The following is a 72089-nucleotide window of genomic DNA, read 5'->3' on the forward strand; positions in this document are numbered from 1 at the left end:
TAAACCTTAACCCCTTAGTGACTGCCCTATTTGCTCCACAATGACCAAACGTTTTTTTCTTTTTCATTGGGTCAGAAATGCTATTGTTTCTCCTTAGAGAGAGCACCTAGAAGTGAGAAAGTGAGGAGACTTATAAGGCCATTCATGCTCCTCTGGGCAATATGCAAATAAGGGAGATGGAACAGTACTTCTGCAGCGCCACCTATTGGAAGGCAGCATTCCTGCAAGTGGATGTTAGACTCTATACACACAGTCATTGTTACAAGGCTTGTATAAAAAGTTTAACATTGACTTGCAGGAATGGTGTCTTCCAACAGGTGGCACTCCAGAGGTATTGTTCCATCTCCGTTATTTACTTTTTCATTGGCATGTTCCAAAAATGATCACATCTTTATTTTCTCATCGATATAGCCATACGAGGACTTGTTTTTTGCAGGACAAGTTGTATTTTTTTTTTTTAATGGCACCACTTTTGTTACTTTTTTTCCCCCCCTATTTTATGGTGTTTACTGTAAAGAATAACTAACATGTTAATCTTATTCTGTGGATCAGAACAGTTACGATACTAAATTTATGTACTTTTTTACGTCTTACTATTGCAAAATAAAAACAGTTTAATAGCATTTTCATCTCCGCACTTCAAAATACATGACATTTTTATTTTTACACACACAGAGGGGTATGAGGTCTTGTTTTTTGCAGGACAAGTTGCAGTTAAATTAGTACCATTTAGCGATATATGTTGCTTCTTGATTGTACATGACAGATGAATGACAAGCAGCAATTCTGGCATTTTTTCTCTTACCATGTGGGAGGAATGACATAGCTCAGGTCATTGCAAATGACAAGATTCCTATTATGTGCTTTTTTTCAAATTTTTTTTTTTGCCCCTCAAGAGGACTTGAAGATGTGATCATTCAATTGCTTCCATATAACACTGCACTGCCAGAGATAGGGTCTTTGATCGAATCTCCAGTTGCCATGGCAAACTATTGCAGGACAGAAGGAGCCCCCTTTTTCCTTCCAACCACTTACATGTTGTGGTCGTTATCCCAGCCGTTAGAGCAGTAGCCCGGCTGTCAGTAGACAGTTGAGCCCTGAATCTAGCCAGCACAGGAATCCCAAGTCAACCTTAATGTATGTCCACCTGCAACAGTGTATCGTGTTTTTGTGTAAATCTGTAGTTACCACCATATCTTTATAGAAGTAGGGCTCGCTGTTTCTCATAAGTGCTCCAAATTACCTGCATAGACATAAAGTTATAAGATAAAGTCCTGGCAACTTGCAGTCACCAGCAGGGGGAGCTTAGGAGCTTACTGCATACAATTTATACACTGACCTCAATAGTAAAATAGTATGCAGGAAGGTAATAATTGCTGCAAATCCTGAGATGACCGCTTTGGGAAAAAAGAATGTGATTTCACTATACTCTCTCAGGAGATGTATATACTATATTTGTCTATGTCTGGCCACCCAGTGGTTGTGATGTGAGTTGCAGTCTATTATGGAAATTGCTATTGTAATGTTAATCCTTAGTGCAGCCCTTAACAAAATTCTTGGAAAATGTAAAAGGGTATTCTAGTAAAATTAAGTTATTCCACAACAGGATAGAGGATAATTAACTGATCAGTTGGGTCTGACCACTGGGCCCCCCACCAATCTCAAAAATGAATAAATGGATGACAGCGCCAGAAATTGCTTAGTTCAAGCGCTCTGCAATCTCTGGTGCTCTCATTGAAATAAAGAGGGGCGACGTGCATGCATGACCTCCACTCCATTTATTTGGAAACCAATCACACCCCCATTTTTTGGATTGGTGGAAATCCTAGCAGTCGGACCCCAGTGACTAACTAGTTCTCCCCTATTTCATGGATAGGGAATAACTGAATTTTACCGGAATACTCCTTTCAGTAAAGAGGCGTATTTGTGCATGAAAAATTTGCGCACACAATACACAGACAATAGAACCTTTTGATTACCATGTCACAGAGGACTTATCCTCTTGGGTCTTGTACAGATGCAACTGTCTTCCCTAGAAGAGAACAGAACCTGCAGGAATTGTTGGGACTTCTTTTCCGGACACACGCGCCTAACAGCACCATTCCAAAATGCTTGTGCAGGATTTATTCACCTTGCCTACAAAGGCTTCTTCCACCTGGGTTTAACACTGACACTACCACCATGTCTTCACCAGAAGAGTCTAGTGAATGTCATCTTAGAACTCCTGCGAGAGGCAGGGTTTAATCCCTTTAGTGGCATGCCCGGAAAATCTCCGGGGCTTGCTGCACTAACCATGCAGTTAAACCCCGAAAGATTTATGTGGACAGCTCTAGTGCTGAAATGTGCAGAGCACTGAGCTGTCATCTGAAATCTTCCTGGGTTTTTACTGCATACTCAGCGCAGCAAGCCCCAGAGATTTCCCTGCCATAATACCAACCGTCAAAGTGTGAGGCATGACATGGTAATAATAAGCCTGCCACGGAAGAGGTTAATAGGATAACGCTGACAGGCACAAAACACTGCAATAAAGGGATGTACATAAGCAGACAATGAAAATACTAGAGGTTCAATTCTTGAAAGATTCACTTTCAGGTACAGAGACAACATGCTGATAGAAACAGCAGACCGTCGCTGGTGTTTTGCAGTAGTGGAGGGATGAGTTCATAATCATGTCAATCACATCATCAAGATAGGGATGATACGGTTGTTTGTCCAATAAATGGAAAAGGGACAGGACCTGGTACCAAATCCTGAGGAACCCCAACCGCAAGGGAAAGAGGAGAAGTAGTGGAGCCAGCAAATGTGTCCACTACACAACATGTAGAAGGAAAACCAGGAGAGGGCATTATCCTGAAGGCCAATAGAGTGGAGCTTACTGAGGATTTGCTGGTGATCTACAATGTAAAATTCTGCACATAGATCCAGAAAAATCAATACAGAGAAGTCACCATTGGATTTAACCATTAGAAGATCATTTGATGCTTCGATAAGGATCTTGATGCATGAGCCACTATGGAAAGGCAGATGCTGAACCTCCAGTTTTTTTTTTATGGTCAATTCTACCCGATTCTCATCGGACACATTGATCTTCACTATTTGTTTTTTTCTATCTACTGTATGTATGATTATTTGGAGGACATTTACTTAATTGACCTTGTGATCTTACTGTGGCTATATATAAAGTAGATATAAAAGTCTACACACCCCTGTTAAACTGTTTTTGTCTTATTAAACAATCAGACAAAGATAAAGGATTTCAGATTTATTTCCAGCATCAATGTGACCCCCGTTATCTGTACAATTCGATTGAAAAACAAACTGAAATCTTTTAGGGTGGAAAAATGAAAAAAAAGCTAAAATAATGTTGCATAAATATGCACACCCTAAAACTAATACTTTGTTGATGTACCCTTGGGGTTACTTGAAGCTCCTGGGCCCCAATGCAAAACCTGTAACAGGGCCCCCAATTTTAATGCTTTATTCATACTACTAGGCTCCCTATATGGAGAAGAGAAGCCTTATGGGCCCCCCAAGGCTCCTGGGCCCGGGTGCAACCGCATCCCCTGCATCCTCTATAGTTATACCCCTGCTTTGACTCTATGACAGCATTCAGTCTTTTTGGGTAGGTGTGTATCAACATGGAACATCTTGACTTGGCAATCTTTGCCTACTCTTCCCTGCAAAAGCCATCCAAATCTGTCAGATTACGAGGGCATCTCTTCTGTACCACCCTTTTCAAGTGAATCCACAGATTTTCATTGGGATTCAGGTCTGGGCTTTAGCTGGGCCATTGCAAAATTGTAATTCTTTTCTGGCGAAGACATTCTTTTGTTAATTTGGAGGTATGCTTTGGGTTGTTGACATGCTGAAAGATGAAATTCATCTTCAGCTTTTGAGCATAGGCCTGAAGGCTTCTGTCTTGCCCCGCTACCCCACAGTTCAGACATTTGAAGAATAGAGAAATGGTTGTCACATGCACTACACATCCAGTACTTGCAGAAATTCCTGCAGCTCCTTTAACCCCTTACTGACACGGGATGTAAGGTTACGTCCTGCACACTTGGGGTGCGTATGGAGGGAGATTGCAGGGTGATCTCTGTCCATACAACGCGGCGGCTCATCAAAGCTGTTAACCCTTTCAAAGCCGCCGGCAGTTCTGACAGTGGCATTTAAATACCCCGGTTTACCACGATATGATTGCAGGGAGCCGTGTGGGTGTCATGGCAGACGGGGCCTTCTGAAAGGCCCCAGGGCTGTCATGGCAGAATGCCTATCAAGCCATGCTGTGAGGTGGCTTGATAGAATGCCTGCCCGATCGCAGTATGATGTAATGCTATGAACCATGAGACAAGTCATACCTAGGCTCTGGAAATCTCCTCTGCCCCCCACAAAAGTAATGTGGTGGCACGCAGAGCCCTCCCTGCTGGCTCTATGATGTCAGTGTGCAGCCGGGATCCTCCTCCCCTCTCCCCTGACATCTCCTCTTAGGTTTCATGAGAGCAGGGGAGGAGGCATCCGGCAACACACTGATGTCACATTGTGCACCTGGGATCAGTGCCGAGCAGAGGAGCAGCGGCGCTTCCACAAGGAGGAGAGGGGAAGTGTATGGGACTCAAGAAGTCACTATTACTACTGGGGCCACTGTGGGATGTTACTATTACTATTGGGGACACTGTGGGATGTCACTATTATTACTAAGGGCCACTGTGGCATGTCACTATTACTACTGGGGGCCACTGTGGCATATCACTATTACTACTGGGGCCACTGTGGCATATCACTATTATTACTAAGGGCCACTGTGGCATGTCACTATTACTACTGGCAGCCACTGTGGCATGTCACTACTACTACTGGGGCCACTGTGGGATGTCACTGTTACCGCTGGGGCCACTGTGGGATTTCACTGTTACCACTGGGGTCGCTGTGAGATGTCACTGTTACTGCTGGGGCCGCTGTGGGGGGACAATGTTACTGCTGGGGCCGCTGTGGGTGGTTACTCTTGCCGCTGCGGGGGGGGGGGGGGGGTCACTGTTACCACTGGGGCTGCTGTGTGGGTCACTGCTACCACTGGGGCCACCATGGAGGGGGTCATTATTACTGCTGGGGCATGTTTACACATGGTGGAAATGCTGCAGAATGTCCTTAGCGGAGCTTTCCGTGGCAAATTCCACAGCATTTCTACATCCAAAAAGCAGTCAAAATCTGCACGCTGTCTATTTGAAACAGCCTTGTCCTTTTTAGAACGACGGGGGTAAACTCATACGTCATGATAAGCCCCGCCCCCTGACGTGTTGCCACTTTGCTATAAATAAGTGGGTTTTGGGTTGCAGTTTGGGCACTCGGTCTCTAAAAGGTTCGCCATCACTGCTCTAGACCACATAATCCACATGGAAGAGCTAAATGCTGCTGATGACAAACTTACAAAGTTCTATTCCAACTGGACTGCTTAGTTGCTATTCTGCAGTTCATGTAAACTGAAAAATTAGCTCCTAACTGGTGTTATTCTTTCATAATTCTAAAATCAGTAACTTTTCATTTTGTTGTTTATCCAAATGCTGGAGCTCAATGCCGCTGCGAACATAAACCCCTCCTACCTACCTACCTACCTTCCTTCCTCTCTTCTTTCTATCCTACCACAACCTCCCCTCACTTTGTACTTCTTTTACTAAGTTTTTCCACTTATGGAGGCCTCCATAGTTAGGCCTTCAGCAGTAGATCATAGTTTGGCTGGAAACTAATTATAGGGAAAAAGGAGTGTTTGCTGCAATATCACTTTATTGTATCGTCCATCATTCCACTTGTGTAATACCGCACTTAAGATGCAAGTTGTACAGTATTCCTCTGTACTCGTAAAGTTTCAATAAAAACATTTTGAACAATAAAAGAATATAAATAATAAAACAAAAATACATATTTGGTATCGCTGCATCTGTAAAAGTCTGATCTATCAAAGTAGCATATTATTTACCCCGCACGGTAATTAAAAAAACGCCAGAAATGTCTCGAAGAAAAAATGCAAATAAATAGCGATCAAAAAGTAATATTGATTCCAAAATGATGCCAACTCAAACTACAGGATGTTCTGCAAAAACTAAGACATCGCACAACTATGTTGACAGAAAAATAAAAAATTTATGGCTGTCAGAAGATGGCGGCATAAAATAATAAAATACAGATAGTCCCCGACTTGCGAACATTCGAGTTACGAATTTCGCTAGATACGAACTATCTGTTCTGCACAGTATGATGTAATGCTATGGCATTACATCATACTGTGCAGGGACCGGACAAGCTTCTATCAAGCCTGATAGAAGCCTGTCCGGTCACATCGCGGTTGCTGGGCAGCCGGGGGTCTTCTGAAAGGCCCCAGGGCTGTCTATGCAGAGCGCCTAGAAAGCCGTGCGCTTGATAGGCGCTCTGCATAGGCAGCCCTGGGGCCTTTCAGGAGGTCCCCGGCTGCCTAGCAACCACACAGCGTCCCGCGATCTCATCATGGGACGCTGTACGGGCCCCCTGAACGTCGGGTGCAGGCTGTTTCTTACAGCGGGCACCCAGAGGCAGCAGTTCCGACGAGCCGCGCCGCTCGTCAGAACTGTTAACACTTTAAATACCGCTGTCAGAGCGGTATTTAAAGTGTTAACAGTTCCGACAAGCGACGCAGCTCGTCGGAACTGCTGCCGCTCGGTGCCCGCTGTAAGAACAGCCGGCACCCGACGTTGTATGGAGCGGGATCCACCCGCGATCCCCTCCATACAACCATTTGTTCGACTTGCGAACAAAACGGACTTGCGAACGGGCTCCTGGAACGGAACCTGTTCGCAAGTCGGGGAGCATCTGTATATAATCTTTGAAAAAAATAAAAGTAGTACAGGAAAAAAAACCTATAAAATCGGTATTGTAGTAATTGTGCTGACCCATAGAACAAGGTTATCAGGTCATTTTTGTTGCAGTGCATACGCCTTAAAAACTAGACGCACCCAAGGATGGCGGAATTTCATTTTTTCCCCATTTAACTCTTTAGAATTTTTAAAAAGTTTTTCAATATATTATATGGTACATTAAATAGTACCATTGAAAAATGCAACGCATCCCGCAAAAAACAAGCTCCCATACAGCGACGGCGAAGAATAGATAAAAGAGTTATGATTTTTTAAAAGGGGGGAGGAAAAGAGAAAATTGGGAAAAAAAGGGGATGGTCCTCAAGGGGTTAATGATGCTGTAGGCCTCTTGGCAGCATCCTGGACCAATTTTCTTCTGGTCTTTTCATTATTTATTGATGGATGTCCAGTTCTTGGTAATGTCAGTGTTGTGCCAAATCTAATCCACTTCTAGAAGACCATCTTCACTGTGTTCCTTGGTATAGGTAATGCTTTGGGAACGTTTTGGTCCCCTTCTCCTGACTGATAGCATTCAACAATCGGATCCTTTTGATGTGTTGTTATCTGTTATTTAATATGAGGTTAAAGGTTATTGGCTAACTCTAAAAAATGTATCACAGAAAGGGAAATATAAAAAAACGGCCATACAGGCAGCCAAATGTCTAATGGGGGAGCCAGTTACACCTGTAAAGGACACTGATGGGACAGCCACTAACACAGCCTCTTAATATAGAGGGGGGTGGCTGCTTAGTGTATACTCCTGCACAGAGTAAATACAAAGTGCCAGACCTTTTGATACATGTGGTGCACCATGCAAACTAGCAACCTATTAGTGACCCATTAATCACTTTTTGAGCGCAGCTCGCTGAACTATTATGGGTCATTAATAGGTTGCTAGTCTGGGTATTAGTGTATCTTGATTCCACCGGAAGCTAGGGGTTTGACAGAGCTTCCATGGAGGAACACCCCTGTCACACCCCAAGCTCCCAATTGGCATAAAAGGGCAAAGTCCTGGAAGATGCTGCGCTCCCTGTATGTTAGATGCCGATACATTGCTGAAAGGCCTCCATGTATGACAGTGTCCTGTGTGCTTGTTGAATCCCCACAGTGTGCGGGCGCCGGCTGTCATCCCTTTTTCCTGCACCCACTTCACTGTACTCACTGTTCTACGCCGCTGAGGGATCCCAGCAGTGTGCGGCTGCCCGCTGTGACAGCTATTTCCACGGGTACTGTAGGCTTCATACTCCTGGCGGCGATCTGCTATGTAACTGGGGGTTGCAGCACGTTGTGTCGGTCCAGCTGAGGGTTCCCAGCAGTGTGCATCCGGCAGCTGTGACAGTTCTTTCTGCGGGCAGTGTGGGCTCCATTCTGCTGGTGGCGATCTGCAAGGTAAATCGGGGTTGCAGCGCGTTGTGCCGTCTGCCGCTCCTGTCATTCTAGTGTCCCGATCGCTTCTGTCTCCGGCCGCTGCCTGGCAGTCTCTGTGGCTCCAGCACTGTGTTGTCCATGCTGGTGGCCGCAAAGGCTTGCGGCCCTCCGCAATAAAATGGCTTCAGCATGCTGTGCCCTCCCTGCTGTTCAGCCCGCTAACCGCTTCCCCAAGTTAGGGGTTTGGCGCATTGTGGGATGCCGGCAGTGAAGGCACTTTCACATGGGGATATGCGTCAGCAGCGGGGGCCGAGGTGTAATGGTGTAAGACATACTTAGTGGGTTGCAAGGACCTGCAAAGCAGCCATGGGTCCAGCCAATCAGGTACAGGGGGCGTCACCCCCTGTCAATCTTAGCTCCACCAGGAGTTCCTGGTGGCGTCAAGAAACACTAAAACCGCTAGTCTGCATGGTGCACCACATGTATTAAATGGTCTTGCACTTTATATCCACACTGAAGGTGGAAATAAATCTAAAATGATTCATCCTTGTCATATTTTTCAACGTGGCAAAAACAAGGCATTCTAACAGGGGCGTGTAGACTTTTTATATTCACTGTATGCAGCTATGTGCTGTAATGTGATGAAAGAGTGTCGATATGAGCTGAAACATCAGATGATTCTGTGAATGATAAACTTTTTAGAATTTTGTAAATAAAGAGAGCTGCAGTCTCCATTTATGTGTTTTATGAAATCTATACTTGGTCTGGAGCCTACAACTTTGTGCACTTTGGGAATTTACTGTTATAGAGATTTGGGCCATTCGGGTATGGAGTTGTGTTGCTGATTGCTATATATAAGTACAACAGTTATGAGTTGGCATACCATTGCTGCCCGTTATGGTATGTGACATGTATTGTTACTATGGAGGAGCGTGCCACATTATCTCCTTCCATGTTATTGCTATTAAACCTAAAGGTCGCAAGCAAATAGTTGTAGGCACTGGCGTAACTATAGAGGATGCAGGGGATGCGGTTGCACCCAGGCCCAGGAGCCTTAGGGGGCCCATTAGGCCTCTCTTCTCCATATAGGGAGCCCAGCACTATGACTAAAGCATTATAGTTGGGGGCCTTGTTACATGTTTTGCTTTGGGGCCCAGGAGCTTCACATTACGCCTCTACGTTAAGGGGTTAAGAGAAGTTGGGGGGCCCCAAGATAAAGTTTTGCACCCCGACCCATGAGCCTTTAGCAGACCTATGTTATTTAAACAGTTTGCAGACATAACTCTCTTTGTTACTTCCTTGTAAAAATATCAGGAATATTAAAGCAGTGACCGAAAACGGCTGCAAAATAACAAGTGTTGATCTCATCCACGAGTTAAACAGTGACTCTATTCATAAATGGGCAGAAAAGCAAATATGACACCTAAAGTTCAGAGACTTGATTTATTTGATTTTTCTTTGTTACCTTCTGTATGTGTCAAGAATAACACCTACAATCCTGAGCCTGTCTGTCACATTTCATGCATAAACTGATAGCTGAAGAAAGAAGCTATTTTACTCTCGTCTCTTTCACTGCTGATCTAGTGCTGTGTACATAATGTGAGAGGAAAAAACATATAACCTGTGAAAGTTCATTATTTAACCCTTCACAGTTGAGCTCGCATACCGAACATAAAAGGATCAAGTACTGTACTGTATTCCATAGTTTCTCCATTTTGTAAGACCTAATAATCTAATATATAGTGATGTCTATATTATGGGACATATCAATGTAACAGAGAAGAGTCCCTTACTCGGGACCAATCTTTAAGAGCCAAATTGGAGAACCAGAGAGCCTCAGTGACAACCCTTGTAGAGGAGGAAATAGTGGGGACACTTATATGACTCAGGTTTCCTAGAAACAGAATTAAGAATGAATATAAATGTTATAAACTTTGCAGAAGATGACAGAACAATGTCCCTGAAAGGGGTTACTGCCGTTTACAATATATTTTTGTTAGAAGATGTAAGCTTGTGGAGCAGCCCTACTGCAAACTCTATATTATGGGATGTTGCAGCTCAGATGCTATATTTTTATACATTTATGTGGTCAAGTACTCTGGCACAAAGTACACCCACTATCTTGGAGTTATATCTGACTTTCCTACACTCTCTATATTCAATCATTTGCCTCTTCCTGTCATTTGCACTTCAAAAACATTTCCAGAATCTGCCCAAAGGGACCAAGCACTGTAAATGTAGGACGCTTGGTCCTAGGCTTTAATCCCGTCCGATAGCAAAAATATGGTGTGGGATTAAAGCCTCTGCTCCTGCAATCAAGAAAAAGCAGGTCAGATTGCCAGCTGTTAGTCACTACTGAGAACCCGGAGGAGAATGGTGACGCAGTTTTTAACCGCTTCTGCTTTCTCCTTTCACGGGGACATAGCGCTCAATGAGCGCTATGTACTAAGTGAAAGTGTAAGTGTTTCTTCAACTATGCGGGTGCCCCCTGTTACAGCAGAGCTGTAGGGTTCTAGCAGACCCTGATCAGCTCTGTTAGTGACTATTGTCACTATAGGGGATGTTTTCCCCTATAACTGGTGCTTCAATGGATGCCCCAGCAACAGTGGAAAAGTGGGGGAAAAAAAGACCATGTGAATGACCCCCAGAGATCGCATCTGACATCTAAGGGGACATAGATGGTAAAAAAAATAGCTACATAAATAATTAAAAAAAATTACAGAATAAAATAAAAATATATGCATAAAAAAGGAAGTGAAACAAATCCAACACCAACCAAAACTGTCGCCATATGCTCCCTGTAATCAAAATGTCTGAAACAAAATGGGGAACCCAGTCCCTACTTTATTTTTGCGTAAATTTACTCATTTAAAGAAAGAAGAAGAAAAAACAGCTAGAAATGTTAAAAAAATATATTTTTTTAGCCTTTTAACCCAAATAAAACTAAAAAATAGGGGAAAAAGTCAGTGAAAAGGATATTTAAAAAAATAGCCCTATATGTCACAGAAAAAAATGCAGCAAATATAATTTTTGTTGCCCTGATCTCTTCTCTGCTTGATTACTGCAACTCACTACTGATTAGTCTTCCTCTCACTAAACTCTTCCCCTCTCCAATCTATCCTGAATGCAGCAGCCAGGCTTACCTTTTTGTCCACTCGCTACACTGATGCATCTGTCCTGTGCCAGTCACTATACTGATGCCTTCACTCTATGCCAGTCACTACACTGATGCCTCCACTCAGTGCCGGCCACTACACTGATGCCTCCACCCAGTGCCAGCCACTACACTCATGCTTCTACCCTGTGCCAGTCGCTACACTGATGCCTCCACCCTGTGCCAGTCGCTACACTGATGCCTCCACCCTGTGCCAGTCACTACACTGATGTCTCCAGCCTGTGCCAGTCACTACACTGATGCCTCCACCCTGTGCCAGTCGCTACACTGATGCCTCCACCCTGTGCCAGTCACTACACTGATGCCTCCACCCTGTGCCAGTCACTACACTGATGTCTCCACCCTGTGCCAGTCACTACACTGATGTCTCCACCCTGTGCCAGTCACTACACTGATGTCTCCACCCTGTGCCGGCCACTACACTGATGCCTCCACCCTGTGCCAGTCACTACACTGATGTCTCCAGCCTGTGCCAGTCACTACACTGATGCCTCCACCCTGTGCCAGTCGCTACACTGATGCCTCCACCCTGTGCCAGTCACTACACTGATGTCTCCACCCTGTGCCAGTCACTACACTGATGTCTCCACCCTGTGCCAGTCACTACACTGATGTCTCCACCCTGTGCCGGCCACTACACTGATGCCTCCACCCTGTGCCGGCCACTACACTGATGCCTCCACCCTGTGCCAGTCACTGTACTGGCTGTCAACTATAGAATATATTTTAAACTCATCACTTTTATCCATAAAACTCTCCACTGTACTGCACCTCCCTATAACTCCTCCGTCATCTCTGTCTACGACCCTATCTATGCTACCTGCTCTGCTAATGACGTTACACTAAATTCCGCCATAATCCAAATCTCCCACTGCAGTCTCCAAGATTCCATATTCCCTCTTGGAAATCTAACCCCCTTCACCTAACTCTATCTCCCACACCCTAATGCACTTCATACGTACATACATGGATAGGGGCTGGTGACTGACTCGTACAACTTTATGTATACTTCCCTATTTATATGAAAGATGGCTGGACAATTGTACAGAACAAGCACTTGTACCTCTTGTGTCACGCCTATTTCCTCATAGATTGTAAGCTTTTGTGAGCAGGACCCTCACTCCTATTGTAATATTTCCTCTAACTTGTAAAGTGCAGCAGAATATGCAGGTGCTATACTCTGCATGTACTGCCTTCTAAAGTGTGCTGTGTCTTAAGTGTGTGACTTGCGATTAGTGACTTTGAATTCAGGGACTTTGGATTCAGGGCAGAGTAACTTTTATATTTAGCCTATTTATTTGAATTTTTGTATGTATTCTGCTTTTTATCTAATCTATCTGTACCATCCCCATTTAAAATGTGCTCCATGATTGACAATGCTGTCTAGTGTACATCTTGTGCCATGTATGCAGTCCTTGAACTGCCATTTGAGGGTGCATATTGCTGTACGAGATGTAAGCGTGTTGCACATCTGGAAGCCCAGATCCTGGATCTAAATGTGCAACTTGCAACATTGAGAACCCTTTGAAAACATGGAAAGGACTTTACTGCTCACTGAGGAGGCACTCGTTGGGGTAGATGCGGGGGTGGATGCTTTTATGGGAGAGCAGGATAAGCAGGCACCTAATCCCAAGAACAGGGTCCTGTTTACCCCTCTCCTCCTCACTGGATGCTCAATGCACCCCCTGCAGTGAAGAGGAGATTAAATAGAGCAGCGGCCGGACATGTGCGGTGCTGTTCCATTCATCTTCAATGAGACTACCAAAGATAACTAAGTGCTTGAGAAAGGAAGAGTCACTGAGTCGTATACAGTCCTTCCAAGAGATTTGAGGGTTGGGCTCTTTCTCCAACTTGCACCTTTTCTTGAGTGCTGTTGGGTACTGCCAATGGTAGAGAGGTGGTCCTCTCCTCATAGAGGTGAGGATTTGGGACAATGCCCTTGGTCTGGCCCATAAAGATGGAAATAGACCAGGTCATATGCCTGCAGCAGGAGGGGCAGAGGCTTGTGGCATACAACGGAAGCAGGACCAACCAAAAGGCAGGAACTAACAAACAACTTCCAAGTCATCAGAGGTGCAAGTCTTTAAACAGTGTGATCAGTTTAGCAAACAGTCCATTAATAAACGTACATGCGTTACCCTCAATATTGAGGAACAACAGCCTGTCTCTCTGACCAAAAGCTGAGATTGCTTAGTTTACTGATACTGATAATAATGTCAGTTTTTTAACAACTCATGAGTGTCTCTGCAAAGTCCTTGTTGCAATACCTCAGGCACTGAGTCGCCAATTAGAGCGGTGGGACTCGTTGGTGGCCACAGTCATTGTAGTTACGAAAACCAGTTGATCTTGATGGTATAAGGATTTCCCAGAACATGGAAGCTCCCTGCCTCATGCTTCTTGGCTTCTCTGTTCATGCCCGATACCAACCAACTAAAGGCTGTGCCCGAGGGCCTGAGACAGCACCCATCTGGCGGCCACAGCTTACTTTCAGCAAAGCCCCATCTTCTGCCACTGTTGGCCACTGTGTGGCATTGGAGATACAACTCTGGATTTAAGTCACAGACTATACTATTGTTGGCCATCAGAGGGAGCACCAATATTGCTAATAGAGGTTAATGGAGATATTAGAGTATACATTGTTAAGCTTTCAGAAAAGGATTCTGATTGGCGGTGTAGCCCCATGTGACTCTGTGGAGGAAGGGCAAGTAGCCATCTTGAGACTGTGACAGAGCACAAGTCCAGTGTGAGAAACCTCTGTAACGTAGCTTGTGACTGTGGGATGAAGCACTGCTGTGGTAAAGGGACTACGAGCGAAGTGGCAGAGGCCAGTCACCACTGGAGCAAGAGTGCAGCGTAGAAAACTGAGCAGGTCGCATCCCCATGCTGAGAAGCAGCTAGTAGCCACAAAGGACAGAGGCTGTGAGGTGGCGGAGTCTGCAGATGAACTGCATTCTCACACTGGGGAGCAACTGTGTTTGGCTACCAGAAGCTGCACCATGGACCTCCATGGTGATAGAGGCCGAACGACTACACACCATGTGGAAGGAGAGGGAGGCTCCCTTTTCGCATAGGACTCCCAGAAGTCGATGACTGCGTCATACTCGGGGGCAAGGACTAATCTTCAGGATATGAGAGACCAGTCATCAACACTTCAATGCACACAATATGGGAAAAATAACGGATCACTGTGGAGACGAATGTGGACTGGACAGTCTCTCCCCAAAGAGACTGTAGTAGAAAAGGGATGTTGACTCACTCTGCATGGTTAATTGGGTATCTGAGCCTTGAATATTAGTAAATGATATTATACGTAGATCTGTTGTAACAAGGTGACAATACACTTTGTAGTGGCCCCATGTGCCGATGAGAATGTACATTAAATGAAGCTGACGATCTGCATTCTGTGTGGTCATAGAAATGTACTCCTGCACCTGCAGTGTGTAAGTCCGCCATGTCTGAATTATGCCGTGTAAGCAAAGTTAAGAAGAATGATGTATCATTACTAGAGATGAGCGAGTATACTCGCTAAAGGCAATTGCTCGAGCGAGCATTGCCTTTAGCGAGTATCTCCCCGCTCGAGACGGAAGGTTCAAGTGCCGGCAGCGGGCAGGGAGCTGCGGGGGAGAGCGGGGCGGAACGGAGGGGAGATCTCTCTCTCCCTCTCTCCCCCCTGCTCCCTCCTGCTGATAGCCACTACTCACCGCTCCCCCGCCGCCGGCACCCGATCCTTCCGTCTCGAGTGGGGAGATACTCGCTAAAGGCAATGCTCGCTCGAGCAATTGCCTTTAGCGAGTATACTCGCTCATCTCTAATCATTACAAACATGGTTAGTTACAAGTGAAATCCGACTTATAGGGTGCCTTGTCGTTTCAATATAGATACATTTATGTAAACGTGAATTCCTGTTTAATGGATAACACTTAAGTAACTAACTGGTGCCCTCCTATGGAGTGAAAAAAAAACATTGGCCCTAAACATGCAATACCCCTCTATTAACATTAAAATGAAATGTCAAAAATTGTTTTCTACACTTAAAGGGGTTGTCTCGCGGCAGCAAGTGGGGTTATACACTTCTGTATGGCCATAATAATGCACTTTGTAATATACATCGTGCATTAAATATGAGCCATACAGAAGTTATTCACTTACCTGCTCCGTTGCTAGCGTCCCCGTCACCATGGTTCCGTCTAATTTCGGTGTCTTCTTGCCTTTTTAGACGCGCTTGCGCAGATCCGTCTTCTCCCTTCTTCTCCCTTCGGCTCCGCTCGGCAGCATCGGCATTTTTGCTCCGCCCCCTTGTACGCATCATCACGTAGCTCCGCCCCATGATGTGTGCCGGTTCCAGCCTCCTGATGGGCTGGAATCGGCACGTGACGGGGGCGGAGCTACGTGATGATGCGTACAAGGGGGCGGAGCCAAAATGCCGATGCTGCCGAGCGGAGCCGAAGGGAGAAGAAGGGAGAAGACGGATCTGCGCAAGCGCGTCTAAAAAGGCAAGAAGACACCGAAATTAGACGGAACCATGGTGACGGGGACGCTAGCAACGGAGCAGGTAAGTGAATAACTTCTGTATGGCTCATATTTAATGCACGATGTATATTACAAAGTGCATTAATATGGCCATACAGAAGTGTATAACCCCACTTGATTTCGCGAGACAACCCCTTTAACAACCCATTCAAAAAAAATAAAAAATAAAAAAAAAATATATATATATATATATATATAGCTTTGGGATACAAGGCTCAGTGGGCAAAAAGGCCAAACCAATGGATGACTGCCCTTTGTAAGGTTTATTGGACTGAGGCCCTGATGCACTATGACCACTAGAATCGTTTAGTGTAAATGGCTGCACGATCTGAATGACGAATGATAATTCTTTCACATTCGATTGCGCAGGGATAAAAAAATCAAACGGCAATCTACCCATGTAAACAGGCAGTCATTCATCTATGAGCGACTGCCTGTTTACTGTGAATGGAGGCAAGGGGCAGGGGAGGCGGAACAATCCCCGGATCACTTCATCTCAATTAACTGAGGGATGATTGCTCCTGTGTAAAAACGCAGGAGCAATCATTGCTGGGACGACTGTCTAGGCTTCTGCACCTGAAAGTCATCTCATGTAAAAGGGCCCTAGGGATCTGAGTGAGTTTGACAAGGGCTAAATCATGATAGTAGAAGACTGAGTCACAGCATCTGTAAAACAACAGGTCTTGTGTGTTTCTTGTATGCAGTGTATAGAGCCTACCAAAAGTAGTAGACAGGACAACCGGTGAACTAGTCCTATCCAATGCTCACTGATTCTCATGGGGAGCGAAGACTAGCCCATGTGGTCTAGATACAAAGGAAGAACGACTGTAGGGCAACGTGTTGAAAACATTAATTTTGGCTACAGTAGAAAGGTGTCAGAATATAATGCATTGCAGCTTGCTGCTTATGGGCCTGCTTAGTCGCAGACTAGCCAGAGTGCCCATGCTGACCCCTGTTCACGACCAAATTTGCCTACGATGGGTATGTTGGAATCATTGAGTAATGGAAGACGGTGGCCTGGTCTAATGAATCACATTTTTTTTTCAGTACATCTCAAATTGTACTAACCAACAGAATAAAGTTATCATGTCAGTCTTGTCGGACTGCGTATCTACAGGATATGCCATAAATGTCTAATAGATGCGGAGCCCACTTCTGGAATCTGCACCTATCTCCAGAACAGGGGTCCCTTGACCTCATCTCACACTGTGAAGTGTCTGCTGGCCACCACATCCAGACATCTATTGAATGGGGAAGTGTTTGGGCTTATAGAATTAGCTGAGCTCTCTGTGCTACTCTGTTTCCGTAATTCCCATTCAGCTCTATGGAACACAGCGCGGTCTGTTTCCGTAATTTTGGCTAACTCTCCAATCAATAGAGAACGTATCCTGTGAATATGCCAGAAATATATAAGATGGGTGTGAAGCATCCCAAGCTAACGTCTTAGTATCCGCTACTACAGGAGAACGGGTCAGAGCTGGGACCTACACGATATTAGGCCGGTGGTTTTAATATTAGGACTCATCAGCGTGGATATATATCTTTCTGTCTTGAAAGAAGGAGTTAGTTATACAGCAAAGTCAGCTATGTTAAGCAGAAGCATGCCCATTAATGCCACTAAGTTCAAGAGTGATTGCGGTTTATTAAAATAACATTTCTCCAGAGACTGTAAATAGTTTATTGATAACATTTTAGACAGTCTGTTCTTTCATCCAACAGAAAAATCAATCTATGTTGCTTGCTGGATCTGGGAAGCACTTACTGGTTCCTCGTGGGGCGAATGGATTGATTTCTTAAAAAAAAAACAAAAGAAAAATAAGCAATCAATAAGGGGCTGAAATTGGGACAGACTCTAAGTGTTCTAAATATTGACCGTTTTAGAAGGTTTCCCATCTGTGTTGGAACCTCCAGTTGGAGGCTTCATCGCAGATCTGGCACTAAATACAGGAAGAAAATGCTCTGAGCAGCACAAAGCTAGACTGCTTAGCGGAAACCGAACGGACCCCATTGTGGTCAATGGGGTTCGTTCATCGCTGTTTGGTTCCGTCATAAGATGAACCTGTTTGGCCATAGGATTCCCCTTTCTTGCTCCCCTAGCAGGAAACCGGAACCCCCAACGCAGAAGTGAAACCACCCTTACAGGTTGACTTATCATATGCCAGGGTCCTGCGTTTCACATGGCCACTGGATATCAGTGTTATCAGATCACCATCTAATAAGTTAGTTTATCATAAATCTGGGATGCTCCAGTCATGTTATTACTGCAAAGGGGAGCAAGGAAAAGGGGAGCAGCTACTTAGTTGCTAAGAGATATGCCTCATGAGCTAGCAGAATGGAGTACATAAAGGATGATGCATGGAACATATTATCTACATTCATACCTGCTCATAAAGAGCTAACTAATCATACTTTGCCATCTGCAAATCAGGCGAACCTAGATTTGCAGTTCCTATGAAAGTAGCTGGTCTCGTGCTAGCTTACCTTATTCATGCGTTTAATACAACAAGATCCTAAGAACAAAAAAGAGAAAGACAGAATCAAATTCTGCACCTCGAGCATTACTCCAGATATGGTACTGACTTTGGGTGCTCCCTAGTTAGGAATTACAACATTTTCACTTTTGCAGAAGCCTTTGTGAAGTCTTGTGACAACTTTTTTAGTGCTTTTATATGCATGTAGTTGTTCGTACATTTATCAATAACCGCTTTTGTGATTATGCTGACAATTGATATCTAATACATTAAGCCGTGTTCGTTTGTGTTGTCCCACGCATTACTGTTGTGTTATTGCATTTACGTTTTTGTGTTTGTCACATGGCGCCTCTGCTGGTAATGGTGCGTTTAGACAGAACGGTTATCGTTCACAAAATCGTTCAAACGAACAAAAGCGAGCGATAATCGTTCAGTTTAAGCACGAGCCAACGACTGAATCATTAGGTTCTCGATCGTCGCTCAATTTCAGCCGGCATAAAAATCATTGCCGGCTCGGGTACTTCTCATGCAGTTTAACCCCTTCCTGGCACAGGGCGTAAATGTACGTCCTGGCAAAGGGGTACTTAACGCAATAGAACGTACATTTACGTCCTGGGAATAGCGCAAGATCAGGAGAAATGCCCTCGATAGCCGGCCTCCCCCTGCAACAGCGGGGGTGCATCGGGACAGTGACCCCCGCTGTTTACCCCTTACACTCCGCGATCTATGTAGATCGCGGCGTGTAAAGGGTTCACAGAGGGAGTGCACTCTCTCTGTGACGTCATCGGACTCTCATGATGTAATCGCAGACAGCCCGGCGGGTTACCATGGCTACAGTATGCCACCTACAGGTATCCTGTATTTTCAGTGCCTATGATCGCTAATACAAGCGATAAGACATTGCAGGGCAGAAGTCCTGCAATGCTTTATCATGGCAATCATAGGTGCTTTGGTACAAGTCCTCCTACAGGGGCATTAAAAAAAGGAAAAATGTAAAAAAAAAACCCTTTTTTGTGATTTCTACCATGTTAGCATAATAAAATTAGAATTTTTTTTTGAAAAATGGAGATGAAAATCTGCCAAAATAGGCCATGTCCTTAAGGGGTTAAACACCGATCAATCAATGTTTCACGTAGGAATGTAAAACACTGAACGAGAACTGCATGAGCTGGTGATGCTGTCACCAGCTTGTTCCAATCGGGCACTTCTCGTTATGTCTAAAAGGAGCTTTACGGTACTTTACGGGCTTTTGCGCATAGTATTGCAAAGACACATCATCACCTAATGCAACCAAATAGTATGTAATACTTACATTCAGGATATCAATGTTTGCATTGTTAAAGTCTATGTTCATCAGCTTTGGTAGAGGTATTCCATTCCCTACGACAGCTGAAATGTAGTAAAAATAGCTTAAAATTAGAAAAATAGCTTACATTTTTTTTAGCTTAAAATTATACTAAACATTATCAGTTGGCGTCAGGACTCCAACAGGTTACCGATCCGTAGAACTCTATGGACCCATATTGTCCAAGTTTTGTTATTTTCATGGATTCCATGAAAATTGGCAAAAAAATGGTACAGTTCTCCATCTCATATATTGCTTCGAGCGGAGAATAGGGTTCCTCATGTGTGCACGATATAGCAGACACAAAATGTCTACAAGTCCATATTATAGATCCATAGGCTCATCATGTACATATCATGGGTATACGAGGGTGAAGAGGTGGTAGGAGCACCCAGTGCTGGTATTGAGAAGGTCTGAAGGCCCCTCTGGTATATAATAGGACACTAGTATTATAGTTGGCACTTGCTAGCTTGGTACCTCTTACAGATTTTACATTGGGGCCCAAGGGCTGCAAGTTACACCTCTTCTCAATATAAAGCATGGCATACATGTTATAAGTCCAGTATGTGACATACAGTATTAAATCCTTACTGTTTATTGATGGCAGGAACGCAAGGTTGAAAATGTTACCAACCAATCCCTCTAGTACAGAGACCTGTGTGAGAGAAGGGAAAATGTCTTAATATCCAATGTCCAAAAGATGATTAAGTTGTTGTTTGAATTCTTTTGGAAAGTAAGATATGTAACTTTCTTTTTGTTGCAGTTCTCCACAACATTCATGATCTCAGCTTGCTGACAGTGAATGGAAACACCCTTGTCTGAAAACCCATCCTGGTGATGTCCAGCTAAGGCAGGTGTATGGCTTGTGAAATGTATCAGCGCTCTCTCTGAATGTAATTAAGAAGGCTTCCATTCACTGACAGGTAACAGATATATTTGCAATATACAAACAATAAACTTTACACAAAAATGAAATTCCTTATATGCTACAAATACTTTTCAGGTAAGTGATGATACTTACATCAAATTTTCCAACTGCACTCGAGATGATAGAAAGATGTGTGCTAAAAGAATAAGAAGGGAAATGTCATTGTCACAGGGTTTAAAGTCGAGCACAGGATCCCAAAACTCTGTAGGAGAGGCAAAACAATCTATTGTAGTCCTGTCCTTCATCAGTGTGCTAGTAGTTGTTGATCTTATACGTTTTTTTTGTGATTTATGTTGCTGCTGTTGATTTATGTTGCACTGACACCCAGTGGTTATACTGGATCATATCAGATTTTGCTGCAGTGATTGTTGTACTCATGTAGAGACATACAGGGGGTGGACAAAAATATGGAAACACCGTACGAAATGCATTGGGTTTAACCATTAGCACTGAGCTGCCCTTTTGACCCCTGTTTGGTTGAGAGCTTTCCCACCAAATTTGTGTTTGCTTCACCTCTTGCCCTGCTCTGGGTGGTTTTGGGAGCCAGCTGGTAACAGCAGCCGAGTGGCTGAAACTCCTGACCACTTCTGCTCGGCAGCATCTGTGTCATATTACCTCCACTTAAAATCGTTTTCTACATGTTTAATTAAAATATAATTTATAATCCCATGTAATTTAAGGTTTGCATTTCTTACAGTGTTTCCATATTTTTGTCCACCCCCTGTATATAGGCCTGCTATGATCTGGGAGATATGTCTGCATTGTCCCACATTGAGATGTCTGTATTGCAATGCAACTAATATTACTGAGGACTGGGTACAAGACATATATTTATTGCAGAAAATAAGATTGGATCCTATCAGGATAATACAGGGAAACATTTGCTAAAGATTTTATGTAGCCTTGCACATGCAACGTAACTATGGGTCCATATTGTGAGTCCAGAGGTACTCAGTGTGCCCACATATGGTGCCTCTGTGAAGCAACGTACAGTATATACCACCAGAAGCAATGCTACCATAATATGGCATATACAGTGGATCACATCTCAATATTTTTATTCTCATGGATTCATTTGGATATAAAAAAATCTCTTTTTGCTTCTACATATAATAATAGGCACAATGAGCTACACTAGAGGCTCATAATCATCAGTGAGAACCTGAATGATTATTGTTCGTCAAGTACTGGTGCATTATGTCTCCACCGGAAATATGGGTTAATTAATTACCTGTCTATAGACATGGTGATCTTCAGTTTGTCTCCTCCCACAGAAAACTGAGCCCTTAATTGTGCATCCTAGAATGAGATAGCTTCAGTTGGTGAATGAGGAAAGTGTTAACACAATGCGGCTGAGAAATAAAGGAACACATGGAAATTGTTTGTTTGTTTGTCCTTAGAATGTTATGCTCGCTTTGAAAAATCTACTGAATGTAGCTTTAAAATAGCTTATCAACAATAGTAATGCCCAAGCAAACACACAGGGGCTCTAGTTGAAGTCTTTGATATTTTCAATGGCCACCTATCACACTCTGAAAAGAGTCAGACTTCCATCCAGCATGCAAACTTCAGTAAGTGACAATCTGGGAGAGTGAGAATAAAAAAACACATCACTCTGCTTCCCGTCACGTCCCCTAACAGCACCATAACGTAGTTTATGGTGTTGTTGGGAGCTGATAGGTTCCCTTTAAGCTGCAGACTGCACTACAAGCAGAGGCTATTGCCAGTGGACTGATTAAAGTTAATAAATTTTGGGAAACTTCTCGAAATTGTCTCTGATTGGCTGTGCAGCCCCATGTGACAGAGTGGAGCAGTGCCAGTGGCCATCTTGTGAAGTGCCCTATAAAAAGGGGCAGCCCCGTTCCACTTGAGGGGAGGAGAAAAAGAGAAAGGAGTGTGACACAACAGAGCAGTGTAGTGGCAGAGGCCATTGCTGCTGTACAGAGCACAGCCTAGGCAGCATCTTAGGCAAGTGCCTCTAGAAGAAGGCCTGCTGTGATTGATACTACAGCAGGTGAAGGAGAGAAAAGAAGTGTCTTTGAACACACAAACCAGTCCATATATGGGCTCAATTTTCAGATTTTTCCTGTAAATATCATTGCAAGGACTATTATGTCATTCAAAAAAGATGGAACCAAACAGAAAACATGTTAAAGGAAATCCAAGATTTGCATCTTTGTTGTCCCTTGTGGGTTCTGTCTTCATATCATTTTCAAATGCAACCTCCTGTCTTGGTCAAACATGGCTGAGATGGGAACACTACTAATTACGAGTTAGCTAGGATGATGAAAACAGCCAAACTCGGCTGAGCTATGCTGTTTCCGCAGCTTCTAAGTTATAGAAATAGTGTTGCTCACTGTGTTTATGTCTGTGTAACTCCCATTGACTTCTATGGGAGTTATGGAGACAGCATGTTGCAAGGTACTCAGCTATTTTTGACCTCCCCTAACCACCACGATCCGTGGTATTCCGCATCCATTAATAAGAATAGAGCATTGGCATGTTCGCTTATATGAGCGGACAGAGATTCCGATTTCTACTTGTGGAAATAAAATCGCAGCATGCTCTATTCTTGTCCAGATTCGCACGGACGGCTTCCATTGGGGTCAATAGAGGATAGGTCGCAAGTACCTGCGTCATTGCCAAGTGACGGCACGGGAAAAAAAAGATTTAAAAAAAATTCCGCACTGCGCATGTCCGACGGCGAGCCATCTGGATCATCCGCAATACAGATTTAAACATTTCCGCCCGAACGTGGTCTAAGATGGATTTCATTGTGGGCTCCGCATGTGGAATCCGACCCATCCATGTAAGACCGGCCTTAAGGTTGACAGGGGCGTTGGGGGCCCAAACTCAAGACCGGTGGAGGTCCCACCTCTGAGACCTGCACCTATCAGACTTTTATGGCATATCCCATAGATATGCTATGAAATTCTGATATGGGAATAGCACTATGTGAACATAACCAACACTATGTCAACCTAACCTTAGAAGTCGAAGATAAGTCTTACTTACAACACCAAGTACACAGATTGAAGTGACCGAGGAGTCTGCATTGGAGATCAAGATTTCCGTTCGAACTACTAATGTCACAAGACCTTTCTTGTTCTCCAGTTTAACAGCTGGAGGGCGAGGAACAGAAATTTTTAACCGTAATGGTCTTTCTTCTTTATACAGTGCAGCCACCTTTATTGAAAAGACAAAGATGTAACAAAATTGACCGATGTGCAATTTAATGGATCTGGCATGAAATTATGGACGAAATAGTGCAGAACATTTCTCCCCCTATACTAGAAGCCAGATGGACCCCACTACAGTCAATGGGGTCCTTTCGTTGCTGTCCAAATCCAGCATATGCCTATACTGGCAATTCCAGTTTTTTCATGTTTGGCTCTGAGGACAGAGCCTAACAATGTAACAGAATAGCAGTAATGTGAATGTAGCCTAAGTAGCTTTTGTGAGAAAAACAAGATTCTACTAATCAAAAAAGAAGCTTGAAGACATGAAGGTTTCTCTACGCAGGGTGTAGTCGAAAATCTCGATCTAGCGCTCTATCTCTTTACTGAAATAACAATAGTGCACTTTAATAGGAAGGCATGGATGCACTACTCAAAGTGGCCTCCTTCAATTACGATACAAGCATGGCCCAGTACGACAGTGCAATCCAGGACGGATCATTGCAGAACCGGGTTAGTCAATGGTCAAGTGCACCGCAGATACAGATTACTAGCAAGAGCATGACCTATTCAGAAAACAATGCAAATTACAGCATGAACTTGTGGGTTGCAATTTGGTGCTGTTTCCTTGTTGTGTCTGTCTACCTAGCGGGACTTTCCACATGGATCCGTGCCTAAATTTCCTGCAGCAACCGTGGATCACTACCTGGATGATCTGCCCCTGTCCTAGCAGAGGTAAGCCACTTTCCTGTATGTTTTTTCCTTACTTCAGTCATAGCAGTGATCCCATGGGACTTGGCGACACGTGGAAATCGGATTTCTGCTTCTCACATGCTACTCTTCAACTTTCCAATGGGCTTTTACACTCTATCTCTTACAGGGGCCCCAACACAAGCTTGAAATTCATGTTCTGGGGCCCACAGTTTTCCTTGGGCCATAGCATCATGTAGGGCATCCATGCCTTTCTATTCAAGTACGCTATTGTTATTTCAATATAGCACACCAGTAGTGAGATATAGCGCTGGATCAGGCTTTTTGGCTACACTTGTATAACTTAGAATTCTGAATACATAACTACACACTGTTCTAACCTGTAATGTCTTTGTTATCCATACCTATACTTTACCTTGTCCCCAAGATGCCAGTGCAACCAAGTATTGTGAGTCCACTAGTATCCCATTGCTCCCATCATACATCTTTTGTTCACCTTATGGTCTTCAGTTTGGATTAGACCTTCTTAGTCTTATTTTTCTGCTCTGACCCCTAATTTTACTTTTACCTCTTGTCTCTTTAATTAAACATGTGCTCTACTCTCTGTTATGCCTGCCTCCTAACCCAACTATTATGTATTAATACTACTACTACCTTTATGATACCCAGTCATCAGGTCTTCACATTCCATTTCATCTTAGGTTTGGTAACAAACAAGAAGTTCTATAATATCTTCTAACTTGCACATATCTACATAAAATGATCCATTGTCCAATAGTAATGATGCCATCCTCAGTAGCACAGAATGTAAAGAGCATACAAAAAGATGCCTTGGTTCAAATCCCAGCAGTGACTATTTTATGTAACTGCTATTTAGTAAAGATTTATACTATTGCCGTTTCATCCTACCTTTGGAATTACTCCGCCAAGAACAGTTGTAGTAAGTGGTGGAACACCAGGCACCTGTATGTGGTAATAAGTCATAATTAGCTCCGAATAAGAAATTTCCCATTTCAAATTTTGTAATTACTCAAAATTTTCATGACCTGCAACTAGTAACGGGGAGCATTTATAAAAATGATCATAACGCTGGCAGTTTCAGTCTGTGAAAATGGTGCCCATCTTCTTGGATTCATACTCTTCAGAAAGTTGGCCAAATAGAATATAGAATGTTGCTATAAAGTCTAGCAGTAATGCATCTCCTCACACATTGTGGTCAAAACTAACCCTAATCTACTTATCTTCTGCACAGTAATACAAATGTTACAAAATAACTAAAATATCACACCATATAAGGCAAACATGTGACTTTTCACCCTTTGACAAAATCCTTCTATGATGTTTGCCAAATCTGAACGTTATCCAGCACTCAGAAATTTTGTTTCAGACATGACACAACCTGCTACATAAAGCTGGCTGTACACATTAGATTCATGTTGGCTGAAAGCACCAATTTTGGCGAAATTGACTGATCTGCATCAAAAATCCCTCGGTTAACAAAAATGTAATTTTCTTATACTTTTTGGATCCTGAATACGAACCTGGCCTTCAAATTCCTTCAGCCTCCACAGTTTTTGTCAAATAACATTTTTCAGTAATATCAAAAATACAGAAAATTGTGCTTCAACGGAAGAATATAATTTTTTTTGTGGACTTTCTTTTTAATAAATTTAAAAGAATATTTGGCTATATATGTAACGCATGCCACAACAGAAAGTCTATCATACGTTGTAAGTAGAGATGAGCGAGCACCAAAATGCTCGGGTGCTCGTTACTCGGGACGAACTTTTCGCGATGCTCGAGGGTTCGTTTCGAGTAACGAACCCCATTGAAGTCAATGGGCGACCCGAGCATTTTTGTATTTCGCCGATGCTCGCTAAGGTTTTCATTTGTGAAAATCGGGGCAATTCAAGAAAGTGATGGGAACGACACAGCAACGGATAGGGCCATTCAATGACATCATTGTCATTGGCTGTGATTGGCTGAAGGCACGTGTCTTTCTGGAGGCAGGCATTTCAAGCCCTTCGTAGAGAAAGCAATGCTCTGCCGGGGACCAGGAGGGAGTGACAGCCTGCAGGAGCACCGCAGAACGCCCGGTGAAGTGAGTAATGATTTTTATTCTTTGCTCCGCTGTATTCCCGGCGTATAAGGTGACAGTTGGAGGGTCGTCTTATACGCCCCGTCGCCTTATACGCCGGTATATATTTTTATTGTAACACATTTCTGGTTGAATTGCAGGGAAGGGCTTATATATTTAAGCCCTTCCCGACAATTCATCCCGCGATCGCCGGCAGCCCATTGCTTTCAGTGGAACCTGCTGTATTGCTGGCTCCATTGAATTGAATGGGCAAACATCGTTCTTCTCTGCCACAGCTGTTACAGCTGTGGAAGAGAAGAATGATTTGTCTTCTATATGTTCTCAATGGGGTCGGCGCTGCTGCCGCCGGCCCCATTGAGCGCATATAGAGAAGAGAACAGAAATTGCAGATCGCACATAGGTGCGATCTGCGATTTCTATGGCCTAAGAAGGACCGTTGGGGTTCTTGAAGCCTAAAATACTCCTAACACTCTCCCTATAGCAGCTCCACCAAGATAGCACTTTCCCTGATTTATGTCAGAAGGCATCTGTGGCGAGCCGCGGGCGGGCAGATTTTAATACTCGGGTGACACCTAATCTCGCCAGCCACTCACTGCAGGGGGGTGGTATAGGGCTTGAACGTCGCAGGGGGAAGTTGTAATGCCTTCCCTGTCTTTCTATTGGCCAGAAAAGCGCGCAAATTTCTCAGGGAAGAAAATGAAAGTAACCCGAACATCACGTGGTACTCGTTACAAGTAACGAGCATCTCGAACACCCTAATACTCGAACGAGTATCAAGCTCGGACGAGTATGCTCGCTCATCTCTAGTTGTAAGCAATAATCTGCTCATACTTTGTAGCCTTATATTACATTTGTACAGAACTCCTTTAATCCTGCAGCAGCTATCCTGTTTGCTATGAATGTTGCCTGAGGTTGAGCATTACAATAGCCTTTGTGAGCTGGCTATATAGAGTATAGGGGCTGTTATGATCAGGATGTATAGTCTGCTTGGGCTGCAGTCACCATCTGGCAAACCTGAACAGTTGTTGGGTTCATCAATCCTTGGTCTTTGAAATCAACTGTATTCACATCTAAAAGGGAACTTGTTATCAACTGTAAGTACCATAAACTAAATTATAGTGCTTATAGCTTAGGTGACATGGAGTCCAAGGAGCCTCTTTTCCTACTCACCCAGTCTCCCATTCCTGCGGGGTCCCCTGGCGAAATCAGTATCTGCGCAGCCAGCTTGACTCTATTTAAAAGGCTGTGCATGCACCCTCCCATTCATTTCTATGGGAGTGTGCATGCACAGCATTCTGAAAAGAGTCAGTCTGGTTGTGCACACTATGACTTCGCCAGGGCACAACCAAGAAATGGGAGATCGGGTAAGTATGAAAAAAGGCTCCCCGGACTCCATGTCATGTAAACTTAGTTTATGGTGCTTTATAGTTGTTGACAGATTTCCCTTAGAGGTGCAGATTAGAGATGAGCAAGCACGCTCAGATAAGTCAGTTACTGGAGCGAGCCTTGCTCTTCTCGAGTAACTGCATTCTTGTCCAAGCATGAGAGAGATCTCTCTCTCTCTCTTCTCCTCGCCACCCCCGCTCAACCCCCCGAGCACGCTCGGACAAGAATACAGTTACTCGAGAAGAGTGAGGCTTGCTCGAGTAACTGACTTATCCGAGCATGCTTACTCATCTCTAGTGCAGATACAACTGACTAGAACAGCGGCACTGCAGGAAGCTGAGCACTTCCTGCTCTGCCACCTGGCACCATCTCTGTCATGTATGTGATAGGTCAAAGTGTGATTGTTCTCAGTAAGAGAAACCAAGTAATCTTGTAGATCTGATACCTTTTAATGGCTAACAAAAAGACATGATGTTATAGCAAGCTTTTAAACCTACTTAGGGCTCTTCCTCAGGCTTAATGAAACAGATCTGGATGGGGCATATATATACACACATATGAAAAGGCACAAACCTGGCTTGATTAATTTGCACTTAAAACAATACCAGACAAGATAAGCAGAGGAGTAAATAATTAGTCCACAGTTAAGGGATGTGACAGTTTTATGGTCTCTAAATTGGTGTTAGGGGGTCACCAGTCTAGGTGTTATCTCTACCTCAGACTTCTCATATTTTCCACTGATGCAAAAAGCCCCTTCTGAGATTCATCACATTCTTGAGAGTATCAAAAATGGTCATAAATTTGTATTCACAAATTCTTCTGTGACGCTGTGACTTGAAGTTGCCTTTCAGTATGATAACTTTCATCTGTTTTATGTTGTGTCTGTGAGTGACTAGAAAAATGCTCGGCCACAGGTAATTCTGTCTTTCTCTCTTTAATTGTGTGGCGATAAGATCTCATCCTGGCTTTCAGTTTTTGTACTGTTTCTCCAACATAAAACCCTCCAACTGTACATTCCATGCACAGGATCACACAAAAAGGAGAAAAGCAGCACTCCAGGGAATTGCGTCACAAAGATAACTTTATTATGCCCACAAAGACACGTGTAACTTGGGGTTGAAACATTGTCTGTGGGCACAATAAAGTTATATTTGTGACGCAATTCCCTGGAGTGCTGCTCTTCTCCTTTTCGTGTGGTTCTACATTGCATCTGATCCAGAATCCAGGATCTCTTTGGACGTGCACCGTTAATTCAGGATTATCCTTCCTTCCAATACAAGGTGTTGTGTGTACTGTGACCAACTGGCTGTCCCTACACAGGATCAGGTACACAACATTGGAAGTGGAACATGTGAATGTCCCAGGGATCTTATAGTCCTGCTGGGTGTTGGGGATTTGTATTTTGTCCGCAGGTGTTGCAGCTTCTTCTTGCATTACAGGGATAAGTTCCTTTTTGTGTGTCAGAGGGCAATGCACTCCTGATTATACAGTTCCTCAAAATTGGAGGCTGTCTGTAGCATAGGAGGGGAGGGTCCTGGAATATAGTCTTCAGACATCATCCTTGTGTAGGGTATGATGGAGTTTCTTTGCGGTTTTTCTTAGTACCTCCAGCTGTGAATTGTAGGTCACTACTAGAGGCACACGATTGTTTCATTCCTTCTCTGTGTATTGGAGTAGATGATTCCTGGGTATCCTGGTGGCTCTGGTGATTTGGTCATCAATTGAGGTTGATGGTAGCCCTGATTTAAAAATGTCCTTTTGAAATTGTGTAAGTGTTCCTCTCTGTTTGTTGGTGTCACGAGCCTAGCATAGGATAGCAATCTCGTGCTGTAGCCACTTACTGGAAGGTAGCGTGATCCAAGAGTAGCCGAGGTCTGGTACACAAAATAGTGGTGTAGTACAGAGGGTTTAAGCAGAAGAGTAGTTTGGAGGAAGCCGAGGTCTGATACTCAAGATGGTAGTGCGGTACAATGGGTTCAAGCAGAACAGTAGTCAGAAGGTAGCCAAGGTCGAGTAATGTGGGAGGACGATCAGTGGGTAGAGAGGCAAGTATGCAGGGAGGAAGCTTGATTACAGGCACAAAGCACAAGAAACACACAGTGAAGGAGGGAACAGGGCCAGGTTTATATAGAGGGCTATTTGGGGAAGGAACAAGACACAGCGTGTACTAGACAGGGAAAACACGGAACAAGGACAAGGATCATGAGACTAGGAATCATAGTAAGCTATCCAACATGCTGAATAGCTCAGTATGAAGGGCTGCCACTCTGGGTACAGAAGGTCAGATCCTGATAGTCGGGGTTGAAGCAGATCTGGTTATATCTGATGGCCTGGCTGTAGACGATGGACGTTTTTGATGGGAACTGTCCCCTCTAAGGTCTGCGGGCCGATCAATCGGTTTTCAGTATAGGGGTGTCTGTACTGAGTTGTTTGAAATTTTTATGGTGGTGTCCAAAAGGTTGTCATTACAACAATTTCATTACACCACCTGCAGTGTTTCATATGATTCTGGTGAGTATAGGCCAAAGCAGAGGCTGAGAACACTGTGTCAGCATGATGGAGGTGAGTGAGTTTATTATGTTATTTTATTGTTGCCACACAGTGGATCATTGTTAATGAAGACAACTAAACCTATAAATTACTAAGGGGACACAGCATATCCTGTAAATTACTAAGAGGGGTCACTATGACTTTGTTGCCCAAGGAGCCATGTAAATCTGTCTCTACTGATCGTGTCTGCAATGCAGTGATGGGTGGCTGATTGCCCTGCAGTCCTGCATACTTGTTATCAGAATATCATCTACTTGTAAAGGAGCAAGTGCAATGAAACTGGAACATTATGTTACAATTATTTTGTAGATATATCTAAATGTACTTACATCTCCATTTGATATCTCAATGTCCATCAGGCCCTCTTTTTGCAGAGCAGTCAAAACAGATCCCAGAAAATTAGCAGAGAGACCTAGTTGGTATTCAGATGCTTCCTTCATTGGTGGCAAAGAAATGTGCTCAACATTGCCAAGAGGATAATCAATGAGGCCACCACCCAGTTGACTCACCACTGTCTATAAAGAAAGTATAAAGTATTACTACAGTCCACTTTTTACATATTAAATAAAGTTTACAACTTTACTTTATTAGGTGCACCAAGAGTTTTTCAACCATGTTAAAACTTAAGAAAGTTATACCTCCCATGACATCTATATCATTTGTTATAAACATTCAGCTCGTGTGATTGGCTATAAATTAGGGCAAACCAAGGAAAACCATTTTCTTGTAACCCATGTGAATGGTTCTTCTGGTCTGGAGGTAACTAACTTTATAAATGAGGGAATAGCAGGTTATGTATTATTGGCTTTGAAGGATATGAGGCATCTGCAGTAAAGTCATCATGTTCACTATAGCACACAAAGAATAATCTCAAAACTAGAGTAGCTGACTCTATTGCCTCTCCATCTCTATAGCAGATCAGCAAAAAAATGAAGGGACTGGGGGCATGGCTAGCGCTCAACATGGATGGTCGCATTTCTGAGCAACCCTGGACAGCTAATTTGTGGAGGAGAGGGCAAACGGACAGAGGCACTACAGATGCAGCCATACTTGAACGGCTGTATCAGAGCACAATAACATATATATCGCATAGCCTACTCGCATCTTGCCCTTGTGACCTGAGACCTAGCATACCTGGAAATGTGGCATCAGAGGAGAGACTCAGGGCCCCGACTTGGGTCACAGCGGGAACGGGGAGAAGTGAGTATAAGACTATTTGTGCATGGGGAGCTAGTTTAACACTGTATCCAGAACTCAGACAACCCTTTTAAGGACTGAGTGCTAATTAGCCCTTATTTATAGTATCATCTCCCTCCTGGTCTCTGACTGTGATTTATCATGGGCAAACACCGCTCCAGTCCGGCTGTGGAGCATCTTAAAGAATTTGCCTGTGACGCTCAAGATAGCGCATGATCACTGTTCCCACAGAGAACACTTATCACCTGAACCAGTACTCAGCAGCTACATGGTGCCGGTGCTCCGGATGTGGCAGAGGAGCTTACACCGAAGCAGGTGTCAGACCAAGTCCTAGCTGCAATCTCTGCCTGTAAGTTGTCGCTGACTGGGAAAATTGATGAGGTGAAAGTGGATATAGGTTTGTTGAGGCAAGACATGAAAACCCTCAGAACGTATAGAGTACACAGAAACTCGTATTAGTTCACTGGAGGACCGTACCACAGATGACCTTAATATTCTTTCAAATCTTACCAAAAAAGTGGAGCTTCTGCAGCAAAAATTGGATGACCTTGAAAATAGGTCACACCGCAGTAGTATTAGAATTGTCGATCTGCTGGAGAAAGCGGGGAGCAGAAATCCAGATGTCTTTGTTGAAATCTGTGTGAAAGAGATCTTTCCTCCTGCTGCCTTTTTTCCAGCCTTTGCCGTAGAACGTGCCAAACGGAAACTGTTAAGCTGCTTTCTATGGGCGACTTAAACCTCCTGCTTAACCATTCAAGAGATAGGTTTCCCTCCCCTTCAGATATACTGGTCTCCGCTCAACCTACCACACTGTGTCGTCTATTGAAGAAATTAGGATGACATGACCTATGGCAACTAAAACACCCTGATGCCAGTGTCTTCTCCTGCCACACTGTGCAGAGGCATACCCTCTCTAGAATCTATTATATGATATGCGACCCAGGTCTATTTTCACTGGTTGATACAATAGAAAATTTACCGAGAGAAACATCTGATCATTCTCCTATATCGCTATCACTCATTTTTATTACCAATTCAGGTCTTATGCATTGGAAAATACACCCGTTGCGGCTTTCTCTCATCGGGGACAATGATCAGATGTCCAACCAACTAGCACTATTTCTTACTGATCATTCAGACTACCCCAACCCTCTCATAAAATGGAACACTTTCAAAGTGTATTTCTTATATTAAAAAGGACACTTTTGCATGGAAAGCGAATTTGCAGCATTGACAACTTCTTAAAAGGGCTGCATATATCATTGATCCCTCAGAAGTTAATACAGAGCCTTAGTTGGGTGTGGGTAGGTTATGTATCTCCAGGAGAAGACAACAAGACGTCTTTTCTTTACTAAGCAATCCTTCTTTGAGTTGGGAAATCAATCGGGTAAATTGCTAGCTCATATGGTTAAACAGTATCAGTCTTCCCCCAAATTAATACATGTAATGGTACTTTATTTACGTATATTCATATCATTCTACTGTGTTCTCATGAATTCTATAAGTCTACTTTTATCTCTACTTAGGGGGAAATTTATATTTATTTAGACCAGATTGAATTTCCTTCCCTGTCCTCATCATTCAAACGTTTTGTGAATGCCCTATCTCTCTGGATGAAATATCAGAAGCTGTGGGTGACCTTGCTAATTTCTGATGGGCTCATAGTGGATGTATATGGCAAATAATAGGAGAATATAATATCGCTGCTCAATGGTAAATACTAGGAGAATATAATCTCACTGCTGTATCAGAATCTGAAAGTGCCTTATAAAAAAATGATACACAACCAGCATCCTTTTTAAGTAATTCTTTTGAAACTCATGAAGAGCCCTCTGGACTGTGGGTCTTATAAACGTAATTCACTCTTAAATATCGATTATAAAATTTTAACTAAAATATTAGCCATTTGTTTGAATTCTGTTATCACTTCTATTATTCATCCCGATCGCTCTGGGTTTATTCTGGGCAGGTCAACGACTGATAATATCTGTAGGCTACAGGCATTGTCACCAGATTGGTCTTTGGCATTGCTGGATGCAGTCAAGGTTTTTGGCTTCGTAAAATGGCTTTTTCTGCTAAATGTGTGCTTAGATGGTTTGGTTTTGGGGAGGGCTTTCTGCGCTTGGGCATCCATTATTTATACAAATTCAAGAGCCCTCATATCTCTTAGTGGCCAACTCTTTTTTTGTTTCCCATTGCATAGGGGTACTCATCAAGGGTACCCTATCTCCCCTCTTTTTTGCCATTTTTATAGAATCTCTAGTTCTCAAAATTTGACAATCCCCTGGATATAGCGGTATTTCCTACAGTCCCTGTACAGATAAAATCGGTGCTAGACAAAGCATTACTGAAATTGTGTCACTATTGGTCAATGGACGTTTTTTCTTCCATGTATGCAAGGTTCTTTTCTTTTCTTTTTATATGTGGCTATAACCTCATCAATGAGTGGAACAGGTTACCTCAGAAGGTACTCCTTCAATGGAAGTGTTCAAATACAGTCTGGACAGACATCTGTCTGGGATGATTTAGTGAATCCTGCACTGAGCAGGGGGCTTGGACCCGATGACCCTGGAGGTCCCTTTCAACTCTATGATTCTATGAACCTCTGTGGTGTTTTACACTTTATTCAATAGAACAAATTTTAAAAAAAATAAACGGACTGGTCCAGTTCCCATAACATGAATAGTAGATGTGCCAACACTTTACGAAATAAAGAAACGTACTCAAAGGGGTTGTCCAGTTACCAGAAAAGGAGCTGTATTTACCTATTCTTAGCATTCACGGCTGTCATCTGACCCCTGCAGTTGTCACTACCTTTGTTCCAGCAAGGGCTCACATCTTGGGCGCCATGATACCAGGAGTTGAGAATTATGACGTTGCACACTCTGATTGGTTGCAGTGGTCATGTGATGTTATCCTCCACTACAAATACCAGGACCATGGTGGGGCTACAGTGCTGGATCGTGGGGGCTGAGGATAGGTAAGTACAGATCATTGTCTTATTTTAGCTGGACGCATAGAGGAAAAGTTGTCTGGTAACCGGATAACCTCTTAAGGGCGCCCACCCACTGGCGATTTTTTTTCCCTGCGAAATTCGCAGCATTTTTTTCTCTGCAGGGGTCTATGGGACTTGTAATGTTAAAATCGCGATCGCGCAAAATCGCGATTTCGCGGTAAATTGCGATTTTGCGCGATCGCGATTTTAACATTACAAGTCCCATAGACCCCTGCAGAGAAAAAAATGCTGCGAATTTCGCAGGGAAAAAAATCGCCAGTGGGTGGGCGCCCTAAGAGTGATTTCACTCACAGCTTTTTTGTGGTAGTTTTCGATGTAGTTTTTTTATGTCAAAGCCAAGAATTGGTCCATCAGGAAGGAGAAGTAGAAATCCTTCCTTTAAATTTCCCATTCTTTTTGAATCAACTTCTGTCTTTGGCAAAAAAAACCCCATAAAAAACTGCCATAAAAACAATCTTTTCTCCAAAAAAAAACTGTGAAACTGTGCTAAGGCCTCATTCATACAGTAAAATATTGTCAGATCCACTTTGGATTTTTCCAACATAGATCAGATAGCTCAATCCACAGCATATTGCGTCTCAGAGATCTGCCGCAGGTTTTAATAAACATCTGTGCATACATTTACCTCCAGTCAATAAGGCAAATCTGCGTGCAGCCACCCAACGCAGTTTCTGTGCCAAGAATTGCTATGTTATTTTTTTTCCCCCGCAACTTGGATTTCAGAATCTGCTTTTGCTGAATAAACTGGATTTTAAGACCATTAAAAAGAATGCAATAATAAAGCGGCCTTCAACTTCAATTTGAAAAGGTGAAATTCCACTGTGTGGACGATGCCTAAGACTGACCCACGGACTCACTGGTTTCTTCAGGTGGCAGCCCCAACAACAGATCCCCCCTTTTTGTTTTTTATTTTTTCCAGGATAATGTCAAAAGTTGTTTGATTGGTTAGCATAGCTATTAGTATTCTGGGAATAAACTTACATTTAGATCCAATTCAATGAATTGCCCAGTCACCAGTGGTAAACTTGATACCGTATACTGAATACTGCCAATTAATCCAAGGGGTACCAACGCTGCAGAATAAAAATTAAATATAGTCAGCAGTGCATTTCAGGAAATGATATCATGTATTTGAATCAAGGGAATTTTATGATTCAGCCACAATGCTGATATTACATATCATGCCTTATTAGCATATGGATGCAATAGCGGGTAAGACTCTCTCAATCAAGACCTTCTATATTGGAGTGGATCCTCTAAGAAGAGCACTTCCCGCAATGGAGAATTCATCACATTATTGCATGCATACCCAAAGGATGTTCCTTGTGATAATGATATAGTGCATATATTCAGTCAACTTACAGTTCACAGATAGAAGAAGGCCATTGGTTAAATCTAGCACAATGTTCACCACTGGACACAACTGCAAGAAATAATAATAAGATATCTGAGTAAATGACAGAACTTTATAGCCACGTTCTTCTTGCATAACTATGGTGTAGAGCAGAGGTCCCCAACCTTTTGTACATTGCGAGCCACATTCAACTTGATGCTTGAGAGCCATGTTTAACTCAAAAATGAAAGCCAAAAATTTTAGGTAAAGACTATTTACGGTATTTGGGTAGGACACATATCACGTGGCCAAAGATGCCCTATTACTCTGCTACATCACCTCCTATTGTAAGTGAATGTGGCCACATTGAGACTCACAAGTTGCTGCAACCCAACATTCAAAAAAAGTTCAAACTTGATGGATTTCATGGAGTTGTCGGGTTTCAGCAAGTTGCAACACAACTTCATCCACTTACATTAAAATGCAATGTAGAATGGTCATAGTGCAATACTTAGCCATGCCACATGCCGAAATTCACTATGCAGCCTTAGTCTAAATGTGCAGAAACAAGAAATAAAATTGCAAAACATTTGCTGATATTATAGTGTTACATTTGACACTAGTATTATGCCATCTGTATTGGCACTGTTTGGTTGTTAGGGTACAGTATGTCTGGAGTAGCAATTGCCAGTACATATGGTGAGAACTTGAGAGTCTAATGCCAAGCCATACAGTAAGGAGTTGCGAGCTGAGCCATTGATTGGGGACCACTGGTATATAGCTTCTCTAAATGCAATCAGCTTTTGTACTTAGTGAGGCATCTAAATTTGACTCATATATTTGCTTTGGAATAGGTTTATAAGTGTTGATGAGAGTATATTTATGAGAGGTAAAGTTAGAAATTCTGGACCTTACACCATCACATTCTGCTGCTTTTACCCTTCATGCACATCTACTCAAGCCATTAACCCAACTTGCTCAATTCACGTATTCTTCACTAGCCACCTGTGAGTATTACTTGAATTATAGATTAATGTGCAGTGTTGGAGTCCATTGGCATTATCTCTATACAGTATACACCTCACCACACTAGTCATTAGATCCCATTAACTATCGGGCACTGATGAGAAGATAGGAGCTGATGAAATGTACAGCTAGAACTTTAGTATCTACTACTGTCTCAGTTGTGAACTAATAAGGATTTCTTTCTACTGACCATGTTCCACTTATTCTCAGGTCTTAAAAACCCTCTCAAGTTGGAAAAAATTGCATGTTTTGCAAAAAGAATGGAGTTATTTTCTTAAGGTACCCTTAGGGCTTAGTCAGACGGGCGTTTTTTGCCGCGATTTGCGGATCGCATGACGGATGCGCATCCGCAAATCGCGTGACCGGTGCGCGCAAGTCGCCCGCAAATCGCCCGAAAATCTGCTTCTAGCCGCGTTTCATTAGAAACGGGCCGGAGCTGTCCAGCGCATTGCATTCAATGGAGACGGCAATACAGCCGTCTCCATTGAAAGCAATGCGCTGCGGGCGAGCCCGGGATGAATTGTCGGTAAGGGCTTAAATATATAAGCCCTTACCTGCAATCCATCCTAAAATGTGTTAAAATAAAAAAAAATTGCATTCTCACCTTCTGCCTGCAGCTCCGGGCAGCCGTCCTGCAGTGGGTGTGAAGGGGGTGTGAGTCAGACCTGCCCCCTGATTGGCTCAGCGCTGAGCCAATCAGAGGCATGCCTCACTCACACCCATTCATGAATTCATGAATGGATGTGAGTCAGACCTGCCCCTGATTGGCTCAGCGCTGAGAGGCAGCAGTCACTCACCCATTCATGAATTCATGAATGGGTGTGTGAGTGAAACCGGCCTCTGATTGGTCAGGCTGTGACCAATCAGAGCAGATCATTCAGCAGGCGGGGATTTTAAAGCCCCGCCGGCTGAATAGTGCCGAGAAGCAGTTCAGGAGAACTGACAGCGGCCGCGGCTGGACTCCGGCTGCAGCGGAAAGCTGAGTATACAATTTTTTTTTATTTTAACACATTTTAGCATGAATTGCAGGGAAGGGTTTATATATTTAACCCCTTCCCGACAATTAACCCCGCGCACGCCGGCAGCCCATTGCTTTCAATGGAGCGGCTGTATTGCCGCTCCATTGAATTCAATGGGCAAACATCGTTCTTCTCTGCCACAGCTGTTACAGCTGTGGCAGAGAAGAATGATTTGTCTTCTATATGTTCTCAATGGGGTCGGCGCTGCTGCCGCCGGCCCCATTGAGCGCATATACAGAAGCGAACAGGAATCGCAGATCGCAGATAGGTGCGATCTGCGATTTTTTGTTCTATAATTTTTCGGACGAGCGCATAAAAAGCGCTCATGTGTCCGATACCATTGCAAAGCAATGGTTTTAAAAAATCGCCGGACGCATGCGCATGCGCAAATCGCGGCAAAAAACGCCCGTCTGACTAAGCCCTTACACAGAGCAATTATCACCTGAATGATGGCTGGAAAAAGCGAATTAGGCCAATAGTCGTCTCATGTACACATGGCTACCGACAAGGCACTAAGTGACAAATGACTCACCTGTCGGAGTCCCTTGCTTTTGAGCTGAACTAAAAAGAAAACAACAATCTGGTTGTGTAAACAGGCAGCGGTTCATCTAAGAATGACTGCCTATTTGCAGTGAATGGACGTGAGCGGCCAGAGCAATCTCTGGCAGGCTTCGCTTCCATTCACAGAACGACTTTTGTGTGAAAGCACAGGAGTAGAGATGTGCGAACTTACTCAGTTCGGGTGTTTTTGGACCCGAGCACCGCTTTTTCCGAGTAACTGACTACTTGAACGAAAAGATTCGGGGGGCACCGGGGGGTGGGGGCGGCGTGGTGGAGGCGGGGGGTAGCAGTGGGGAACAGGGGGGAGCTCTCTCTCCTCCCACTCCCCTCTGCAACCCCCCGCGCACCCCCGGCGCCCCCCAAATCTTTTCGTCCCAGTAGTCAGTTACTCGGAAAAAGCGATGCTCGGATCCAAAAACACCCGAACCGAGTACGTTTGCTCATCTCTACACAGGAGCAATAGTCTGAAGGACAGCTGTCGGGTGCTTATGTGCCCAACAGCTGTCCCATGTAGAGGTACCTTTAGCTGGTCTGTGTAGGAAGGTAAACATGTAAGATAATATCTCGATTGGAGGCTTACCAGTCCAGGTAAAATATTTCGAAGAAGGTTGGTGAGAAGCCCATCCAGGATCCCTGATAGCAATCTATGTCATGGAAAACAATGCTTTTTAGTTATGAAATATTTTATAACCAAACTCATGAAAGCAAATGGACCTAGTCTTCCTCACCCTCTTAATAGCCTTATGTTTATTCCTCCGAGTAGTGCTTGGCAGTCTTCAATAACCAACCGGGGAACTCCTGATGCCTCCTGTGTCAGTCTGGTTCTTGCTGTAATGTTTACTTCTACCAAGATATCAAGAAATCCTAGAAGGCTTAAATATCACATTAAGATGGGATTCAGTATCCTGGATAGGTTAAAGCACCATATATTAGTATTTTTTATGTCATCTTCTCATGAAAATGTGGTCCAATATCTAAAATTTGCTGCAGATTCATTGTAGAAATTACTGTAATGGAAAAAATATGTTTTTTGAAGTAGGTGCATTGATTTTTGCAAACCCCATTCTCATGAACAGGACAGAAATCTAGTGCGTGTGATATACTATACCCTTATCATCACACAATTAATTAAGATACATATACTCTTACCTATTACCATTGATTGCCACTTTTGTGTACAGGTTCAGATGAACTCCAATACCAGGCAAAAGGCGCAGAGATATTTTTGGAAGTGTGAGGTCTAGAATTCGTAGCCTGAAAGATATACAGTAGTAAAGTACAAGTTATCCTATGTAGCACTGAAATTATGGATTCATTTTGTACCCTACTGTCAATCATATATAGAACTAGTTCCTATCCCTGTGACATGACAAAGGTTGTATCCTACAGTGGAGATTGTTTAGAAGTAGTTTATATCAATCAAAAACTATTAATTTTAGCAACATTTCAGGGGTCCTTTAGGAGTACTATTGTATAATACTTTTGGGATAGACCATTAAAGAGGGTGCTGATTCTGTTGATTTGTTGTAACTTTATATGTTTCAATTGCACATGTACCTTCACAGCTTGTGCGGAAGGACACAGGGAGGGCTAAACTGCATGTGCTCTCTTTACAAGCATAGTACCAACTCATATATTAGCGGAAGTGAACAGACACACAGGGACTTGTGTGTAGCTCCACTTTGGCAAGTAACAGAAATGAGGTCCTGTAGGCGAGATCGGCTGTACCAGCCTGTGTGACCTGGACAAGGTGGATCCAGAGGAAAGAGAAGTGCTGAGCACTGCAGTTTTGGCAATTCGGTGAACAGACCACAAATTCCAGAAATTTGAAGATATGGCTCTGAATTGTTCTCCATTTATTAACGTTTGTGAGCAATTAAGCATCAACAATGTCTTCCTTGTGGCCCACCAGGAATCCCCAGGTTTGTGGAAAAGCATGTGACCGCTCCATTGCCCAACAGTTCCCATTGCCCGAAGTACCACCATTCTATCTGCTAGAAAGTTCCCCAGAGTTGCCTTTCTCCATTAGTTGGATGTACAAAGTAGAGTAGGCCTTCTATCTAGACCACCCTGTCACACCATCAATATGTGATTGGTGATGGTCCAACTGCTAGGATCTTCACTGATCACTAGAATGAAGAGGTTTGTAGTGATCGCTGGAGTGCTGAACCACTTCATTGTTTGCCCACTCACAGCTGGTGTGCCTGATACTGATGCTCTACCCTATTCACTTGAATGGAACTGAGCTGCAGCATCATGTACAGTTGTACATACCGATGAGCTACTGTGCGTGAATATACATTGAAGAGGCAGCACTCACTGGACCCCACAATTCATGCACTGCTGGATAAAAAGAATCAGACTTTTCTAGTGTAAAACCATTTTAATAGCATTCAAAAGAAAGGAAAAAGTGTCAAAAGTCAATAACCTGACTAATTTTCAGTCCTTTACTCAAATGGTATCAAAATGATGGAGTAATAAGATACCAAGCATTCGTTGGTATTGGCCTGATAAAGAGTACTTCATATTTACAGTATTTTGCAAGAAGGTCATATTGAAAACAGTGATGAACTAAAGCAAATAAATGTCACATTTCGGAAAGATCATTTCTTTACATTAAATTTAAAAATAAGCCTCAAATCAGCTGCTGGTCTTATGGTTTAGATCCTGCAGTCACATTTTACCAATACTGTGATATCAATGATACCACCAATACACAACAGTATTTGCAACTAACATATTCAAATATGTCACATGCAAAAACCCAAGAGCCACTTGTGGCACATGGTAATGAAAGCGATGGTCTAGTATAATGCTAATCATTAGAGCAATCTTGCATTATGCAAACTTTGCAGCAGCTTATGGCAGTTCACACTCAATTAGTTTGGATATTATTGAACTTAGTACATTTTGTTCCAGAGTTGCTCTTCTTATTTTATTTGGGGGCAAGATACTGAAGCAATTGTTAGCCATTTTGGAGAATGTTTTTGTCACCTGGTCTGTGACTGACTATATGAAAACACTGCTTGGCCTGTCTTCCCTTCTCAATTTTAAATAAAGGAGAGAAAATATTTATTAAGCAACATACAAATATGTGAGTGTTTTTTGACTTTTCACTCACTGCAGACAAAACATGAATAGCATATATCTCACCCGGTTATACCCTGTACTGTGCCTAGAAGTCCTCCATTGCCAAGTATTCCAAGAAGTCCTCCTCCTCCAAGTAATCCACCCAGCAAACCACCATTTCCTAGGATGCCACCATTAATAGGAGGATTGGTGTAACCAGGAGGAGCACCACCCCCACCTCCACCAAGAAGGCCTCCAAGTAGTCCACCACCACCAGAACCTCCTAGAACACCACCAAGCAGACCCCCACCACCACCTCCACCGAGAACACCACCAAGAAGGCCACCTCCTCCACCCTGCCCTCCACCAAGTACACCACCTAACAGACCACCTCCTCCACCCTGCCCTCCACCAAGTACACCACCTAACAGACCACCTCCTCCACCCTGTCCTCCACCAAGCACACCACCTAACAGACCACCTCCTCCACCCTGTCCTCCACCAAGCACACCACCTAACAGACCACCTCCTCCATCCTGCCCTCCACCAAGTACACCACCTAACAGACCACCTCCTTTTCCACCTCCTAGGACACCACCCAAAAGGCCTCCACCTCCTGCATTCCCACCATCCCCACCACTAGGCTGCCCACCAGTCATACCCCCAACAGGGGCTCCACCCCCACCACTAGGCTGCCAACCAGTCATACCCACAACAGGGGCTCCACCCCCACCACTGGGCTGCTCACCAGTCATACCCCCAACAGGGGCCCCACCACCACCCCCACCCCCACCACTACCCATGGGTGGCATTTTCAAATTGTTCCGCGAATGTTTTCCTTTCATTTGGCCTGAGACAGCTGTGAATGAAAAACATATATATGATTTAAAATATAGATTTTTCTTCCATCCCACCTTTATATTTTACAAAGTAAATAGTTTGAAACCTAGTTTAATGCCTTTATATCAAAAACAAGTATAGGCCAGTTCACACTAGGAGTTTTTGTCTCCATCTAGTTGTTCTGTCATATTAAAACCTAGCATTCCATTTTGTTTCCATTTGTTAAACTAGAAACTGGTTAAACTGGTTTTAATTGACAAACGGATTAAGACTAGAGATGAGCGAACGTGTCCGTTACGGACACATCCGCACCCGGACACCGGCTTTAGCGAACACTGCAGTGTTCGCGCGTAAGTGTCCGGGTGCCGCCGGGGGGCGGGGAGATGCGCGGCGGCGCGGGCGGCAGTAGCGGGGAACAGGGGGGAGCCCTCTCTCTCTCCCTCTCCTCCCCACTCCCCGCCGCACCCCCCCGCGCTGCCACGGCGGCCCCCGAACTTTTTCGCCCGAACACCGAGGTGTTCGCAAAGTTCGGTGTTCGGGCGAAAAAGGGGCGGGGCCGAACGTGTTCGCTCATCTCTAATTAAGACCAAAGGTCTTCAATTTCAGTGCATGTCCATGGATGCGAAAACTGAAACATTTTCTTTCCATAACTGCTTCTCTGACAGAACGCTAGGTGGAAACAAAACCGCTAGTGTGGGCTGCCCCTGAAAGATAATATCAGCACTGTCAGAAGTGTGAACAAATTTGTGTAGCATCCACCTGTTAAATTAAGGCATCCAACTATACCAATGAGCGCAAAACAATGCAAAATTATCTTCACACGTAGGAAGTTGTGATGGAACAGGAGGAAAAACTAGCTGTATATCTTTGATTGAATGTAGTAAATAGTTTTGCATCAACCTTACAACAGTTTGGGGTCTAGATATACATATGTATTCTTTATACTCTATATTAGATATACCGTACTTTATTTTCTCTAAACGCTGTGCTCCCACTCCCCCCCCCCCCCTTCATGTGCTTTACTGCCCTCCCTGCTCATATGCCAATGCCATCTTTGGGTGCTGTGAAGGGAAGCTGTTCTATGCTCCAGGCGGCCTCTTCCCTTCACAGCACGCTTAATCACTGACAGACCCAATGTACTCACAGGGTTCTCGGGGGTACACTATTATATGTTATAACCCAATGCACTGACTGGCCGTATCAGTATATTGGGTCTGGTGGTGATCGAGCATGCTGGGAGAGAAGAAGGCATCTGGAGCTTGCATGTGCCATGAAGTTAATAGAGTCTATTTGTCCAGGAACATATTCTGGGGTGCAGTGATATGGAATGCAGAGGCTGTGGTCAAACCAAGACACTAGGACTTGAGAGGGGCAAAAAAATCCATGAGGCGAACAGTGTGTAAAGTTACACATGATAGTTGGAGGCCCGTTATAGCTTTTGTATAGTGACCCATAAAAGAACCTTTACACGGAGCAACTACTGTTCAAATAGTCGCTCAAAAACGTAATTGTAGCTTTTATACAAGAGATGGTTGTTCATTAGTTGTTTGCTGAGATATCATTCATAGAAGGGATCTTCATGCAAATTTGTTCGCAAGTCATTCAAATAGGTAAAACTGCAACTTTACCCCAGACCATTTTTGATCGACAAGTTATTATTTCATTGGTAGGCTGACATGAAACAATTAGCAAATTCTTGCTTCTCACCTTGTCGATGGTCATGTTTACACTGAACGACTATGACTTGAATCTGCCCTTTTGAGTGATTAATCGGCCCGTTTTCCTAACATGTAGAGGTATCTTACATTTTAAGATACACCTGATTGTAGTGAAATTCCAAACGTCACTTAAAAAATATAATATAGCAAACTCTAAAATTCTCCTTCATTCCTATACCACCATCCTCCTTCATGTGATCCCCCAACTTTTTGAAGTTATCATGTCTCATCCAACTCATCGAATATAATACCAATATTTGGCTGCTTCTATCTAGAATTTTAGAGGTGAGGAAACAACGTTTTTAGGCCTTAGTCAGACGGGCGTTTTTTTCGCGCGATTTGCCGATCGCATGACGGATGCGCATCCGCAAATCGCGTGACCGGAGCGCGCAAGTCGCCTGCAAATCGCCCGAAAATCTGCTTCTAGCCGCGTTTCATTAGAAACGGGCCGGAGCTGTCCAGCGCATTGCATTCAATGGAGACGGCAATAGAGCCGCCTCCATTTAAAGCAATGCGCTGCGGGCGAGCCCGGGATAAATTGTCGGTAAGGGCTTAAATATATAAGCCCTTCCCTGCAATTCATCCTAAAATGTGTTAAAATAAAAAAAAATTGTATACTCACCTTCTACCGGCAGCCGGAGCTCCGCGCGGTTGTCCTGCAGTGGGTGTGAAGGGGGTGTGAGTCAGACCTGCCCCCTGATTGGCTCAGCGCTGAGCCAATCAGAGGCATGCCTCACTCACACCGATTCATGAATTCATGAATGGATGTGAGTCAGACCTGCCCCTGATTGGCTCAGCGCTGAGAGGCAGCAGTCACTCACCCATTCATGAATTCATGAATGGGTGTGTGAGTGAAACCGGCCTCTGATTGGTCAGGGCTGTGACCAATCAGAGGCAGATCATTCAGCAGGCGGGGATTTTAAAGCCCCGCCGGCTGATAGTGCCGAGAAGCAGTTCAGGAGAACTGACAGCGGCCGCGGCTGGACTCCGGCTGCAGCGGAAAGGTGAGTATACAATTTTTTTTAATTTTAACACATTTTAGGATGAATTGCAGGGAAGGGCTTATATATTTAACCCCTTCCCGACAATTCACCCCGCGCACGCCGGCAGCCCATTGCTTTCAATGGAGCGGCTGTATTGCCGCTCCATTGAATTCAATGGGCAAACATCGTTCTTCTCTGCCACAGCTGTTACAGCTGTGGCAGAGAAGAATGATTTGTCTTCTATATGTTCTCAATGGGGTCGGCGCTGCTGCCGCCGGCCCCATTGAGCGCATATAGAGAAGAGAACAGGAATCGCAGATAGGTGCGATCTGTAATTTTTTGTTCTATAATTTATCGGACGAGCGCATAAAAAGCGCCCATGTGTCCGATACCATTGCAAAGCAATGGTTTTATAAAATCACCGGACGCATGCGCATGCGCAAATCGCGGCTAAAAATGCCCGTCTGACTAAGGCCTTAGGGAGGTTTTGAACCTACTCATCTAAAATAACCCAAGTAAATGTGCACGTTCCTCTGATAAAGTGAAGAGATGACCAACACCAGTAGTCGATGAAGCAGAAACTTTCATTATTTTAGAAAATGCAGTTCTTACCATTATTTAAGGCTCCTTTAGACATTCGTAGTTTAGCTCCATGCTTGCCTCCGGCAGCACTACTAAGAAGATGAGCCTGGATAAGCAATATACATGTGAAGCAGACACGCCACAGTTTGAACATCTTTGGGTCAATTTATCTGACAAAATAGATAATAAAGTAATTTTATTAAATTGGATGATCTATCTATTAATCTATAGCTGTCTAAAGATTTATGTAGGATGTTCTGGTGATTAGTATGACGAAAAGGAAAAGATATGAAGGGAAGATGGACGATATCAACATTGGTACTTTTCCATACAATCTAGGTCAATGGTAAATTGATCTTGTTTCTATTACCAACTTATCAATACTAATGCAATGTAAGAAATAAAGGTTTTCAAGCCATATACATTTTGGCATATAAATAGGCTATACCATAAAATCATGGTTATTAGGGGTCGGAATTTGGGGATCCTCATTGATCCTTCTGAGCATAGTTTCTCTTAGCTCTTATCATCATTGTCTTTAATGTCAGATATCTGGTACTACTGTGTGTATACCATTTGGTTATAACTGCTAGTACAGTAAATATAAAAAGTCTAAACACCCCTATTAACCCTTTCCAATCCGCTGTCTGACATCTAACGATATTATGATTTACGGCTGTACAGCTCCGATGTTGGAAGACGTTCATCAGGGTTCTCTTACTGTATATTGTCAGCCTCTCTGCTGTCAGAGCCTATCCAACGTGTCACCTCATGCAGTACTGGCTTTAGCCAGCATATAGCGCTGTTGTGTAATAGCAGAAAAAGAGTAAGCCCCCTAGGAAAACCAGAATACAAATTGGATTGGAGAGGGTTAAAATGACATGTATGTTAAAAATCCGACAAAAATTAATACTTTATTTCAGATTTGTTTCCACCTTCAATGGGACCCATTATCTGTACAATTCCATTGAAAAACAAGTTGAAATTATTTATTGTTGAGAAAAAAACAAAACAAATAATATGGTTGCATAAGTGTGAACACCTAATATTTGGGGATGTAGAGATGAGCGAGTATACTCGCTAAAGGCAATTGCTCGAGCGAGCATTGCCTTTAGCGAGTATCTCACCCGCTCGAGACTGCAGGTTCGGGTGTCGGTGCGGGGGAGTGGTGAGTAGCGGCTGTCAGCAGGAGGGAGCGGAGGGGGGGAGAGAGGGAGAGAGAGATCTCCCCTCCGGTTCGCCCCGCTCTCCCCCGCAGCTCCCTGCCCGCTGCCGGCACCCGAACCTGCAGTCTCGAGCGGGGGAGATACTCGCTAAAGGCAATGCTCACTCTAGCAATTGCCTTTAGCGAGTATACTCGCTCATCTATATTGGGGATGTGGTTGTATTCACAATTAGCCATTTAATAGTAATCAGCACTCCGCTGCCATTATTTAAAGTGATTCTGATTTACCCCCATATAAAGTTCAGATCCTCTAGTAGGATTTTCCTAATATTTTCTTAGTGGCAATTTTCAGCAAAAGCCGTAAAGAGCTTACAAGACATCAAAGGGATCTTATGGTCATCAAGAAGTGGATTATATCTGGCACAGCAATGACATTACCAACTGAATGTTCACCAACAATTGATGAAAATACTGGAAGAAAAATTGGTCCTGGAGGCTGCCAAGAGGCCTACAGTAATATTAAAGGAGCTGCAGGAATTTCTGGACAGGAAGTGGTTGTGTAGTGCATGTGACAATCATCTCCTGTATTCTTCATATGTCTAGGGTGTAGGGTGGAGGGGGCAAGACGGAAGCCTTTTCTAACAAAGAAAACATCCAAGCCCGGCTATGTTTTGCCAAAACCTCCATCAAGTCTGCTGAAAGTATGTGGGAGAACATGTTATGGTCTGATGAGACGAAGGTTGAACTTGTTGACCATAATTCCAAAAGGTATGTTTGATGCATCACCACTAGACCACCAACCCGCAGTGAAGCACGGCGGAGGCAGCATTATAATTTAGGGCTGTTTGTCTGCTGCTGGAACTGGGGATTTAGTCAAGGTGAAGGGTATTATGAACAGTTCCAAATATCAGTCCATTTTGGGACAAAACTTTGCTAAAATGCTAAAGATGAAAAGGAATTTCATCTTTCAACACAATAACGACCCTCCAAATTAACAAAAGGATGGCCCCTGCCTGAAGAAGAACACAGTTTGGGAGTGGACCTTCCTGAGACCATTGATCTTAATTAGAGATGAGCGAACACGTTCGGCCCCGCCCCTTTTTCGCCCGAACACCGAACTTTGCGAACACTTCAGTGTTCGGGCGAAAAAGTTCGGGGGCCGCCGTGGCAGCGCGGGGGGGTGCGGCGGGGAGTGGGGGGGAGAGGGAGAGAGAGAGGGCTCCCCCCTGTTCCCCGCTACTGCCACCCGCGCCGCCGCGCATCTCCCCGCCCCCCGGCGGCACCCGGACACTTACGCGCGAACACTGCAGTGTTCGGCGAAGCCGGTGTCCGGGTGCGGATGTGTCCGTAACGGACATGTTCGCTCATCTCTAATCTTAATCCCACTGAAGGTTTGTGGGTTGACCTGAAGAGGGCAGTAAACATCACAAACTGACACATTTGGATGGCTTTTGCAAGGAAGAGTGGGCAAAGATTGCCAAGTCAAGATGTGCAATGTTGATAGACACCTACCCAAAAAGACTGAATGCTGTCATAGACAGTTTTTTCAATGGAATTGTACAGATAACGGGCACATTAAAGGAGGAAATAATCTGAAATGATTCATCTTTGTCAGATTTGTTAACAGGACAAAACCTTGACATTTTAACAGGGGTGTATGGACTTTTTATATTGACTCTATACACGATGGTTAGCACTTCTTCGTGTATGGTGCGGGTAGGAGTATTTGATGGGACCACCTGAACCCATGAAATTATTGCATGAGCACATGCAGCTAAAATCGAGCACATGCCTTTATTTTAGTATGTGCAATCAGTAATATGCGTGCATTGCAAGCACAGGGTATTTGTTTTATTGCTGAAGAGCTTGGCTGCTGTGCACATAAAGCATTTCCATGGGTATAGTGATGGTGCTGCAGTGACTAGCATGTCAATCATCCTGGGAATAGGGAAGATTTTACTTCTTGGAATATTATGAACATATAGCATGCTAAAACTTAGTGATAAACTCTGTATAATCTACCATATATATCTACCATAAATCTTTATATAGCACCGGCATATTCTGCAGCACTTTACAAATCAGAAGTAACATACACAAAATAGCATATAATTTACAGTATTAGGGCTTAGTCAGACGTTTTTTGCCGCGATTTGCGCATGCGCATGCGTCCGGCGATTTTTTAAAACCATTCCTTCGCAATGGTATCGGACACATGAGCGCTTTTTATGCGCTCGTCCGAAAAATTATAGAACAAAAAATCGCAGATCGCACCTATCTGCGATCTGCGATTCCTGTTCGCTTCTGTATATGCGCTCAATGGGGCCGGCGGCAGCAGCGCCGACCCCGTTGAGAACATATAGAAGACAAATCATTCTTCTCTGCCACAGCTGTAACAGCTGTGGCAGAGAAGAACGATGTTTGCCCATTGAATTCAATGGAGCGGCAATACAGCCGCTCCATTGAAAGCAATGGGCTGCCGGCGTGCGCGGGGTTAATTGTCGGGAAGGGGTTAAATATATAAACCCTTCCCTGCAATTCATGCTAAAATGTGTTAAAATAAAAAAAAATTGTATACTCACCTTTCCGCTGCAGCCGGAGTCCAGCCGCGGCCGCTGTCAGTTCTCCTGAACTGCTTCTCGGCACTATTCAGCCGGCGGGGCTTTAAAATCCCCGCCTGCTGAATGATCTGCTCTGATTGGTCACAGCCTGACCAATCAGAGGCCGGTTTCACTCACACACCCATTCATGAATTCATGAATGGGTGAGTGACTGCTGCCTCTCAGCGCTGAGCCAATCAGGGGCAGGTCTGACTCACATCCATTCATGAATTCATGAATGGGTGTGAGTGAGGCATGCCTCTGATTGGCTCAGCGCTGAGCCAATCAGGGGGCAGGTCTGACTCACACCCCCTTCACACCCACTGCAGGACGGCTGCCCGGAGCTGCAGGCAGAAAGTGAGAATGCAATTTTTTTTTATTTTAACACATTTTAGGATGGATTGCAGGTAAGGGCTTATATATTTAAGCCCTTACCGACAATTCATCCCGGGCTCGCCCGCAGCGCATTGCTTTCAATGGAGACGGCTGTATTGCCGTCTCCATTGAATGCAATGCGCTGGACAGCTCCGGCCCGTTTCTAATGAAACGCGGCTAGGAGCAGATTTTCGGGCGATTTGCGGGCGACTTGCGCGCACCGGTCACGCGATTTGCGGATGCGCATCCGTCATGCGATCCGCAAATCGCGGCAAAAAACGCCCGTCTGACTAAGGCCTCAGGGCTCTTCCCCACTGGCAATAGGTTTTCCAGCAATGCAAGAGTCAGTGAAAACGCATGATTATGAAATCATCATTTGTCATTTGCAATGTGTTCACTCAGGCCTCAATGTGATACGAAAAAGCTGCAATATCTTGTCCATTGCTTTCAATGGGTCCCGGACCATATTGAAATCAATGGGGGAGGATTGCGCAACAGCCTTGGAATCCCTCAAAGCAGGAGAGAGAGGAAAGCGGAGCTATAGGGGATCTCTTATATGTCTCCCCATATTTGCAGGGATAGGGGGCACGTCTAAAATGATTTCCCAGGGTTTCCTCAAAAGCAGGGGCGGGGCCAGAGGGATTCTCATAGTGATTTAATCTCTGGCCAAGAGAGGGGGCGGGGCTAGCGGGATCCACCCACTAGCTCGCTGCTTCTCTTTTCTAGAGAAGAATCGCAATGAAAAGCTCTCTAGCCCCCTCCCACGCACCCGCTCTCGGGGAAACCCTAGGAAAGCCCTTTACAAACTCTAAGGAAGTAAGGTGACAGAAGAAGTATAAAAGCTTGTTTTGTTCTATCCCAGGGAAATAAATATATTGGTGCTTAGCCAATCACAGCCAGCACTCGATGAACCAATCACAGCCATTCATCAAGCTCTGGCTCTGATTGGCCAAGCGTCAGCCAGTCACAGCCAACTCTTCCAGGAGGCAGGGATGTTTCCATCCCCGAACAGAAGAGATGAAGAAGACCAGTTCCGGGGACCAGGGAGAAGCTGAAGCAGAGCGCTGGACAGTGCTTCTAAGGTGATGTATAGTTAAAAAAAAGGCTGTAGCTAGGGCTTATTTACTGGGTAGGTCTTATATTTTAAGCCCCCACACACACACCCTACATGTTTCTATTCTGGTATGCATGGACGTGCTACAAAGTCATGTGTTAATCGGCTGAGGGTGGACGCATCAGTGTAGTGGCCGGCATAGGGTGGAGGCATCAGTGCAGTGGCTGGTACAGGGTGGAGGTGTCAGTGTAGTAACTGATACAGGGTGGAGGCATCAGTTTAGTGGCCGGCACAGGATAGATGCATCAGTGTAGTGGCAGGTACAGGGTGGAGGCATCAGTGTAGTGGCCGGCACAGGGTGGAGGCATCAGTTTTGTTTGGTTAGTACATGGTGCAAACACAAGAAATTCAGTTTTAGATAGAGAGAGTACAGAGTCAGTGGACAGACAATCACTGGCATATATATGATGGCTGCACTCAATTACGATTACTTTAAGGGAGTGTAACAAGTTTCTTTAACTCTTGTTTATAACATATGGGTAAAGGTGTTTTTTATACTTTTATATTGTGTCAATCAGACAAGTCTTTGAGTATACAATGTTGTACTTACATGGATGCTCAGTCAAGGCCGCTGGTCCCGATCCCGCTTTCTATCAGCTTCATAAAGGACATTTATTGTCTGTAACGTCACTGTTGTTATGTCGAAGTGACATTGGAGCTTCAATAAAATTGTGCATCTTATTGCATCACTCGAGATTTGTGGTGTCCTACTATTTTTCATTGGATATTGTCATGGACTTATACTGGTGGGGTCTACTTGGGCATGGGGTTCCTTTCATACAGTATGCTAATTACAAGGGTGCTGCTTCAAATAAGCAAATGATCCTGAGATAGTTTTGTACTTACTGATTACAGTGGTGTGCAAATTCATTACTTTATTTCCTAATACTATATTGATCATTTTAAAGGGAAGGTGACCTATTATATAATTCACATTTTTCTGTTAAACATTTTTTAAATTATTTTTGGTGATTTTTTTTTTTTTAATTGGTCACAATCTATAAAAAAAAAACTCCCCCAAATCCTGCATTTCTCACACTGACCACTGAGCCTAATACTAGCCTGTAACTTCGTGATCTGTAGAGAAAGCTTTGCAGCAGTTGTCTCACTAAGATCACAGGCAGGATTACACTGAGAGGTAACACCTATATGTAGGTAACACAGGATCCACCATTCACAATAGGTATAAGCTGGGACTATCTACTCCCTCTCCCTACAAAACGACATTTGCAGGTCATTATACAAGTCAGTAGATCCCCTCTTGTCCATTGTGTGAGGGGCCATCCACTTTGGCATATGTTCATCTATGAAACGCACACTTTGTCCAAAAAAAACAGATAAAAATGTAACGTTTCGCGGATCCATAGAATATAATGGTTTAAACATGTAAATCTAAAACGCCAGCTCACTGCACGGACACAACAACCGTCAGGACAGGTTCAGGCACACACCACAGCAATAGACAACAGAACCTCCGGCACGTCCGTGAATACCGGAATAAAAGCAGTATTTTATTAAGACGTCATGGATAAAAAAACATCTTCCAAAACATGTAGCGCTTACGGGTTCCGAACAGAGTTCTTAGTCATAGCATCCAAGTTAGGAATAAAAACTCAAAACATATAAGTGCAAAATTTTTTGGGAAGATGTTTTTTATCCATGATGCCTAAATAAAATACTGTTTCTATTCTGGTATCCACGGACGTGCCGGAAGTTCTGTTTTCTATTGTCAAACTATGGATATGTTTCTGTAAGGTTTTTTTTTTGGTGGGATTAAAAAAGTGTAGTCTACTATGTTTTTCTGTCCCACAAAAAAACTTATTGAAACAAATAGCTTTTTTAACATTGCAGTCAAAGAAAGACATAGAAACATGGCTGTGCGTTTCAATACGATTAATGTACCTTTTTTTTATTACAAAAAAGAGTTTACAGTTTAACACATATAGGTTTCTTTTATAAAAAAGGATCAATCTCTACAACGCATAGGATTTAAAAAAATGTAAATGTATGTTTAAAAGGCATGCGTTTTTTTTAATGTACATTTCTCGCATCCAGTGTGGATGGGCTCCAGTGTAAGCGGCCCATGAAGCTGCTGTAAAGCATATCTCTGAATGCTGATAAATGTAACTCAGATGAGATGATAATAAAAAATTCTACAATCAGACAATATAAACAGATTAGAAAATATAATATATTTCTCTATTTGGTTTTAAATAATTTAAAAAAATGGTGATATAGTCTGTTCCATGTATTCCTAAACAACTTCCCCCCACACACCGGAAAAAAGAAAAATTTCATACTCAATGAGATCTTTCATACTAGACTTCTAGATGATATATAATAACTACATAGGCTAAGAATACGTTTAGATCATTAAAGCATCCATATACGTATATTTAGGTAAAATATATGGGCGAGATCTCAACGGGAGTTGTTGGATACTAGTTTATTAAAATGGAAGTATTGCTTTCCTATTGCTTACCTTTTTTAAATCATGCAAGAAATTCACAAGTCTATGTGTTCATCTTCTGGTCCAAAGAGCAATGAACTGATAGAGGGCCTTATATCCTGAACCCAATTCCAGCCAGTAATCCTTCTTAGTGAGAACAATATAAAATCCGCTGGGGTCACTTGTGCTTTCCAAAACAAATAACTACTGGGAAATCAGGGGAGATTACAGCAGAACAGGTCAAATGTTTTTCTGGACTGTAGCCAGCAATATCCTCTAGACACAAGGGCCTCAAAGCACCTTTATTGCCACTGATGAGCTCAGTTTTTCACGTACTCTTAAAATGTTTTATAAGGAAAGGAAAGTCTAAAACTTAAAGAACCACTTTGGAGAAAACACATTTTTCCATGCCTGCCCCTCTCACATGATTGCCTGTCACACTCTGGAGGTCTCCTCTGTGTATAGTCACCCCTGTCTGATGCTTAGATTTTTTTACTTTCATTTTCAAGCAATCCTACGATGCATTGGCACAGCATTAGATAGAAGCTATAGCCTCTCTGCCTGTTGGCTGGACAGTGTAACTATTTAAGTGAATGTAACCTCTACATTCACTTAAATAAGCTACAGACCTAAAGTATACAGTGAAGAGGATGAGCTGTGATCTCCTCTACTATAACTGTGTGTCAGGAGCTGTGTGATCACCATAAGTAACTATGATAAGAGTATATGCTTTCACCTCTAGATAGTTTCTGTGATAAATCCATGCAACAGCATTCCATAAATGGAGAAATTTGACTAGAAAATGAATCCATAACCCTCAGCAGATCAGAGCTGGTCATAATTGAGATCACATGACCATCTGAGGAAAAAGAGGCTGTAAGGTTCGAACAGAAAGAAATAACTAACCAAGGTAACACTAGCTCACTTATAGTGGATATAAAAATTCTACACACCCTGTTGAAATGCCATGTTTTTGTCATGTTAAAAAATCTGACAAAAGGGAATCATTTCAGATTTATTTCCACCTTCAATGTGACCCATTCCCTTTAACTACTTGGCAACATCCAGAGTACATGTATGGCAGATGTGTACGGTGTTAATATGGGCGTTTTTCAGGAGCTGAGCCTGCAACATACACGGCTAGGGTCGGTTGTCTCTGACAGCTGATAAACAGCCGCAACAATCGAGATCAGTGTTTATATCGATTGTGGCTGTTAACTAGAGATGAGCGAACGTACTCGGATAAGCACTACTCGTCCGAGTAATGTGCCTTATCCGAGTACCGCTGTACTCGTCTTGAAAGATTCGGGGCGCTCCGCTGCTGACAGGTGAGTCGCAGCAGGGAGCGGGGCAGAGCGGCCGGGAGAGAAGGAGAGAAAGATCTCCCCTCCGTTCCTCCCCGCTCTCCCCTGCAGCTCCCCGCTCCGCAGCGCGTCCAGAATCTTTCAAGACGAGTACAGCGGTACTCGGATAAGGCACATTACTCGGACGAGTAGTGCTTATCCGAGCACGTTCGCTCATCTCTACTATTAACCCTTGAAATGCTACTGTCAATTCTCCTCCCCCCTCCCCATGATGAGATTGCAGGGTATTGCTTGCTGTCATGACAGTCTGGAGTGTTCTGCAGGCCTCAGGGCTGCCATGTATTTCTGCCTATTAAGACATGCCTGTGATATGTCTTAATAGAATGCCTGCAAAAATACCTTATACTGCAATTCTGAAGTATTGCAGTATATTGTATAAGCGCTCAAACAATTCCAATTTCAAGTATCCTTAGCAGACTAAGACAAAAGTAAAAATTAATGAAACAAATATTTTTTGTTATTGCGAAAAATAAAAGATATTAAAAGAAAAAAAAATCCTTTTCCCATACTTATAATAAATAAAATCAAAATAAATCCAAAACATATTAGGTATCCCTGCATTTGTAGACTTCTGATCTATTAAAATAATTTATTATTTATCTCTTATGGTGAACCCTGTCAGAAAAGGGAATACACAACACCAGAATTGCATTTTTCTGGTCATCCTGTCTCCGAGAAAAAAATGTAATAAAAAAGATGTATGCACTCCAGAATGCTACCGATAGAATCCTTAGGTCATCCCACAAAAATTGATCCCTTACACAGCTATATCGACAGAAAAATAAACAAGATACGTTTGCCAGAAAATGGCAGCAGAAAATAATTTATTTTTTAAAGATATTTTATTTTTTTAAATTAGTACAGCAAAAAAAACTAAATAAACTCGGTATAGTTGTAATCGCACAGACCCACATAATAAAGCCATTTTTGCCACATTATATACTCAGTAAAAACAAGAGCTCCCCCAAAGATTGCGCAATTGTTTTTTTATCCATTTTACTCCAATTAGAAGGTTTTAAAGTTTTTCAGTGCATTGTATGGCACGAATGAAAAATACAACTTGTCCTGCAGCAAACTCTCAGAGAGCAATGTTGACAGAAGAATAAAACAGTTATGATTCTTTAAAAGTAGAAAGGAGAACTCAAAACTGTAAAAACAAAAAATGGTCCAGCCCTCAATGAGTTAAACAATAGGTAATTTCCTGATTACACATTCTCTTAACACAAGACCTAAATAATGTTGCGTATAACCCCAATGAGAACATATATTTGCTGTTGAAGTCCTGTACAAGTAATAAGGCCTAATGCACATGGGCGGAAATTTTGCGGCGAGATTCCGCGCGGAATTTCCGCTTTTGTACGCTGTCATAGGATTACATTGGTTTATGCAATCCTATGCAGACAGACACTATTGTGATTGCGGAAAATTCGCGTGATAAAAAATAAACGGTGCACGTCCGATTTCAGTGTGAGCCTCGCACTGCTGCATCATTGCTGACGCGCAGACTGCACTACGGCTGTGCGCCAACTGGCACGTCCACAGAGCAAAGACGCAGGACATGTAAGCCGCGGGTCACTGCAGGGGCACGAGTCGCATCCCGCTGCGAGAGTCTCATTGACGTCATTGAATGACTGTGATTGCTAACGCCAGACTAAGTTAGCCAATCAGAGCATTAGCTTTCTGGAGGCGGGGCATTCAAGCCCCACCTGCAGAAAGCAATGCTCTGCCAGCGTGCATGAGGGAGCGACAGCCTGCAGCAGCGCCGCCGGAGGTGAATATTGATTTTTTTGTTTTTCACACTGTATTCCCGGCATATAAGACGAAAAGTCGGGGGTCGTCATATACGCCTCGTCGTCTTATATGCCGGAAAATACAGTATATGTTTTTTTTTCATTTTTTACACAAACCAGGGATGATTTTTCAGGAAAGGGCTTATATTTAAAGCCCTTCCCGAAAATGACTGCAGTGGTTGCCTGCATTCCATTGGTTTCTATAGGGCCGCCTACGGCAGTGGCGTCCCCATTGACTGCAATGGGAGAACATCGCGATCCTCTGCCCCAGCTGTCAGAGCTGTGACAGGGGATTCTTTACTCCCCGCAGGGAGTCCCCTTGTCACTGAACACTGACAGTGCTGTCACATTGCTCAATGACATGGGGACTCCCAGTGGTGTATATTGATACACACCACGGACCTATGGTGCACGCATGTCCTATGTTTTGCAGGTACGTGCATTTGCACGTCTGTAAAACACGGACATGTAAACATATCATAGGGAGCCTAAATAGACGCGCGGTTTTGCGCGCACCCATGTACCCACATAAACACACTTGTGTGAACTAGGCCTAACACTGAGGACGGGAATTGACAACAGCGATGATATTTTTGTCACATGATTGCATCATCAGGAAGTCATTGGGATACAGCTGCTGGGAAGCGACAGCAAAGGTGCGTATGGCTTTTTAAAAAAATTAAAAACACTTTAATTTAAAAACCAGAGGGACCCGAGTGTTGTGTCTGACCCAGCAGCCCAGGCCCCCCTGTGGCCAGTGAGCCCAAGCACCTGCCTGGGTTTACCGGGTGCTGACTGTAAATCCCTTTCAATGGACTATCTGAAAATATGGAGTGTTAAAGGGGTTGTCCCGCGGCAGCAAGTGGGTCTATACACTTCTGTATGGCCATAATAATGCACTTTGTAATGTACATTGTGCATTAATTATGAGCCATACAGAAGTTATAAAAAGTTTTTCACTTACCTGCTCCGCTGCTGGCTTCCTCGTCTCCATGGTTGCCGTCTAATTTTCGCCGTCTAAAATGGTCAAATGGCCAAATTAGACGCGCTTGCGCAGTCCGGGTCTTCTTGTCTTCTCAATGGGGCTCTGTGTAGCTCCGTGTAGCTCCGCCCCGTCACGTGCCGATTCCAGCCAATCAGGAGGCTGGAATCGGCAATGGACCGCACAGAAGAGCTGCGGTCCACGGAGGTAGAGGATCCCGGCGGCCATCTTCAACCGGTAAGTATAGAAGTCACCGGAGCGCGGGGATTCAGGTAAGCGCTGTGCATTTTTTTTTCAGTCCCTGCATCGGGGTTGTCTCCCGCCGAACGAGGGGGGGGGGAGGGTTGAAAAAAAAAAAACCCGTTTCGGCGCGGGACAACCCCTTTAACCTTGAACATTGTAGGCCCCAGAGCAATTGTCCCTTTTGCCTGTAAAAATCACTTTAAAGGGGTTAATCCAATTACCGTACAACATCTTTTCCATAAGCTTGGATGTAGAACAATCAACAGAGCAATAATGACACCTCTGGGATCAAGTGCTCCTGGTATTGGCACTCCTATCCTGACCTCCATGATGTCAGAAGTTCGGGAATGTGATGCTTCAGCCTCTGATTGGCTGCAGTGTCATTTGACTTCCGATGATTTCAGCTGTCACAACATATGTCGGGATCATAGAGGGGCTGCAGCGTTGGATCCCGGTGATGACGTGGGAATAAGCAGTGATAAATTTGTTATTTTACTACAACCAGCGCCATTAAACACCATCCTATTAACATATCATTTTGGTAACCTCTAGACCTATGGAGTGTTTAATCCTGAGATAAAGGAACCACAAGTACAATTTGCCTTTTTACCTCTTGTTCAGAAAACAAGTACGCATATTGAATAAAGACCATACTGCTGCAATTTGTTCTAATAGTCTTTTTTTTTTCTTTGCCCTAATCCAGCTATCAAATGTACATAAACTAACTCAGAAATGCTGTAATCCTGTTATTTATCATCCAATAACTCATCAGAAGAGATATTATGCACCACGGCACAAAATCGGGTTTAATAAAATTTGATTCCAGTACTTCCGATAAAATACTTAGTAAACAATAGCACAGTATGAGCCAAGAACAAGTTTAACACTGGAATACTATGTGCTCCTTGTATTGCCTAACATTCTGGGACATCAAACCTTTTTATGTCATGATATTCAGTTTACGTCTGTGATCTATTGCACCTAATAAAATTAGAGCAAAATTGCAGATCTTGAGAAAAAAAATTAGTTCTAAAGGATGTTCGTAACTAGCAATTATGAATTGTTTCATTTGCAACTAAAACTTAAGAACAAAAGGCCTAATTTGCTCCCATTGGTGGAAATATTTTTTATTACTGACCCATGAACAGTGAAAAAAAAAAATTTTGCCACCCTTCCCAGGTGCTGCCCCTCAGTTCTGGATGTCTATTGGCGATGTGGTACAGCAAAAGGAACAATGGCACATATTTTCGTGGCTTTAATAAAGATGGAATTGTTTTAACTCTATACATCAAGGTATTTGGGTACCCTGTTTTGCGGCTCCAACATATCATTTCCATTTTGGTGGAACTGTGTTTTCGAGAGGGGCTTTTGGGATGTGGTCCTCTGAATAATCTCTGAAGCCAGAGCTATATTTACAAGTGGTGCTGCCCTAGGCCATAAGAGGCTTGGTTCATGCTGTGACTTACCACGAGCCTAGCCATTCTGTCCCAGGGTTTCATTGGAGTCACTGAAAACGGCATTCAGAACCCTGGGTGGGACCGAGATTTTAACTAGTCCAACGATGTACAAAGCTTTCTCCATTTGACATGGTTTCTATTCTTTTCTGTTTATTTTTGGAAGACAGAATAGTGTAGTCGACTACATTATTCTTGTTACGAACAGGGAGTGTGGACCCATTTTGCCAACCCACTGATTTGGCTTTGGGCTAAACCTTAGGGCTTTATCCTGCTAGTTCCCTGGTATTCACCCTTTAACCCCTGTGCAGGTATATGAACTCTGCTGTGGGGAGCCGAGCAGGCCGCTACCTCCTGAAGTAGTCTTGATGTGGTTCGCAGCTGACCCATGGGGATGAGAAGCGGTTGTGCAAGACACCGTGCAACAGGCTGAACAGTAACCGAAAAACGGAGCAGAGTTGGGACAGACAGAGAACAAATGGATAGGTACAGGCACAGAAATGCGGGCAGACAAACAAGGCAGACACAGGAGTAGAAACACTAATCAGAGACAGAGGACCTCTGCTGGGTGACAGAGGTAAACACTCGCCAACACTCAGGCAAGGAAGGAGGATCCCCAGCCCAGGTAAATAGGGAAGTAATGGCAAAATAAGGATGAGAGCACTGTGGGGGATTAACTCCTGCAGTGCTGGCAGACAGTAAACAGCAGTTTAGTCATACAGAGAGAGCTGGGTGATGCCTGCATCTGCCAGGAATAGCAAGAGGGCAGCAGGCACAAGTAGCCGACCTAACAATTCTGTTGTTAGGGTATGCTGCTGGAATCTGTTGTTGTACGGGCGTTTCCAGCAGCGCAGCCCCATAGGTGGATGTTGATTGAGCTGGCTCACTGTGGATTTCTTTAGCCAGCCAATCACCACCGGTCTGCTACTCATATGTATCAGCTTCTCTGCTAGAGGCTGCTGGGCTTTCCTCTGTTTGTTCAGTGTAAACAGTATCATGTTCCTGCATGTCTGTGCAAGGTGCCAGACATGAGGTGCAGAGAGTCCTGTTCACTGTGCATGGTGTTTGGTGTTGTATGCAAATCCCTGGCATGTTGGTGTAAGCTGCGTTCAGTGCTGCTGTGTTTCGTTGTTTAAGTGTTATGTCTAGCAGACTGAGGCATTGTCCTGCCTCCTGAGTCTGCTTCTATTGCTTTCAGCACCCACAGGGTTACTGTGTCTGGTTCCTCCACCCAGCTGATGGCAATATGCAATTATCCTCCTATTTAACCTCCCCAGACCTTTCCCAGGATGCCTCGGTGTTATTGTGCATTTCCTTGCATGACTGCATTTGAGCTGCTGCAGCTACCCTGTCTGCATCCAGTTCATTGTGTGTGGTTAGCTGGATGAATTAGTGTCTTTGTGTGAATCCAGCTTTCTGTGTGTTTTGCTGCTGGTTTCTACAGTTTGTTTGCTGTCTGTCTCCTGTATCTGTTTCTGCTGTATAGGACCGTGTCGTGTTCTCACCTTACATCCACTCCTCACTCCTCTCTATCTGCTCAGATCGCTGCAACTGACTCTGGATTTATGTCCTCACCAGGTAGGTAGGGAGACTAAGAATCAGGGATAGAAAAGGCGACCTGGACTTCTCCACCTTCAGGGGTATCTCAGGTAAAGAACATTTTAGCGCTTCTAAGGTCAGGATCAGGTCACTTCTCCTCCAGTGTACCAAGTTCTAGCCTATGCGTAGTCTTCGCCTCAGAGTCAGCTGGCTTTCCTGCCGGGTGGTTTCACTTGACAGGCCGTCACAGTGGGTCCACAATCAAATTGTTACACTAAGTCTACCTAAGTTCCATCGCAGGGCCGTCCTTGAGGGCTTAAGTGTCCTGGCTAAAATACCAATACCTTGCATCGTATCTATTTACATCTGTTTATGTGTGCGGGTATGCTTGAACACCTTGGAAATCCCATGAAAGAGCTCCCCAATGATTCATATATAGTATCCGATGGCAGGCCCCCCAGGCCAAAGGATTCTCTAAATGCTACTGGGGTACAGCAAGATTTGAGTACAAGTAGTTAGGGTTTTCCTCATGACAAAACTGGGGGAAAGCCCAGCTGCTGATGCACCTCATGATGAAAGGAAAGTACTGCGCTGTACCAAAGATCACATACTAGCAACATGGAATGTTCGTGGCATGAGTCTAGGGAAATTGTACATTGTGAAATGCGAAATTACAAGACTTAACATTGATATTCTTGGGATTAGCAAATTACACTGGATAGGTAATTGATATTAAAGTCCGATGACTTCACATTGCACTATGCCGGACACGAGGAAATCAAGAGGAATGGAGTAGCCTTTATTACAAACAAGCAGACCTTAAAAGCTGTAGAAAGTTTTAGAAGAATCAGCGACCGTATCATTGCTGCCCAGATATGTGGTAAGCTGGTGAACATCTCAATCTTACAGGTCTATGCCCCGACGACAGATGTCGATGAGGACACCATTGAAGATTTTTATGTCAATTTCCGAAAAACTCTAAACAAAGTGCCAAAGAAGAACATCATTTACATTATGTGCAACTTCAATTCCAAAGTCGGAAGCCAGCCAGAAACAACCATTACAGAAAGATTTGGGCTTGGGGAAAGAAACAAAGCCGGTGATCGCTTGGTACAGTTTCGTCAAGAAAACCAGCTCAAGATAGCAAACACATGGTTTATGCAACCCAAATGCCGACTGTACATGTGGACATCTCCCAATGGCCTCCATCGAAATCAGATTGATTACATCCTGTGTAATCATTGTTGGCGAGGTTCAGTCATTGCAATAAAAACCTTTTTCTAGCACTGACTGCAGCATTGATCATGAACTCTTTGCAGCTAAGATCAAGATCAAATTCCATGGCATTAACAAAGAAGAGCAGCAAAGGCAGCTGGCAACAAATACGAAGTTCGGCAACTAAATGCAAGGAAATGGACAGGAATGAGCATTGCAAACAACTCAAAGCAGAAGCCATGAAAGGCCATATGCAATGCCTATTCTCACAGGTCAAGATGGCCCGAAAACCTTTCATGGCACGCAGCAACACAATCGAAAGCAAAAATGGAAAGGAACTGAATGATAAACAGAGTATCAATGATAGGTGAGGAAATGCTCAGAGGAATTATATGCCTGCAACCACTTGCCTGAACCATTGCATGATGTGGAGCCTGTGGACTTGGAGCCCTAATGGAGTCAGAAGTGGTTATGGCAATGAAACAACTAGCCAAAAATAAAGCACCAGGCATAGATAACATAACAGCAGAGCTATTGCTGCCAGTATCGATGAAAACCATCATGTCAATGTGCCAGGCAGTATGGGAATCCACGCAATGGCCACAGGACTGGAAAAGATCTGTTTTCTTCCCTCTACCAAAGAAAGGCGACTCCTAGAATTGCTCCAACTACTGAACAATAGCCCTCTATCCGTATGCAAGCAAGATCTTTCTCCAAATTATACAGGAAAGACTGAGATCAGTAGCTGAAGCAGCACTTCCTGATGCGCAGCAGGATTCTATTAAGGACACAGAACTCGCGACCATATTGCAAACCTGTGATGTACCATGGAAAAAGCTTGACAATACCAAAAGTATATCTACATGTGCTTCATCGACTACATCAAGACCGTTGACTGCGGTGACCATGACAAGCTATGGCAAGCCCTACAAGAGTTGGATGTTTCGACACATCTAGTCAAGCTAATAAAATCACTTTATACCAATCAAGAAAAACAACTGTGAGAACACAGTATGGGGACACAGATTGGTTTGGGATCGGCAAAGGCATCCGACAGGGCTGCATTTTCTCACCCTTCTTTTTTAACCTATATGCAGAAGTGTATAAAATGGGCCTAGACGAATTGGAAATTGGGGTGAAAATAGGTGGAAAAAACATCAACAATCTCTGTTATACAGATGACACAACTCTGCTTGCAGAAATAGAAGCAGGTCTGAAGCAGCTGATATGTAGAATTAAAACTGAAAGTGAAAGAATGGTTCTCTACCTGAATTTAAAGAAGACAAATTATGACAACTGCAAAAAGTGGCCAAATTCAAATCAAAATTGACAATGAGGTCATAGAATGCGTGCAACAGTTCATTTTCCTTGGTTCAAAAATTGACCAGGCTGGAGAATCTATGCCAGAGATAAAACGTAGATTTTGTCCATGCTGAACATGGACAAAATCTGGAAAAGTAGGGTTTCGGTATAGCAACTAAATGCAGGATAGTGCGAACCACTGTTTTCCCCATAGCCATGTATGTATATGAAAGCTGGGCTGCAAAAAAAGCTGATGAGCTGTGGCGCTGGTGAAAGCTGCTTCGTATGCCCTGGATGGCGAGAGTAACAAACAGAGAAGTTCTGAATTTAAGACCCGATATATCACTGGAGGGCAAGATGACCAGACTCAGACTCACGGATTTTGGCCATGCAATACGAGTAGAGTCGCTAGAAAAATCTATAATGCTCGGAAAGATCAGTGACAAAAGAAGATCCGGCCACCAAAGAACACGATAGCTGATACTGGCATAGATATCACACAGCTGAAAGAAGCAATGCAAACCCGAAAAACATGGAGGGAGCTCGCCTTTAGGGTCACCAAGGGTTGTGAATGACTAAACGCCTAACAATAATAGTAAAAATGCTTGGTCGTGTTTTGGGCATTTGTCAGTCAATATGTTATGTGTGTCCGGGAGTTTATGTCTGTTGTTTCCGAGTTCCGTCTGAGTTTTGCCAGTTCATGATTGTGTGAATGACATGACAAAATGTACACATCCCTGTTTGACATAACAGAATGTGCACTTTTTAGGTAGGAGGTATGCGTTACAGTTTGGACGGCCGTGTCATTTGGGCCTCTCCTCTGTGTTCGTGGTATGTCTGTCCTTAAGTCTAGTTTGCAGTTTTCCATGTTCTGTCTGAGTTCTTGTGTGAACTCAACTTAACAGAATGTACACATACTCGGGTAGGAGTGACTAGACGTAATAGAATGGTACCAAAGAAAATGATTAGAACACAGTTAGACAAAGCAGAGACAATCGGATTCAGTTTGGATAATAGTAACTAAAGAAGGATATAGAAAGAAGAATTGTATCAAGAAAAGAAGGATATAGAATGAAGGGATGTATTAAGCGAAGGAAGATATAAAGGCAAGGATTGTATATACTGAAGGCTAGACATTGAAGATTACAGGAAGAAGGATAGAGAAGGAGGAACTGTTATACAAAGAAAAGAAAGGAAATAGTTTGGCAACATATCTGTGTGTGTGTGTTATGCCTTTATCCTCTCCTTATCTGTCATACATGTATATCTGTATTAGGCCCCTATGGATAAGTTCTGTATGTCATTTTGTCAGTCTAGTTTATGTATGTTTTCCATTCTATGTCAGGATACTTGTTCTCTTTTGTTTGGTGTTTCGTGTGCACATTGGCGCAGTATTTCTGGTTCGGAACTAGCGCTTCCAGTTTGGATGTGTAATGATAATCCGCCTTGTCTTTGCACCAGACCCCTGTGTGGGTACCTGTGTCTTGGGAGGCGAGGGTACTGTTAGGGTGTGCTTCTGGGATCTGTTCTACATGGGTTTCCAGCAGGGCAGCCCCACAGGTGGGGGTTGATTGAGCTGACTGGGTGTGGATTGTCTCCACACAATCACCACCGGTCTGCTGATCATATGTACCAGCTCATCTGCTAGAGGCTGTTGGGCTTTCCTCTGTTTGTTCAGTGTTTAGTGTAAACAGTGTCTTGTTCCTGTGTGTTTGTGCAGGGTTCCGGACACAAGGTGCAGATAGTCCTGTTAAGGGTTATGGTGTTCGGTGTTGTATGCAAATTCCTAGTGTGTTGGTGTGAGCTGTGTTCAGTCCTGCTGTGTTTTGTTTGTCATCTAGGTCTAGCTAGGGTCTATCGGAACAATCACCCCACATGCAGACAGGTTTCAGGTAGAATTTGTCTCAATAGAGTAGGGACCCGCGGGACAATGAGGACCCTTGAAGTGGGCTTACAGGCTTAATTATCTTAGCCAAAATACGAACCAATACCTCACGTCGTATCTATTTACATCTGCCAATCCAATACAAGATTACCTATTTTCTCTTGCTGGGATCAATCACATTTTGCTCTACTCGTTAACATGATACAAAACTTTTTAAATAATTTACATGTGTTTATGCATGCGGGTATGTTTGGTTGTGTTTTGGTCATTTTTCAGTCAGTGTGTTATGTCTGTCTGTGAGTTTATGTCCGCTGTTTCCGAGTTCCGTCGGAGTTTCACCAGTTCGTGAGTGGGAGTAACATAACATCTGTCCTCCAAAAATAACTAATTAAAGTCTGTGGTTCCTTTTGACTCAATGCAATTTTCAGTGATTCAGAGGATAAAAAGTCAAATCATTGTAAATTTTGCTGTGTAAATGAAGGATTCACACATTTGTATTTGCGCAGCATGTTTGAATGGGCAACTTGCACTTATGCCCATGTGAAGCCAGCCTTAATCATAATTTTGAGAATGGATATGAAGGAAATTCTGAAAATATGAATTAAGTGACATACCTTATGTTCCACCTATTCATCTATGATATGCCCCCTAGCGTATAATATACCAGACCTAACCCTGTAAATACAGATCCTAGACCAGACCCATAAAAAATACTGATACGAGGCCCTTAAGTACAGACTCTCAGACCTGACTCCCCGTTAATACTGATCTCACAGCAGAGTCCCTTTCTAAGCGGACTCTGTACCAGATATGCTGATATTCAGGAGAAGAGAACAGAAACAAACAGACCACACATCTTTTGTGATGCACTGCAACACTACTGTAGGTGCCTTTAGACAGAGCAATTATCGTTCAAAAAATTGTTCAAACATGCAATGTGAATAAAAATGTTGCGTTTACATGTGCGTTAATGACTAAATGATGAACGATAATCATTCACTTTTGAACTGTTGTTCAAACTTGTTGATGAACTTGTCGTTCATCTTATGCAGTTATAAAAATCATTTTTGGCTCAATCACTTATCATTCGGTTTAAACAGCGTTCGTTCATTCTTTCACATTCCCTTATAAAACGAATGTGAATGACTGAACGATTCTGAACAATTTCTCGTTTGAACGAGCTAACGATGTATCTGCCTGTCTAAACAGACTGCAGGAGCGAACTCTGACATTGTTTACTCATTCAAACATTAAATGGGTTAGTCTAAAAGGACCGTTTTCCAGGATAAGGGAAGAACTGACGAACATTTCAAAGGTATGTCAAGAAAAAGATGGAAACGTTTTTCAGATTTCCAGACTTTCAAGGGGAGCTTGAAGCTTAGTGTGTCAGTGATTGCCCAGATATTTTTTGGTAGTGCGTTCCAGAAGACTGGTGCTGCTCTGGAGAAGTCTTGGAGGCGTGAATGAGAGGTTCGAATTAGAGGGTCACTTAGTCTGATTTCTTTAGCAGAGCAGAGGGCGCAGGCTGGTTGGTGAATTGAAATGAGGGAAGCAATGTAGAGCAGCGCTGTGCTGTGGAGGGCTTTGTGGATGAAGGTAGTGAGTTTAAATTGAATTCTGTATTTAACAGTTAGCCAGTGCAGTGACGGGCACAGGGCAGAAGCGTGCGAGTACTGGCTGGACAGGAAGATGAGCCTGGCTGCTGCATTCAGGATGGATTGGAGGGGGTAGAGTCTGGAGCAGGGGAGGCCTATTAGCAGCGATTTGCAGTAATCGAGCCAAGAGTTGATGAGGGCAACAGTAAGCATTTTTAGTGTGTCCACGGTGAGAAAAGGGCGTATTCTAGCGATGTTGTTGAGGTGCCGGTGACATGTCCAGGCCAGTGATTGGATGCAGGGGGTGAAGGGGAGATCGGCCGTCAGGATTTCCTTCTTCCTCAGTCTCCTCCCTCCATCTCTCTTCTCCCCTTCTCCATGCATGTGGCTTTTTCCCCATTAGAAGAAACTCATGTCATATTCTTCTATCCACTTTACCTTCAAATAGATCTTTGCACTATTCTCATGGATCCCCAGATTGCCTGGATCAGTGTATTTATTAGATTTTCACGTACCATAATGAAAATTGTGAAATATTTTATCTGCATTGGGAAATGTCTCCACTTCTGTCGGGGTGCATTAAAGAGTACAATGAATTACCCAGACAATGCCATACACTACTCATCGCAATGCACAGATGTGCCTAGTTAAAGGACTACATGAATCAGAAACAGTGATACCCTTCTGCATTGCTCATATTATTAAGCTTTGCCTGGAGAGTGCAAAAGTCAATTTGTACTCAAAGTGCCTTACTTTTCCTTCCATTACCTAAACAGTGAGAGTCTGAAACTTTACCCACATAGATTCTTAAATATGGCCAGGGATTATCATACTTTGCCCACATGATGTCCAGACAGTGCCATACTTTCACCCACAGTGCTGAACCATGCCCTCATAATAAACAGTGTATAAAGGGGGTAACAATTTGCCTAGTTAGTATAGTGTCCAAAGTGCCAGCCTACACTTTCCTCAGTTTCCATACCCTCGGCCTGAGAATTAACTTTCCTGCACTGTGCTCAATGTCTCATTGCTATTGCTTGTTTAAACTCCTGCAGGTTTTCAAGGCTCATAAGGAAAGTAGAAGCTACTGTATGGAAGTGTTTGCCAAACTTCAGTCCTATGCCCACCCATCAGGTCATGTTTTTAGGATTTCCATATTATTGCATAGGTGGTGTCATTATTGTTAGTGCCTCAGAAATTGTCACAGGTGTTTTCTCTTTAGGATATCCTGAAGACTGGACCTGTTGGTGGAGTCCTGAGGAGTTAGGAAACGTAAGGATAAGACCGGGCTCACACAAGTGTAATTTCACCGCGTATTACGCACGTGTAATACGTGGTGAATGAAGTCAATGAAAGTACATTGATTTTCATTGACCCACTCACATTAGTGTTTTTTTTAATTGCATATAATACACGCGTAAAAAGTAACGTGGCGTGTTCTTTTTTACCGCATATTACAGGCGATAGAGCCCTATTGTTCACATTGTGTATGTGTGGCATTATCTGCGCTGTGGAGAAGCACCAGAGAAGGAAATTTAAACAAAAAAAAGAAACCAGGAAGACTTTGCATGACAGTGTGTGCGAGATACCGTACGCTGGCATGCTCAGTGCAAAATTGCTGCTATACACAGCAATAGGCTAGCTTACTGTCATGTGAGCCTGGCCTGAAGGTCATATTAAAAGGTTATGTAAAGGCATATCTGCTTGCCCCCCTATGTTCAGTCAGCTCTTAGGCACAAAACTTTGCATATGGAGGAATGCACAATAGAATAGAGAGTAAAGTCTGTTCATTTAAGAGCTCACGCTCATTACTAAGTGTGGGCATTTCATCTTATGTGTTTGGAGGGGTAATTTTTGTGTTTCCGGCCACTTTAAAGGCGATAAAAGCAAAACTCAGGGAGATCATTGCAAGTTAATTTTATTTCTGATCAAAGTTAGAATTTATTATACAGAAGTAATTGAAAAAATTGTTATAGGACAGATAGAACTTGTGGGGTTTTCACATGCTCCATTGAAATATTTCATTTAGAGAGAAAGATTAATTATTTGTGATTTATTCATTGATTATTAGATTTTAATTTCATAAGACCATTCTGTTGATTCTGTGTTATAGAATTTATTTAATTGCTCCTGCCATCACTCATCAACATATTCCCAAACCCATGTTTCCTCTTCACTCCATTCCTGTGTTTGCGTATCTGAATTTTCTCCATTACTATATTTCATAGATGTGCTGTGGGAAGCTCCATCGCTTCCACCTGCCTCATAATCACTGCCTGATGACCGCACAGATTTATCGACTTCTTCAAATACAACTTCGATCCATTCAGTTCCTATGTTTTCTGAAGCGTCCTCTGACATTGATTTGCCTTCAAATATAACTTCGGTCCATTCAGTTCCTATGTTTTCTAAAGCGCCCTCTGACATTGATTTGCCTTCAAATATAACTTCGGTCCATTCAGTTCCCATGTTTTCTAAAGCGTCCTCTGACATGGATTTGCCTTCAAATATAACTTCGGTCCATTCAGTTCCCATGTTTTCTAAAGCGTCCTCTGACATTGATTTGCCTTCAAATATAACTTCGGTCCATTCAGTTCCTATGCTTTCTGAATTGTCCTTTAACATTGAATTGCCTTCAGATAGAACGTCGGTCCATAAGGTTCCTATGGTTTCTGAAATGTCCCCTGATATTGAATTGACTTCAGATAGAACGTCGGTCCATAAGCTTCCTATGGTTTCTGAAATGTCCCCTGATATTGAATTGACTTCAGATAGAACGTCGGTCCATAAGCTTCCTATGGTTTCTGAAGTGTCCTCTGACATTGAATTGACTTTATTAGATGCATCTTCATACAACATATTCTGTGATTCTTCATAGCCTCCATCCTGTTTTATTTGATTGTCATTACCATATCCATCTCCGGGCCATTCCATTTGATTGCCATATTCATTTTCTTCTTGGGACCATTGCATTTGATTGCCATATTCAATTTCATCTTGGGACCATTGCATTTGATTGCCATATTCATTTTCATCTTGGGACCATTGCATTTGATTGCCATATTCAATTTCATCTTGGGACCATTGCATTTGATTGCCATATCCATTTTCATCTTGGGACCATTGCATTTGATTGCCATATTCATTTTGATCTTGGGACCATTGCATTTGATTGCCATCACCATATCCACCTTGCCCCCACAAATCTGAGTTATCGGAAGCATCTTCCTGTGCTATTTGATTTTCAGCTTGGGACCAATCGCCCTGTGACATTGAATCACCATTATCTTTTTGACCTTCAGACCACGAATCATCCTGTTGCATTCCACCTCCAATTCCGTCATCAGTTTGGGGGACTTGTGTTTGTCCTTGTACTGCATCAAGGTCACAATTGATAAAGCTCTCAAGCAAATCTATAGGTGCAAGGCCTGAGAAAGAATATTTTAATAGAATTTAAGATACAAATTCACTTGAATTGCTATTTCAATTTATCATAAACACAAACAAACACACAAACCTACCTGAAGCTACCCCGATAGCTGCATTGGCCAATCCAAGGGCAATTTCAAATGCAGGACATACCTGTATTAACAAAAATATAAATGTATTTAATGCATGCTTCAAAACAAATGTATTACTTTGTCTATGTGAATGATTTTACAGGAGACAAGGGGTTAGGTGAAGCGTTTCATATGAACTGGGCTGTCTCTGAGCTGCAGTACCAGACCCAGCCACATGGACTAGAGCGTTGCTGTCTGTGCTATAGGGAAAGTGCTCAAGCATGCAACATAGCTCCATTCTTTTACAGATTGCTGGGGAAAACTGCTGCTTGGAAAAGGGACCAATATAAATGTCTTCTGTTATAAGAAATATTAAGGAAAATTTATTAACACATTTACGTTTGACCTACACCAGAAACTGGCATAAATTATAAATAAATTTATATGTTAGGTGCATCATGCGCCATCAGAGATAATAGTAATACTAAGAATGGCGCAGTGAATATAACAATTTTTTGTATTTTTAACCATTCCCTCCCCTCTATGTGTTTACTGTATAACTTGGAAAACCTTTTTAATCTAAATACCCTGGCCAAGGCAGAATGGCTTCTATGGTCCATGACCCACCAGCCCCTCCCCGTCTAGGCTCCTAATTAAAGTCAGGTTGACAAGTACAAAATGATCAGAAAATAACTACTTTCAGGGCACAACATTTGAGTACGTCAACTATGCATTTTTATTGAAAGCACAAATGAGAATTGCAATTTTTGCCATTTTATTTTTTACTTACAGCAGTGGGTCCAAGTCCGTGTATCAAGCCTTCTGCCATATCCAACCTAGTATTGATGAGTTAAATATCAATGACTGCACATATAGCTATAATTATTATTACTACTAAGATAGCAAAACATCTCTTCATTTATATGTGTGCTGTACAAAGAAAACAGTTTTTGAATTGACACAATTGCCAAAAACGCCTTTGCTTAGATTTATTCAAAAATTGTAGGGTAAAAATTCTCAATACACCCCTAGATGAATTCGTTAAGGGGTCTAGTTTTCAAAATGGGATCATTTTTTGGGGTTCTCTATGGTTTTGTCTGCTCAAGAGCTCTACAAGTGGGCAATGGAGCCTAAAAGGACTTCAAGCAAAATTTCTGTTCTGAAAGCCACGACTACTCCTTTTATTTTGGGCCCTGCTGTGCATCCAGGCATAACATTATGGCCATAATAGGTATATTTCTAAAAAAAAACAGGACAAACAGGGGTATCCATTTTGGTGTGCAAGTCTTCATTCATATGTGTGCTGTTAAAAAAACTGTTTTTAAATTGTCAGAATTGCCAAAAAAAAGGAAAATAACAATTTTTTAATTCTGCTTTTCTTGAATTCATTCAAAAACTGTGGGGTCAAAATGGGCAGTAAACCCCTAGATAAATTCGTTAAGGGGTCTAGTTTTCAAAATGGGGTCATTTGCATACATGTCATCTATATAAGTTTTATCTTGATGCTTGTTTTTATGTTTCCATATCTGTATAACTGGAAAATGTTATGAGTGA

The 72089-nt window shown here is 43.2% G+C and overlaps 1 protein-coding gene across 1 annotated transcript; it reads right to left on the reverse strand.

The window, feature by feature from the left end:
• Positions 1-17664: 17664 nt before the first annotated feature.
• On the reverse strand, positions 17665-46117 carry LOC136588050 (BPI fold-containing family B member 4-like). Its single transcript, XM_066586946.1, has 18 exons — positions 45994-46117; positions 42619-42699; positions 42109-42369; positions 41925-42078; positions 39921-40025; positions 39500-39643; positions 39352-39415; positions 36195-36255; positions 35814-35905; positions 30949-31134; positions 25495-25548; positions 23714-23884; positions 21930-21997; positions 20792-20834; positions 20362-20425; positions 19738-19814; positions 18436-18464; positions 17665-17746 (listed from the first exon to the last, which is right to left on the reverse strand). The coding sequence occupies exons 1-17, from the start codon at positions 46115-46117 to the stop codon at positions 18441-18443; spliced, it is 1773 nt and encodes a 590-aa protein (XP_066443043.1). The 3' UTR covers positions 17665-17746; positions 18436-18440.
• Positions 46118-72089: the final 25972 nt, after the last annotated feature.

This window comes from Eleutherodactylus coqui, chromosome 13 (genome assembly GCF_035609145.1).
Source record: "Eleutherodactylus coqui strain aEleCoq1 chromosome 13, aEleCoq1.hap1, whole genome shotgun sequence".
In the NCBI taxonomy this organism is placed as follows: domain Eukaryota; kingdom Metazoa; phylum Chordata; class Amphibia; order Anura; family Eleutherodactylidae; genus Eleutherodactylus; species Eleutherodactylus coqui.

Coding starts and splice junctions, on each gene's coding strand:
- LOC136588050 (XM_066586946.1), bottom strand. CDS start 46,117: ATGTTCAAACTGTGGCGTGTCTGCTTCACATGTATATTGCTTATCCAG. Junction 23,885..25,494: donor TTGGCGGAGTAATTCCAAAG/GTAGGATGAAAC, acceptor TTTTCAATAAAG/GTGGCTGCACTGTATAAAGA. Junction 18,465..19,737: donor CAAACATTGATATCCTGAAT/GTAAGTATTACA, acceptor TTTTGTTCTTAG/GATCTTGTTGTATTAAACGC.